At 39.4% G+C, this 72,089-nt stretch overlaps 1 protein-coding gene across 1 annotated transcript; it reads left to right on the top strand.

The window, feature by feature from the left end:
- The first annotated feature begins 18,848 nt into the window (after positions 1-18,848).
- On the top strand, positions 18,849-36,374 carry LOC311206612 (carbonic anhydrase 2). The gene is made up of 7 exons (XM_084282066.1): positions 18,849-19,007; positions 19,447-19,644; positions 30,224-30,342; positions 31,245-31,337; positions 32,105-32,167; positions 33,110-33,265; positions 35,528-36,374. The coding sequence occupies exons 1-7, from the start codon at positions 18,974-18,976 to the stop codon at positions 35,645-35,647; spliced, it is 783 nt and encodes a 260-aa protein (XP_084138192.1). The 5' UTR covers positions 18,849-18,973; the 3' UTR covers positions 35,648-36,374.
- Positions 36,375-72,089: the final 35,715 nt, after the last annotated feature.

The following is a 72,089-nucleotide window of genomic DNA, read 5'->3' on the forward strand; positions in this document are numbered from 1 at the left end:
CTGCATTTGCCTACTGTGGCTTTGTTTCTTGTAGTGAAAGTGTTTCTTGCACTGATGCCTTACTGATGTAACACACTGAAGGTTAGGAGTGCATGTCCCAGGACTGTTAATTTTCAGCACTGACATGAGCATCTACTATACTGCAATATGGAATTATAGGATTTATATATGAACATATCCTCCTGAGGAGTGGTTTTCAAAAAGAGTCAGTTTAATAAATGCAGATGCTTCATAGGGCAAAGCAGCCCTATCTCTGGCTTAAAATGGTGGTCTGCCCCACATGAGGCTATGACAGTATTGAACAAGTCTTCTTATTCTTGATGACATTCATTGCAATTTTTTTCTACCTGCTTATGCAGAAATATTTCTACTTATTTATGTTTTGAATTTCAGAAATAAAGGTATTTGTGCTCCTAACAGAGGTATCTCTGAGAGGCAGAATTTGCTACGGATCCAACCCAAAGCGGAGCGATAAATGACGGGCAGCTGGGAATCCCACCGTTCCCACAGAAAGAGATGACATTACAGGGGTTTTCCTGTCACAAGCCACTTCCAGAGCCCTTTCAGGAGCCCCGCTCGGGCTCCAGGCCGCGGTTGTTCCCCGTCGGGAGGGCAGAGCCGAGCTCCGCCCGCCAGGGGGCAGCAGCAGCCCAAGGGCCGCCGCCACCTGGGTCCCTGCCCGGCATGGCCGCGCTGAGGGGAGCCTGGGGGAGCGGGGGGGTCTGGTCCTAGCGCCTCCTGGGCCCAGCGTCATGGTGAATTGTTTGGTTAGCCTGCCTCACCCGCGGCAGCGCTCCCGACAGTCCGAAAGCAGCACCAGTTTCCCGTTATCGTAGTCTGTGTTGGTTTTGTGTGGACAAATAAAGGCAGGGATCAGCAGATTGAGGTGCGAACGTGCTTCCCATCTTGCCCGTCTGTCAGTTTTCGTTGCGTGTCATGGGTTGCCTGATGCCAAGCTGTTCGATTTCATCGCAGTGGCAGCGGTGAACAAGCAGGATGTCTAAATCCCGGCCTGTGCTGAGGTACGGGCTTTGCTGTCTGTCACTGGTTTGGAAAGCAAAGTGATCTCCCGCCACGCTGAACTCAGCATCCATGACATGGCCAAGCAGGCAGACTCAGAAATGTGGGGCATGAGGAGATGTAAATTCAGTTCTGAGCTGAAAGCAGGGAGCAGATTAGTGGGGATTTGAACTTGATAATGTGTACTGGCTGTTGCAATGAGTTTATGTTTGATATAATCTTTCATCTCCCCTCTATATGCAAGTTGGATTTAATTGCACAAGTGTAGTCCTTTGCCTTCACCTTACAGAGAAACTTCTCAACATCACAGAAATTTTGTCATTGATACAACTCCATACAAACACAAGACCCACCAAAATAGAAAACCAACAGAAACTACTTTTATATGCACATTTGCAGTACAGTAATAATGCAGCCAGCACACAGGCAAATGAAGCTAACGTTCTGCCTTCCGAATACACCATGGTTTCAAGCTCCATTTCTGGGGGGCCTTTTTGGGTGAGCACTATCACGCATTTTCCTGTAGCCCTTCACATGCTTGCTCATAATCTGTATGCATTGTGTTATGCATATTGCATCCAAGTAATTACATTTCCATGATGATATAAACCTTATCAGAGGCAGGGGTAAGACTCACTGTTGTTAGATGCAACATGTAAAGCCTTAGTCAGTAGAACAGCTATCGAGTCCTTTCCAGTAAAGTTCAAAGGGACAAAAAGTTTCAATAGTTCTGAAAATCATTCTGTAAGTCTTGCAGGGTGAGGCTTCCAGAGGTGGATATCTGGCACGTCTGGCATGAAGTTCTGCTATGTTTCTGCTAAAAAACAAGAGGCAATTTTATCTGTCAAATTTATCCGAGTCCTTTTGTCTTTAGAGGTCTAAAGAGGGAAAAATGTATCAAGACGAATCCCAAAAGGATGAAGGAACTATTTTTATCTATACTAGATAGGTCGTATTTTCTATAACCTCAGGAATAATTCTGACTCATCTACTTTTCATAATATAGATTAATTTAAACTTGATCTAAATTGAGGAATGTCCCTAGTAAAGAAGTAGGAAGAGTTTCACTCCACTTCTTCATTGGAAGACTCTGGCCTCAGTATCAGTGTGATCAGAGAAGCTGTCCTCATGTTACCTTTGCACAGCCCGTGGAGAAAATGTTCAAATGTTCTTTCATTCTGCGAGGTCTCAGGCAGGGAGAAAGTAAGCCAAAGAGAGTTAGATTGCAGCCTGGGGCTGTTCAAGACACTATTGTTGTTTTGTTTTTGTTTTTCTATTATCAGGGGTAAATGCTAACATGCTGTAAAACTTAAGAGTTGGAGCTCTATACACTTTTTCTAATGTTGCATTTAATGACTATTTTTACAGAGCATGATTTCTTGTGGATAATTTCTTAATCTACACAATGTCTCCCCTAACTCTCCTTAATCTGTGACTTTCTGCCTCAGTGTGCTTATTATCCCTGCTTTTACTTTCCTTGTCTGTGAGACCTGATGGAGTTTGTAGACCAATAGATCTCAAGAGCGCACCCAAGATACTGATAGTAGCACTTGTTAAAGGCCAAGAACAGAGATAAGCAATGTAAGAGTTGTCACCACAAGTCTCTAAGTGACTGAATGCAAACATGTTTGTATTGTCAATGGACATCCAACGCGTTATTTTATCTGTATGTTACTTAGGACTAGGCATGTCTTTCCATTCTTATGGCAAAAGGTCTTTTTTTAAATTTATTTTGTATCTGCATATTACTTTTTTTTTTTTTTTTTTTTTTTGTTGTCTACTATAATCAATTTGTGTTACTTTCTCTTACAGACTTTGTATATATATTTTTCCTTAAATTTTCATGAAACTCCTATCTGTAAGTATTGATATTTATTTCTTTGTAAACTTAAAGCTATTCAGGAAAGCAAAAGATATTAAGCAAATAAATATAGCAAGAGCAGCCAGGGAAATAACGCAAGCAGATCAGGACATACAAGAAATTTCAAAAGTGAAACAATTAACCCTAAGTTCATGAGACTGATGTTCAACAGAGAAAACAAAAGGCTTGCAGGCGGCCTGCCTAATAGCAGTTATATAACAGCCTGCCTGCAGAGCTCTTCCTTTTTTAACCCCAGTAAAATGGTTAGCACACCTTGTATAGCACAGTAGGGGCTTGTGCTCCTGAGCTCATTGTTTTGTTGTTTGTACATCCCTTCCCCAAATTCCTGGAATTTCTGGTTACCCAGCAACCCCAAAGGCGTCCAAATCCTGTGCCGATAATATCTGCATGATCTAGCATGATCTTAGGCCTGAAAAGCCATGATGCTTGGACCTGCAAAAAAAGAACAGAGAGTGAAGCCTGCAGACGTTAATACCCAAATTGCATGAGAGTGGGTCTCAAGGAGCAGAAAAATTGGTTGTAGGGCACATGATCCTTGTAAGAAATAAGCATTTGACTGATGCCCTAAGCCTAGATCTGTAGACACCCAGCTGTGCCTGCTATTTCATGATCATGGCATGATGATGCCTGGAGCATCTCCTAATCTAATCCTCCAAGGCTGCTCTTTCTATCTGTCTACTGGAAGTCTAGTATACGTACTATGTCACTTTCAGGTTGGGAATCTTCTTGATTTGAGAGGTCAAGAATTAATATTAATGATGGAAGTCTTTGATGAAAGTGAAGGTTAACCACCACTGCAGTATGGCTATACAATTTTCAGAAAACAGAAGAGCAGGAGGGAAGGGAATAACCAGTTTGTACAAGGCCTGGAGGACACAGAAATGTGAACATGGACAGCTCAGCCTAAGCCTTGTTAGTCCTCACTCTGTTTCATTTAACCTGAAAAATGTTAGAGGTAAAAGGGCAGGTTTCAGATTAGATTCAGACAGTCTCATAGGATGTTTTTGCCAATTCAGATCTTATTATTCTGTAAGATAAGTCTGCTAACTCAGGCTATTATCACTGTAGACATATAAAGACTCTGAAAGCTTAGGTGTGAGGATGGGGTACACCTGTCACCTAACAGGAAAAGTGCTTGTAATTAGACAAGTTGTTTATCTGAAGAGTTTAGATGTCCTGCCACCAGACTGAAAAGCTTCACAAGCACTGTGGAAAGTATAAGGGAGATATGAGGGAGCAATCCATATTTAGTTCTAGCAGACTTCACTGGAAAACAGCCTGGAAGATCAAAAGCCATGCTAACATTTGAAAAATAAGGCATGAACTGATATTATCACAAGTTCATCAAACCATGGTGCAGAACAGAGCAAGATGAACTGCTGAAAATATACAGAAAAAAAAACAAAGACAAAAGGACTGGATGATTTGGATGAATTAGCCACAGGAGGAGAGGAAAAGTGGAAGAGGAAAGAGAGAGAGTCTTGAGGGAGAGAGGTAACAATGAAACGGAGAAGTTGGAAAAAGGGAAATCATTACTTGGATGGCTATGTCTGCTCCAAAAACGGTCCTTCTAGATTCTAGAATGAGGATAAAACACATCAAGAGTTCAGAAAGATTGATTCAGCGTAGGACCAGGAAAAAGACTGTGATGCTTTAAAATAAATTTGGATATCTGGTGGATATCTGGGGGGGGGGGGTGGGAGGAGGGACACACAACAACATTTACTGGAGTAACTATCATTTATAAATAGAAAGGGGGGAAGGGAGGGGGAGGAAACAACATTTACTGAAGTAACTATCATTTATAAATAGAAGAAATTTGGATTGAAGGACAATATTCATGGCAAACATGAAATGCTGCCAGTAGCTTGTATTTACATAGACCTGGTAGTTTATGAATGCTGGAAAGTAAAGTAGGAACCAGATAGGAGAAAAGATAATTAAACGTCACATTGTGTGTCTATGCTATTATGTTAGTCATACCGACTTTTATATTAAGGACACTAAAACTAAAAACCCTGTTCATCCCTTGTGTAAATATTAACATAAAGCAGAAGATGTCTCAGATTGATACCACATCCTCAAGCTATTACATGCCTTGTAACCAAACAAAATATTTTGTTTGTTTCAGAGCCAAATCCTGTGCAGTCAAGTTTGTTTAGCATTTTATTAACATTAAAGGATACCCTATCTTTTCTTGACTGTCATTTTAAAGGAAAAATAAATCTTTATTTTATTTTTTTTTTTTAATGAAGTCATTTCAGGCACGTGCTGTTGGCATCATATAAACTCTTACTAGTATGTAATCATAGATAAATTTAGCATAGCATTTATATGGGCTTCATGCTGGCATGAAATTCTAATATGCAGCTTGTAGAACAGGTAGAGCAGATGATTTGATGATACAAATTCCTTTCCCAAGTCTCATCTCAGTTCTGACCAAACCTAAGGTTGGCAACATTAAGTTACGCTCACTTTTCTTAAGTCTGCCATGTAAGAGGATATACACTTATATGAAATGCCTGCATATGAGCCATTTAATAAAATCTACTTTCCAGTGACTACAAAATTCAGTGACCAGAATTTGACTGAAAACCACGAGACTGTTACTATATACATCTAATATATATCTAATTCTGAGCTATCCACACCTGCTACCTTATTCTTCCATACACAGAAGTGGGAGGGATTTAAGGCTGATGTGTTCTCCTGGAAAGGAGATTCTTTCAGAGAAAATTCAGTTTGTTTATCAGTTAAAGGTGCAAAACCTACACAAGAAATACATAAAAATATATTCAGGCAGAAAGTTGAATGAAAGTTGGATGTTGAATTAAGTCTCATTTAAATTTACATTTTTTTTTTCTGATAAAATTGTTTAGTGGTAGTTTTAAAACATTGTGTAAATAATACTTTTTATGCATTGAAATATCACGGTATGTTTTTGCCCTTAATACAGAACAGAAAGTATTCTCATTATATAACAGACATAATAAAAAAATCCATGGATTTTTTACTACAATTATTTGTTAAGCACAGTTACAGATTATTCTACAAATGTAATGATAAGATCAGTTCATTATTTGTATGGGCCTGATGCTGTTGCTGGGATGTTAATTTCATTTGTTATTGAAGTTACTTTCCAGAGTGGTTTTCAGTTTTGTAGTTAACTTCTTGGGTCTGGAGTAGTGTAACTGTCCACAGTGAATCCTGGTTTCTTCCAGAACCCTTTCTGTTGTGAAATATCAGGCTGTTGTCACTGTACATCACTGGTAAAGAATAACAATGAGGCAGAGCGGGTGGGTTAACGAGGTCAGTGAGTACACGAATGACTGTGCAGCTCCACATGCAATAAGCAGCCACTATTGCACAATTTGCAATGGTGTTCAGAGCCCTTCTGTTTGCTGCTGCCGTTTCTGCTGGCAGTATTGATCAGTCCTTTGTCTTGTGTGCTTTCCAGCCCAAATTCAAGCTGTTCCTGCTCAGAGGAGCTTCTGCATCATCCTACTCTCCGTTAGCCTGTGTGCAGCAAATAATTCACATGAATTGATAAGTGCACCTAGCCAAATGTGTGTTCAGGGCAGAGGTGCCATATAAGTTAGTTCCTTGTAACATGCAAGCAATTTAAGCACAGCTTCCATGTTAGACGGGTATGTAATCTGACCGACAATGAGTCACTGCAAGCATAAGGTCTGATGAGTTGCTTCTAGCTGTAGGAAGAAGTGAGCTAGTACAGGCTCACTGAATCTGGAGTCACACCAGCACACAGTGTGCTTACAGCATGCACAGCCTGGCCCTGTCCACACTGAGAAGCTGTTGCCACCAGGAACCATCACCAGAATTTTTCTTCCCTCAGCTTCTCAGAGGATCTGCTGCTTCTCATGGCCACAGTCAAGTAACATTTTGGGCTGTGGCTCACAACTGCTTGGAGCTCTTTCTTAACAATTACAGATCATCTTTTCACATTCTCATTTTCCCTAACAAGAGCTGCTTGGTCCTTTAAGCATGTAAATGTGTTTTGCTTCTCATGGTGGAACTATCATGAATAATGTCTTGATGAAAACACAGTCAGTATGCTGTTTCATCATTGATTACGTTGTAAAATATATGATGTTGGTTGCGAAAAGATGTCTCTTCTGTTCAATAGCCAGGTTTTATCTTGTCCAACAGAGAGGTAGGTACAACAACTTGGTATATCTTTAGTCTAGCAGAGAGCTTGATACCCTTTGATGACATATTCACTGTGAGAGCCTGCCAGAAATGTTTCTTTCCTTCTGCAGGAGATCGCCTGTGTGTCTCTGGTGGCATAGTCATTCCAGGTGCTTGTAATGTAGGCAAACTCAGCATTGACTTAAAATTCAGTTCTATTGATGGATACAAAAAGGGAAGTACACTCCTATCCAGAGGTTTCTAGCAAATAATGTTAGTGATTTCTTCAGAGCTGTTTCAAAGCAAGAATAGGCCTAAAATAGGCCTAAAATGTTGCTCAGAGTAGTCTGTCATTAGCACAAACAGTTTAATCCATCCTACAAAGCCATAAAAAAAAATGAATTTTTGCATTTTGAATTGAGTCTGAGGATCTGTTTTGGAGGTTACAGATCATCGTGCCTCATGTCCTAAGGAAGACAAGCAGAATATTCTCTAGGATGCATCCTTTTTTGATGTTCATTACAACAAAGTGCTAGAAAAGACTTGACTGACCTTTACTCTACCGTATATCTCGTCATGGAGATGCTTCAAAGTTGATAGCTGCTGTTGGACATGAGAGACTTGCCAAGAGTCTTCGAACTCCAGATTTCTGATTTCATCACAGATTTTAATAATCTCATGGAAGCTATGTAAAATCTAGGTTTTACTGCTCCCTGTTAATGCCTCTATATAGTGCTACAAGTGGTACGAAAATTGCTCAATTGTTCGCCTGAAAACTGTTTTTTTGATTTCTTAAAATAAGTATTTGCAGGATATGAGTGCATTATTACTAGCTTTCCACTACAGAGATCTTTCATCGCCTGTAAATTGATCTTCATTCTTTGACAAACTGACCTTAATCCAATCTGTCAGTAGGTAAGTCTGACCAAGACAGACAACACAGTCTAAGGAGTGCTCCTTTCCCTTTCAATCACAAGCTGACTGGCCTTTTTATTGCCACCAAATCAGCTAGAATGCTCCCATTTCTTATTGTAAAACCAACACACACACAAAATGACAATCTGGGCACTTTCTTTAAATAAAGTGCATCCTATGTGGCTATGCACAGTCAGCCTCACTAGCCAGTTTTATTCAGTGCAGCCATGCCAGTTGTCTTCAGTGCTACTTTTCATACTGGAAGGCTGCTTCATAATTTTCTCCTCTGTGTGTAGAAATTTTAAATAGCTGCAGTTGACTGCCATAAGGCCTGTTTTTGACCACAGTAAGGAAGAATTCAGCAGACACAGCGTGTGATGTGTTGTAGGAAAACAACCAATTTTTAATTCTTTTGCACTGTGAAACATTGCTCCATGGTCCTAAATCACAATACCAAGTCATAAAACAGTGCTGTTGTCTTTTTATTAATTTCATTACAAAATCCTGTATTCTGGACTGCCTGTTATACATCTTTATCCTCACATTAACACACTTCTCTCTGCATCCCTTTCTATAAGACTTGTCCTCAGCACTGGCAATTGCAACACATCACTGCCACTGAAAGAGCTATAATGGCTTATGCAACACTACGATGGACCTTTTTCTGGGTCAATACACCATTGTGCTAAGTGTCTGCTCTGCTATGAACTTATTATACTGGTTTTTTCAACATTTTCAAAACCATCAATTTGCATGTTAAAATTGAGCTTACTCAAAATATGTCAGCAACGCATCCTGATGAAGCCACGTCCATAGTTTAACTGGGTAGGCAAGCCTTTTTCCCAGGGAATTAGCAACAGACAAAATCATGACTACCAAAAGTTATGTGCTTGATAATGGAATGAAATGTGGAAATCAGCTTTTGTAAGCAACAAGACCAAGAAGATGAAGGTACAGCTGTTCCCAGTGCTGGTAATTATTTCCTAGAAATCTTTGTTTTCTTTCAGGGGATCAGGACTATTTCTCCTCTGAAGTCTGACAATGAGGTGTAATTAATTACTATGGTCTGAGTTCAGTTTGAGTTCCATTCTTTGAAGCATATTAAACAAGTGGTGGGAAAGAGTTTATGTCCTGCTGCCCGTCCAATATAAAAAGATACTCAGAATTTAAGGGCAAAAGTAGTTTACATAATAATTTGATTTAAAATAGGTAGTAGTTGCTAATCATTTACTTGTAGCCACTCTCTGTAATAGCAGACAATTTTGTACACAATGTATGGTTACTTGTACGTTTGGAAAAATTTTTTACCATGAGCTGTGTTCTCAAACCAGTTCTGTGTAGTGTATCAGTCCTGGGAGAATACTAATCCGATCAGAATCCTTAAGAAGATTGAGAGATGCTAATGCTTACTGAATAGAAATTTTCAGAGCTGCATGTTTAAGAAATATCATGAAAAACAAGATGAATTACAAAAATAGTAGCTACATTACTCAAATTGAATTTCCGAATTGAAAAGTCCATTTCGTGAGGCCTGTCATAAATCAAAATATGATAAATTAGAAAAATTCAGATGTGATTGTAATTTTCAAATTCGCTTAGTTTAGATAATGCAAATTCAAAACTTCTACTTTGTATTTGTTCTTCTAAAGGGCCAGGTGCTCGCATTCTGCCTCAAGTGGGGCTGTAAACCAGAAATAAATGTAGTCGTTCTTCATTTTCCTCTGTTGTCTACTTCTGAAAAAATAAAATGTATGGCTCATATCGACACAAAGAACAGTTAATGAACCACAGGAAGTCTGCAGAGGCAGTTTACTCTCCCTGATTTTGTAGGCTGCCTGAAACATGACTGACATGAATCTTTGCATTGTTTTCAATGGGTTACTCACATAAAATGCTAAAAACACGGAAAGTCATGAACGGTTGTCCTTTTCTGCATTTTCCTATGCTCTTTGAAAATGTTGTCACCTCACTGCTTTTTTTTTTTTTTTTAATGGAGATAATTGCCATTTCCCTCTGATGGCAGAAGCTACTCTGCTTCACCTAAAGACAATTTTTCCTCAGAAAAGCTGTGGCAAAGGTAACTTCTGTCATTTGCATGTTTTAATCATTCACGGGGAATGTGGTAGGGTGACACTCCTTTATCTTTAGTTGGACTGGCTCTTTGCAGTGTAACTGCAGAGTAATTTTCATCCTAGACAAGCAAAAGTGATGTCTCTGTGAAATCTGCATCACTGGCTTCCAGGATAGATGGACACGTGGAAGATTTTTGTAGAAAGGAATACAGTGGATTGCAGACAACATACATTGCAACATAAAGCTTTGAATGTAGGTAGTTTAACCAATGATGTTATCCACTCACCAGGACTGATATTTTTCAATAACTTCTGACAGCTGTTACAGAAATGACTGAAAACTGGTTCAGCCAGCTCTAAGCTACATTCCCCATCACACCACCTTTGGCCCAATCTGCAGAGGACATTTTGAGATCATGCTCTGTCCTGAGTAGGAGATGAAATATTACCCCCATTTGAAAGTGTTGGATACAGATCATGCCTGAAATAGCGATCCTGGTACTTTGTGTCAGTGGGTGGGGAAGGCCTCATTAACCACGTGGGTCAAAATTCAGAAAACTGCTATGAAGGCACCTTTGCTTTACATTTCCACAGCCTGTACTGAAAACTGGCTAACCAACCCTGTAACCAAGCCTGGTCTTACAGTTTGCATTGATTCCACATGCCAGTGAAAAAGGTGAACTGATTTGAACTTTTGAGATGTATAGCAGCTGTTATACTAAATGATTTAAGAGTTTTTGTGCTTCCAACTGTAGTTATTTAAGAGAGCACCATCAGCAGAGGGAAACCACAAATTTAGGCTTAAACCTTGGCTGAGTAAATGCAAAGCCGTAACCATACATAATACCAGTAATGAGCTTTCCTTTTTCAATTTCAGTGGACATAAATTATTTCAAAATCAGTAATATTTCACTGCTGGATTTTCCATACCAATTTTTCCATTGACATTAACTGAAATATCCTACCAATAAAATATACAAATGGAGCAGGTGTGTTTATGTTCATTTATCATGAGTTGAAGTCACTATTGATTATTGCCAAATGCAGTGTAGCTCTTCCTTACCTTAAACAGAAAACGAAGACACAAATAAAAACACATTAGAGTCATAGGAGAACCTAAAACATTTTGTGTGTGTATGTGATATATTTTTGGAATGAAGAGAAAGGAAGATGAGGTGGGTGAGAGGAAATGTAAACAAAACCAGGCTATGATGATGTGTGTACTTTCTGGTTGTTTGCATAGCCTTTAAAATCAAAAAATCTGCAACATAAATATAAAGATAGGAAAAAGTCAGCATCCTTTCTGAAGTCAGTAGATTGTGTTCATATTGCTGAGTAAGGCATCTAATACAATGCTGGTAGCAACAGGACAATTATATTAGTATGTTACCCAGGACAAAAAGAGTATAGGCATGTAAATATTAGTTTGGAAATAGAGGTTTGAGTTTTGTTTGTTGTTACAGTCCTTATGTTATACAATCCCAATTATACAATATAATATACAATAATATACAATATAATGCCCAGGGAAGTGGTGGAGTCACTGTCCCTGGGGGTGGTCAAGGGAAGGTTGGACATGGTGCTTAGGGACATGGTTTAGTGGGTGGTAGGGTGATGGTTGGACCAGACGATCTTGGAGGTCTTTTCGAAACTCAATGATTCTATGATTCTATATTTAAACATTAAAATCCTAAAGGTCCTTTTATCAACAACTCAGCCTCTTATAGAATTTCTCAGGAATGAAAAAGCTGTTTTTTAGTGGAAGCCTGACATAGAAACATACAGCAAAATAGATTCCTCGGTATTGTACCACATGCTACTATGTTACTCCTAGACAGAAACCTAAGTGAACCAACAAACATTTCATCAAAACAAAGCTTAATTATTTTCCCAGGAAAGAAAAAAGAGGTAGGTATTATGTGGCTATTTCACTGATATATGAAGTATTTGCAAATATTGGCAGATTGTATTACTACTTTGAAACCACATCCAGTTCAGTGACATATTCACCCAGCTACTGGGATTGCCCAGTCCAACGCAATTTTTTACTAGAATTAGAAGCCTCAGCTGCCAGCTTTGGATTGAAGGCTACAGTTCATATTCATCATTCTTGTTTACAGCCATCAGTGGCAAAAATCATGGATTCATATGAATGGTTTTCCTTGACTCTTAGACAAAGCTAGGTGAAGATCTCTTGCTATTAGTAACTTTTGCTCTGCAGTTTCCTGTTCATTTAGATGTGAAACTTTAGCAAGATAAACTAACAGAATCAATAGAGTGTGTATTACCTTGATGCTTGGAAGTTTCACAGTGCAGTCATTGGTGTTCAGGCACCATCCATCCCTGTGCAAAACAAAAGCCATTTCTGAACAGCAAACTGGGGCTTTCAGTGTTAAATCCTATCCTGTGGGTAGCTCACAGAGCTCCTGTGCAATCTGTGGTCACTGCTCTACATATAGCAGTCATAGTCCCTTTGCATGCCCAGTACAGTTTTTTCCCAATCCATGAACATTTTCATGACATCCTGTTTTTTAAAATAAGATCAAAAGAGAAAGTTCTTTCAAAGAGTAAAAGGAGCACATCACCTTCTTTTTTCCTCTCTTTTTTTTTTTTTTCCCAATTGCTGTATGATTGCGAATGATTGCTGCATTGAAATAAAGAGCTTAGCATAGGATCTAATATAAAATAAATCTTAGAATGTCCCTTACAGGGGTATTTGATTGAATACCACTTTCAGTGTCCTCACTGGACACATTCAGCAAACAGAGTGTGCCATGGTTGGTGATTACAGAAATAGAATGCCTCACAGTGCATTTTTTTATTACAAGAAAGAAAGGCAAGAAGTTGTCACAGAAGTTCAAATCTCAGCTCTTCATATGTTCCCATATGTTACATTTTACATTTCACATTAAAGTGAAAGGTATACAACTATTTTTTTTGTAAACACAGGTGATTTAATTGATTTTCTTTTAGCAAGGCAAATGGCATTAATAAACTTGGCAGAGAACCCAACTCACATACATAAAATTACTTAAGAATATTAATATTTGTATGATTATAGTTGATACCAAGGTATACACTAAACTTTCTGACAAAACGTCTTTTATATTATTTCATTCAGTTGTACTTAAACTGAAGGCCATATCTTTTTCCCCATCTCTCTCAGCCTTTATTCTTGGGTACTCTTCTCTTTTCATTCCTGTTTCTCTCCTCTGGTGTTCAGCTTCATGCATTGATTTTTTATCTTTTTCCTTGTTGGTGGAAGGATACAAAAGTTTCCTTGAGAACTCTTTGTCTTTTGAGAATTCCATTCTCATTTATGCTGCACTCAATCTAGAGCTCTTATACTAAGAATATTTGGTGAGTCCAACTATGAGCACTTGTGTGCCTCTTGAAACCTTTTTTGACTAGAAGAAAAAAGTCTGTTTGTTTTTGTCTGGACCAACAGTCAGCAAGTGCACCAACACAATAAAAATGCTTCATGTTATAGCAAGATGTTACTTTTCTATCCAGATGTTAATTGAAAAAACCTTTTTTTTTCTTTCTTTTTTTTCTTTCCTTTTTTTTTTTTTTTTTTAAAATAGAGATAATAATCTAATGCCATTTCCACTGGGGTATTTACATTGTGGCTGCCTAAATCCTCCCTTACAGTTCTGATCTCGATTTCACTCAGTATAAGCATATTTTCCTGATGTATGATAGTGATGTATGCAATTTAGAATTTGGTGACGGGAACAGATTTATTTTGAAGTAGAAAACATTCAGTTAGGAATTTGGAGATAATGCTTTGCCATAAGTGCTTGCAAAAAAAAAAAAAAAAAAAAAAAAAAAAAGCAACTTTTTACATCAACATTGGTTTATTATTTCCATATAATAGGTTTTCCCAACATAATCACACAACAGACATCTCACAGTCCAGTGTAGGGCCAGCTCACCTTATAAATTCTGAGCAGCTGCTGCACTGGGATATTTGTACTAGAAGGCATCTATTATCACTTACATGTAAGACAGTCATTATCTATTATATCAGTTTAGGAATACAAAAGCTGAGAGAAAAGAAGCCTAAGATGCAGAACATGATCCAGGAGGTAGTACTGCTGAGACACTTTACACTTTGTGGATAATCGTTCTGGGGGTAAAGAAAAGCTTGGCAAGTTTGGGATTTGCTTACTCCATCAGTTGAAGTCTCCTCCTCTCTACTTGAACCAAGGCATGGCATTTGTATAGAGAGGTTCTTCTGGTCTGCAAAAGTCCCAGTTAAGCACTGTGTCAAGTGCATTATCATTTCTGCGTGTTGAGTATAGAAAATGACGTGAAGCTAGAATTTCCAGGCTCTCTTTTGCCTAAAAAGCTGTGTTCACCTTCTCAAGGTGGGGGCTCTGCATTGGGCTGAGAACTCTGAGGATCTCAGAAGCAAAAAAAAAAAAACAAACAAACAAACAACAGACCTCTGGCTGCTGGAAACTTACTATAGGAGAAATCTTTAGCCTTGGCCCCATGTGGGTTACCTCACTCTATCTTACAAAAAGCATTGGTGTCTCTTGTCAGGATTTTGTCCTCAGAGGATAAGGAAGAGACTTGCTTAGTGAACAGCAGGAACTTAATGGATTTTATTAGTTTATAAACCATTTTAAATTCATTTGTTTGTGCAGTGTTGTACTAAGTCATGCTGGTGAGCTTCTGCTACTATTTCCTTCGCAATACTTTCATGTGCAACCTGTAACGACTTCCAGTGAGAGTTGCTACAGGTTCACCCTGTGGTGCAATTTTAATCACAGAACTCACAAGAAGGCACTTTGCAAGACTAATGGAGCATATTTGTAAAAAGATACATGGGTAAGAGGTCAGGATGATGACTACTGACACATCCACATGTATAGAGGAAGGTCCAATAGCACATAAACAAGAAAATAACATCTGGAACTGTAAAGAGAAGACAAGTAAAGGCCAGGTGGTAAGACAGTTCAAAACATCAAGGAACACAGTAAGCATATTAGCCTGGAATGAGGTGTGTACACAAATATTTCCCTGAAGTTATGGGACTTAGCTAAAGCTAACAACAAAATGCCTTTGTTGACATCAGATTTACACTGCATAGGGCTTTACTGAGTGGATGTAATTTCATTGAATCATGACAGATAGCTTTAGTCTTGAAACTGAGCTTATTTATGTAGTCAAGCTTGTTCATCTTCATATACTACATTACATACATGTGTATTTCAACATTGCCTGTATCAATAATAGCCAGAAGTCAGTAGATGCAGGCAGTCTTTTTGTACTGCACTAATATGCCATGATGTTGATACGTACATTAATTATCTCATTAGAAATTACTAGTAAAGGATAATTTTTGTAATACATTGAAGAGCTTCCCCCAACCTGACCTTACTGAAGGACCAAATATTAGCTTAACTTCCATAATTTCATTTAACTTTCACAGAATAACTGGCATGAATCAGAATGTTGCAGGATTCTTCTGGATCTTGCTCAGCACTGAACAGAGACATGAATGTCATTCATATATATATATATATGTATATATATATTTGCAGGTAGATTTTCAGGGAGTCGAAAATCTATTATGAAAATTAAAAGGTGGATTTACAACATGGTCATTGCATGCACTTCTGCTGAAACCATTCTGGAGGTTGGCGCATGCTTTTCATGGCTACTCCTTCTGTCAGAATGCTGACAGGATTTAGCAATTGACTATAAAAGAGAAAAAAAAAGCTTTGCTATGGAAAGGCCTGTGCCACTTTTCCATCTGTACTGACATTTGCAGTGCTTCCACAATAATAATCATAATCATCACAAAAATGTGTTTTCAGGAAACACCATATATCGTAGACAAACAGGATGCATTCCTGCCTGTGCTCAGGGTCAACAACCACGTTGTAACAAAAAAGCTTTCAAAGCAGGATTCAAATGGGACTGAAGCAATGTATAGGCTTTGCATTGTCCTTTGCCCAAGAACAAGTACTGTAAATGGTGTGCAGGTACCTGAGTGAAAAGTTTGTATTTATGGAAACTATTGATGCAGCTCCTGTTTGCATTTACTGGTATGATTCTAAAGTACCACAATATCTACAAATGTTTGTTTACTGTACTCAGGTATGATCTAACTCTAAGAAACAGAAGGGAGATGAATTAAAATGGGTTTTTATCGGTGTCTAAAAACTTCCACAATGTGTGGGGATTGCTCTAAACAAAGTAACAAATGCACACAGTAATTGTTGACAATGGTATCAGTAACGACAGAAACTGGGGACAAGATGACATCTTTTCTACTCAAAATGTTAATGTCAGAGTCGTGAGTAATCAAAAGGCTACATTAATTAGATAATCTGTTCTCTGTGTTTGTATTGCTTGAAATGTACTTATAATGCTTCTATCACCACAGGATTTGTGAACATTTGCTTTAGGAACTGCTCCTACACATTCTGTATGTGCAAGTAGGCCTTACTGGTATGCGTCATTCCACGGATTTCAGCAGAACTGTGGCAGAGGGGCAGGTTTATGCAGCATCCTGTAGATTTATGTGAGATGTTTGAGCTAGCGCAGGTACTGTGCTGATGTATATTTATGTATATTATGTCCTTTTGCTGTTGCTAATACACCTCGCTTCTTGTCACCACTAAGCAGCTTCATCAGTATCATCTTGACTATTCTGTTTCCAGCACCCAGCTTCTTCACTCAGGGCTACCCTATGGCTTTCTTTGAGGCACTGCCATGAAATCTTACTCACAGAGGAGTCTGATGCAGGCAGGAGATGGGGGAAAAAGAAGCTGGAATCCACGAGCCCAAGTCAACACCAGGCTCTCAGTGGCAGCTTCCTGGCATGGGTGCAAGCCTGCAAGTACTAACTGAGCTGAATGACCAAAGAAATTTGATATGTGACCTTCTATTTGTGGATGGGTGTTTGTGTGCCCAGCACGTACCACATACCTAATGGTAGAAATAATGTGACAAAGATTAATATAATTAAAATCCTAGTCCCTTGGTAGTGCTGGTAATTTCCATGTCCCTGGTAAGAACCCTGTGCCAGTCTCTGAGGAAGCCAACCATCCCAAACATCACGTCGTGCTTAATCCTGTAATTGTTCTTTATCTGGTGCTCCCTTTGACGTCAGTAGAAACTTGACATATAAGAGTGCAGAGGAATCTGGCTGAATTGATTTTTTTTTGTACCAAGATTAAATGGAAGGAAGCCTTCTGAAATGTACAGAAATCTTATCCCTTCCTACAGCATAAATGGATATTTTCTGTTTCATTCTTCAGGGATTCTTACCTGTATGGATTTGTGAGTGTGTTTATGAGAGATTGCTAATACACTTGGACAGCATAGTGAGCAGATTTAGAATGTGACTGCCAGAAAAGGGTCTGTAATGAGTAAACAAGGCTTTCCATATAATTTCTAACATGCATTTCTATTTTCTACATCATATACACCACAGCATCTTCTAAATAACTTCTGCGTATACAGTTTTGCCTTCACATTTCCATTTTGCAGTTACTAAATCATCTTGAATAGACAAATGCAAATGCTAGAGGACACACACTGTGTTAATCACTAATAAGATTTAAATATTTTCTGCTTATACTCGAAGAGGTCTGAGAAATGCCTTTTGATTTTTATATGGAATTTCCCATCTGGTAGCTTTTGCTATTAGCAACAGTAACCACATTGTATGAGTAGACTTTTTTTTCCCCCCTTAACAAATAAAAACAAATGACGTGCATCTTACAATGCCAAATGTAAATGATGGAGGCATTCTGGGGGTGTTACTCGGGATGTACAATGACCTAACTGACAACAGGATTCGGATCCCACAGCTGAATCACGGCACAATACAAATAAAGACGTATTTTGCCAAACTTCCTTAATGAGAAAAGGGAATAAAGTAAGATTTCCAATGTCACTCCCATATAAAAAAATAGAAATTCTCAGAGGAGGAGGACACCGAAAATCATCGCCAGCAGCCCCACTCGTGTACGAGTCGCTTCACCTCGCTGCGGCGCAGGAATGAGACTGGCCACAGGACGAGACGTAGCCGGCTGTAAGGGGCTGCCGAGGTCTGATCCTTCCAGTGCCCCGATAAAACAGGGCAGCGTTGCGCAATATAAAACCATTTAAAATATGCATTGCTCAATCTTCTCACACGTCCACCCGCGTGGGAGCGGTGCCCGAACCCCTCTCACACCGAGCCGGTGCTTCCTAAATGCTCCTCAGGAACTGAGCACACGCGCAGCTCCACCTGCCTTCCCCGAGCACCACGACAAGAACACTCTCCCAAGTAAGGATCAACACCTCCCCCTTTCCTCCCGCACGCCACCACCGCTCCAAACCCCGGCACCCCCTTGCACAGCGGGCACCGAGGAGGCGACGAGCCTGGCAGGGCCCCCACACGGCAGGGCCACCGCCGCGTGTCCCCGTGTCCCCCCCCAGCGGCCGCCGCCGCCCGCGCCGCCCTTCCCTCAGCCCCCGGCAGGGAGCAGCAGGGGGCCGCGGGCCGGGCACGGCGAGGCACGGGGGAGGCACGGCGAGGCGCACGGGGGCACGCTCCGGCTCCCGGTGCCGCTCCCGGTGCCCTGGACCCATCGCAAGGGCTGCGGCCAGGCACGGGCGGGCTCTCCGCAGGTGCGGGTGCCATGCGGGGCTCAGCCGCCCCGCGCTGCCTCAAGCCGGGCCGGAGCGCTCCCGGCCGAGCCGGGCCATACCGGGCCGGGCCCGGCGCGGCTCCGCGGGCGCGGATTATAAGGGGCCCGCTCTCTCCGCCCCCGAGCCCGGTCTCCCTCCGCCCCCGCCCGCGCTCCCCACCCCTTCCTCCGGCCGCGGAGAAGGGCATGGAGTTGGCGGGAGCCTATAAAAGCCCCTGAGAGCCCCGCCGCCCGCACGGCGCTGCGGCAGCCAGGGCGCACCGAGGCGGCGGGGGGGCACCATGTCCCACCACTGGGGATACGGCAGCCACGACGGTGAGTGAGCCGCGGCTGTCCCGCTGGGCTGGCACCTGCCTCCCCGAGCGGCAGCGAGCGCTTTTTATTTATTTTTCTCCTTCCTTTTTTTTAATTTTCTCTTTTAACCTTGAGATGCCACCTGCGCTCGGGCAGCGAGCCAAGCGCGCCCCGCGGTTCGCCTGGAGCATCCTCAGAGCTCCCAGCGCCGTGCCCGTGCTTGGGTACCTAGGGGGGCTCTGCAAGGCGCCCTGGGAAGACCCCGGCATCCCCCCTCCGAGGCTCGAGGGCTGTCAGGTCCCCGCCTCGGTCCCCAGGTGGGATTTCCCCTCAGCTCCTTCGCGAGCACCCCCCAGATAGTGCGTTGTTAAAGCGCAGAGGTTTGTCCAGGTGTGGGTGTCCCCTGCATCCCCTGAGCTTCGTGGCCGTGCCCACCGAGCCGCTTTGTGCTGTCCCGCAGGACCCGCTCACTGGCACGAGCACTTCCCCATTGCCAATGGAGAGCGCCAGTCGCCCATCGCTATCAGCAGCAAGTCCGCCAGGTACGACGCCTCGCTGAAGCCTCTCAGCTTCAGTTATGATGCCGGCACTGCCAAAAGCATCGTCAACAACGGGCACTCCTTCAACGTGGAGTTCGACGACTCTTCCGACAAGTCAGGTGAGACCTCGTCGTTGTGTGTGTGCAGGGGTAGGGGTGGGAGAAACAGACACTAACACTGCTACTAACGCTAAAACTAAAATACCTGCTGAGGCCACAAGGGTTTTTTTTCAAAGACAAAAAGGTACCAAGGTCAGGATTCAACCCTGAAGGATTCAGCATCCCGCACTGGAGGAAAACTGAACTCCTGTTAGAAGAAAACTAAGTCTGTCTTGGTGATTTTTAGCTGCCCTGCTCTAAACTCCAGAGAAGTGAATTGCTTTCTTTTTGTTTAAGTGAGAAATATTTGGATAGAAGCATGGATGTGCAGGGCTAAAAAAAATAAATAAAAATTATTTGACAATACCAGATTTAGGCATAGTTTGTCATAAGCTACCAACCAAATGGTTAAAAAGGCAAAATACATCGTAGGAAGAAACTGGCCATAGAATAACAGAGGATTGCAGTTAACAACTTGAAGTAGAAATAGTTTGGAAATAGTTTCTTTGGTTATCAAAATATTATTTCACATTTCTGAAGCCAATGCGCTCCCAGGTTAGTACAGAAACAGAAGAATGATTAGAAAATACCTCTTTGTTCTTATGTAACTCAAACAAGCATTATCCCTGGCATTTCTTGACTCTGGGCTTTCTAGATAAAGTTAATATGTGTATGACACATTCCTACAAAGTTTACTAGGAGGCAGTCCTTCCACAGTGTCTTATAGCTCTGTAGGGTGAATAAAATTAAGCATGGAATCCTGAAAACCTTTTGGCAACATTGTTGAAAGGAATGGCCGTATTGATGGACAAATGAAATCTAAGGCACAGTTGCAACAAGGGTTTTGCAGGGTGTCCATAGTTGTAGTTTTTCAGCTGGCTGAACTTGCAGAAATCGTCACGCTGCTACAGTGAATGTGCCTCTATTTTTAATTTAGACAGCAAAAACAATCCCATTGTAGTCACTGCCTTCTCTAGACACTGCCCGATTTAACTTGCTTGAGCAAATGCCCTATTTTGCTAAACACTTTCTTGGCAATGTCAGTTAGGGAATGGTGCTGAAAACAAATTAAGCATGCCTACAAAACTTTTTTTTTTTTTCCAGATAGTGTAATACAAGGGTATAACACATTCAGCGCTGCACTGAGAATTTGACTTTGTATGTTATGATCTTTATACTGAACAGTGTTAGCTGGTCAACAGTGCTTCACAGTTATATAGAGACCAATGTATATCTATACAAATTTTTCAGAACATCCACATTAATATCTGTACGTTTAATAAAAGCAAAAAAAAAAGTTCTGAATTAGTGTTTATTTTTTCTGAAGCACTGAAGAACTGTAGTTAAAGCACGTGTTTTTGCAGTGTTAGGAGGAATAAGGTAAATGATTCAAAGTAGAAAAAATTGATTCTGTTTTCACATGCAAGTCTGCTCTCAAAGTCATCCTACTCTCACTGAGCCCAAAGGAAGCAGGTTCAGGTCCTCATAGTGTAACAAAACTATTACCTGGTCACTTTGTGCATGCATAGGTTTGGAATGACAGTGAAAATTAGCTTATATCTGGCAACTTCGGAGAAAAAAAATGGCAGAAACTTGTATTAAAGAAATGTCTGTAGGAAGAATGCTCTTTATGAGAAGTCAGTGCAGAACCAGAACATCTGTGACAGGGATCCTCTGACAGATAGGCAGTGACACAGCTTTCAGAGTGGGAGGATAGGAGATGCATGTAGAAATATTCTCAGTAGTTCTATTAGTGAATCATAAACTGAGTGTTTAAAAAGAAAAACAACATTAAACATATCTCTCTGAATCCAGGTAAGGGTGGATCCTTCAATATCACACTTCCTATTGACAATTATAGTGCATAAAATCTAACTGGCAGCACAGTTATTGGCTTCATTTGTATGCAGTTAACTAGGTAACCTACTTTCTTTACAGAAAATAAAGCTGTCTTTGACTTGACTGTGCTTGATTCACTCCAATTTCTGAATTTTGAGACTAACAGTACAATGATCTCTCAAATTCTTGGTTAGACATTCAACAACAGTCATGATGAGAAATTACATGAAATTATATGATGTTATATCTTACAGGAAGCAATGGGACCAAATCCTGTAAATACTCCCGATAGGCTATAGTGCTTGCTTCCATGAGCTGTCCCGTATGCTGTAAGGAATTATCTGTGGTAGTAGGCGTAAAATGAAGTAATAAGATCATTGTTTGTGTATAATGTTCAACACATGAGTAATAGCACGCAAAGAAGTAGATCCATTCATTATTCAGGCACATAACCAATGACACAAAAGTAAAATGAACAGCAGTTCTGTGTATTTAATGTCTTTTTGAAGACTTCTCTTCCAGGGCATGCAAAATTAGTTCTTGTTATAAGAAGTACAGGTAGTAATAGTATAGTAACATAGGCAAGACAGCTAAAATGTGTTTGGATAAAACTGCCTGAAAATGGTTGTTACTGATTTCTTTGATTTAGAAAATACTTACTTTGAATACTGTTGATCACAAGTTAAAGTCAAGGAGATACCAGAATATTCAAGACTTCTTTATAGAATATTCCCCCCTCCCCCCCAAAAAAAATAAAGCTTGTATATATATTACATACATGTACACACAAGTATGTGTAGCCTGTAGCTTCTGTTTGTATCAATGAGAAATAGGAAGTTTAAAAGGTAAAAAATTATACTTCTTAAAATATCCCTTTTACATGCTTTGGCATAAGGATGTAAAAGAAAAAAAAAAAAACAACTTTTTTATGCAAAAGATTATGTGTAATTTATGCAACTAATGTATCTTCATGGAAGATGTGTTCCTCTCTGCCCTTTTAGAAGATCTTTACTAATAAGTGGAGCTCTATAGATGTAGCTCTTGATGCAGTTTAAAGTTAACTATCCCTGTGACCTATAAAACTTCCCTTTACAAAGATATTTGAAAAATAAAATGATGTTAAAACCATTTTAGCTTTAGAACCTGACTTTGTTCTACTTTCTTGTTAATTCTCTAAAATACCCTTAGATGTTACTAAGCATGCTTTAAAAAAATCCCTATTCCTAAGCAATTACACACCAACCTTCTATTTCAGTTCTTATAGTACAGCCTTTGAATTTCATGGCTTATGTGACAGCTGTTATATTCCAGAATAAAGTTCTAAAGCCTAAGTCAGTTCCTGAAGTGTATTCCCTTCATATTTCACAGCTGCTAGTTGACAGAAATGGTGTATGGAACGTAAACTGACAAGTCAGTATTGCTGTTTTTAAACTTTTATTTACTGAAATTCCATGATTTTCTCTTGGTTAAAATCATGTCTTCTATTGTGTTTCTGTGCAGTGTTTTGGAATGGTTTTTGGGCTTGTATGTAGAAAAGAATGAACTTCTGCCTTTGGTTGTTAGTTTCTCTTCTCCTTCTGCTCTTGCAGTTGCTTTCTTAATTCTCATGTCTTGTAATAAGTGTGAAAATTAAAGTATTTGCAGGCATTTGTGATTAAAACTTCTATAATTTTAATTAAAAGCAAAAATTCTATATGTTGCTAGGAATAAAAGTACAAATTTAGGCCTGTCCACTCTTGTATTCTGGGACTTGGCCATTGGCATATGTGTCAAGCAAATGGTGTTGATAACCACTGAACTATAATATTGCAACTTATTTTAAAAGCTGGATAGCAAAGGAGAGATCTGTCTCATTCAGGGTACCTACTTAATGATACTAACTACTTTATATGGTAGTCTGTATCACTTTACTCACCCTAAAAGATAGAAACAAACGGCAACCTCTCAGAGCTGTAAAACCACAGGAAGTGACTTTGCTCAAGAAAGCCTCAAGAGCATAAAAGCATTTGTGTAACATACATATAGCTTGTTCTCAGTAAGTTCTGTGGAAAACTTCTCACAATTCACCTAAAACCTGACATACAAGTGGGAAATGCTCACAGCAATAAGCTCGGTATTCTGTATTTTCTGATCTTGTGTTTGATCTTATGAAAGGAAGAAGTCAATCAAAAGTTATTCTGTAACAAAAATATTAAAATACCGTATCTTAGTTGTAGAACCTGTCAGAAGTTCATTGCAACTATGGTGTAAGCCTCTAAAGACATTACTAAATGTACTAGTCATTTTCACATGTGGACAGCTCTTACTCGTTTCCTCTTCCTTGCTGCTGAGCTAGATATGGATAATACTGAAATCCATGACAGAGTCCCAAGTAAATGTAACACTTTTACAGAAATTCAGTCCTGGTGGAACTTCACAATTATGAAGAGACCTAGGGAAGTGAAACAGTAATGACCTTGGTAGCAGCACCCCTAGAGGGACTCTCAGTGGTTGTAATCAATTACCCAATTCTTCCTATAATGGGCAATATTAATGAGGACACTTCAGTCGTCTTGAATTTTGACTCACTGTAGGCAGATTAATCCATTTTGTTGTATTTGAGTTCAACAGTCAGTGCAGTGGCACAGCTTGGTTGCCAGTGAGGTGCATTGAAAGTTGTGCCTCTGGTGCTCTCTTCCTACACTTCCACCACAGCAGGTAGACTGAGGAAAAAACACGCAGGTCTGCTGCCTTTAAGGCAGAACTCTTAATCAAAGTCACTGCCACTGGTCTATTTTTAGGCTTCCCAGCTCTGAAGATGTAACATTATCCACACCAGAATATATTGCACATTATTGGTATACGATCACAGGTTGAAACTCCACAATAAAATGTGGGCTAAGCAATGTCCTAACCCATCTGAATCATAAATCGGGGAACTGATTACTTATAGCTCTAGGGGACTGTTTTCAGACAGCTGCTTATGTGTCGTAAGTATCTTTGTGCATTGCTTGACAAGGAAGTCAGAGGTCCCAGAAGGTGTGTGATCATTAAGGCATTCTCTGTTCAACTGCTGTTGCTAGAAGCTGCAAAGCCTAAGCAAGCAGGTGACTTGAGTATAGCTCTGGCGCTTCAGGGAACTGAAAAGGAAGATGAGAGGGCTTGAGGTCAGCCCTGCTGGATTCAGGACTTCATTTCTTTACAGAGCTCAAAAGTGCCCTTCTTCACTTATACCATTAAAAAAAAAAAAAAAAAAAGCTTTAGAGCAGAAATTTGACATGGCTTGTGCATATAGGTATCCTGGCAACTTCCTTCACTTCTTCCAAATGACTCCTGTAAAGGTGTTTCTGTGCAATACCAGGAGAAAACAGTTAACTTAGAAGCTGAGTAAAGGGGGACTGCTGAGTGCATAGAGGCCATGCTCTCCCCTTCCTTGAGTTCACCCATCCTTTGTTACACCCCAAAGTAGTGCGAGCACTGTGTCAATACAAAACTTCCAAAACTGTAAGCAACCTCTGAGAGTGTTACAGTCACTGCCATCAGAAATTAAGTCAATTGTTACTCTTAAGAGAATCTTAATGCTTCCAACTCAGTACTTTTGAAGTCATTGTCGGCTCATAAGGGGTGACAGGTGAGGACTGAATGCTGATCAAGGGTTCATTACAGCACCTTATGACTCACACAAAAATCTCCATTTATGAGATGATATCAGAAATAAATTCCACTGGTCCCTGGGAGCAGTGGATTTCGCTGTGGTTAACTGAAGTGAATACTGAATAGTACCCTTCCTATATTAGGAACAATAAATACATCATATTATGTGAACAGATTATGAATATACTATCTAATTTTTATGTCATGTTTAATATTCACAAGCTGCATCTGTAAATGCGCAAATAGCAACTTGTCTTGCCACTGCTCCTCAATTCACTATAAGTAGTAAGTGGACGTTTACATTTATGTAGGTATGTACGCACAAACATTTATGTGCACACAAACACATTTACACGTAAATGTGCCACAGACTTTCCCACATATCTGTCTCTTTGAATCATGCATACAAAGGGCCTTTTTGAAAGACCTGAAGGGCTGAGGAGGAAAGACAAGAACATAATTGCCGTTGGATGCTTAAGCAGGTCAGAGTCTGTCTGGCTGCTACCCAGCCTGTATGAAGTAGTTCAGCTGGGGTGAATCGAAATCACTGAGCAGCTGCTGATACACACGTATGCAGACCTGCTACATTTTGGCAGATGTTTCATTCTGGTCTATCTCCCTGGAACATCCTCGCTGCCTTATCAGGCTAACCCTCTAGCAAGGTCAGAGCAGGGTTTTTCTTAGGAGATACCAATTACGTAGGTTTTCTCTTGGTGAAGAGTATTACAGATATATCTGCAAGTATGATCCTTACAGTTACGTCCTGTCTTACTCTCCAGCTTGCCATGATATAGTGTCCTAGGAGGACTGTTTGAAAGAGATAACGTAAAGAAGGAAACATCTCAGAAAATGTGATGTTCTGCACTCCACGTTTCATAGAAGTGACAGCTCACCCCAACTGAACTCTCCAGTCTGTCAGATGGGGAAGCCCATCCTTGCATAAGAGCACAAGGCTAATCCCTGAGCATCCTCGTAAGAGCCTTTTTTGTGCCATTAATAGTGCATGGTGCTCAAGATTATTTTTTTCTCAAGTAGTGCTGCTTCTACTTTATCTCTGCAGGGTCTAGCATAGAGATTTTCTAGCACAGAGATGTCTTCATATACACAAATGCCTACAGAACATTAACATTAATGTATGTGCGGTGCATGAATTTATATGAGCATATGCGTACAATGCCATATATATGTGCACATCTATTGTAGGCTGGTACAAAGTCATGGCTTTCTTTATACCAAAGCAGTGTGTTTGCAAGTGGGTTGTCCTCAAAGGTAGATGTTGTAACTGTCCTGCTGCTATGTTCTTGTTTCGTGGTATCTCAGTTAGAGCTTAACTTAACACATCCACATCCATCATGCTTTAGTGGAAGAAATTTTGTTGTCAATGATTTCCACGTGAAGAACATTTTCTCATTCTGTATTTTCTCCGAATGACAAACTTCAGGGTAGCATTTTTTCTTATTACACTAAACTGTACAGTAGGAGGGAATTCATTCTGACTCATGAAACAATCTTGAGTTCAGCCATTTATATTACCTCTTTGACAAGTTTATTGCCTTAATGAGATTTATGAGTCTCCTGTTCTGTTACATCCCTATACAGGGAGGTAACTACAGCAACAGTAATTCCACAGTATTCCTGCAAAACTTAACACGTGGCTGCTGCCACTTCCTGGAGGGGAAAAAAAAAGAGAAGTGGTTCACAGTATTTTTTTTACAAAGCCATACTGTTCTACATGGAAAAAGTAACTACCCTGTGTCTCACCTTTAAGCACAACAGAGAAATTGTGTAGCCTCAGTAAACAGCTGCCCCATGTGCAACACAATGCCCCCTTGATTTCTGTGCATTTCCAATATCCTATAACCATGTAATGGAGACAGACATAGTTCACCTTTATCCAAGAAACCCCACAGACACTAATAGCACAGTTCATGTGGTTGTTTAACTTCCCAAATTAGCTCTGCTAATACTTATTTTCACCTAATTTAGATAATGTTATGAGATCATTTAATAAGAGTGCAATATAATTGCTGGATGTTACTAGTATAATTTCTTCAGTAAATGGTAGAAGGTTGAAATCATAGTTACTATTTCTTAATCTAAGCGAACTGGCTCCAAATTTATGTCACTGCACCATTTCAAATAACTGTCAAATAGAAGAAAAGCTGCATTTTCAAGCTGTTACCTCTTATATTGCTGCTATGTCTGTGGAAACCAGGTTACTGATGTAGATTTTGTTGAGAATGATGAAGCTTTAAGAAAAGACAGCACCAGGTCAGCTGGTGCTGTCTTCACTCTGCATCTGAAGCTATGCTATATAACAAAAGAGAGCATAGCTGCATGTGTATTTCCAGGATGGTTTTGAGTAGTACTGATTTCAAAAGGAAGAAGCTAATGCTCAGGGGCTCAACTGTGGAACAAGCTTTTCCCATCCTACGAAAAAGGAGATGGAAAGGTTATACATGTACATCTGTCTTCAGTGGGGCCTGAATCAATGTTAATGTCACATGAGATAGGGATAGGAAAGTTCCCAGCTGCTGTTCAGGTTCTTGAGGTTTTGCTTTCCAAAAGCTGGTAACATTTATTCATGGTTAAAAACACTTGCACTAGAAAAAAATGAAGTTCCAACATTTCTATTTCGCATTTTAAGTTTACATTTTGCTTCCTTGGAAAGGCTGGAGAATATTAAGGAAAAATATAACTGTTTAATGGAGGATAGAACAAGAAGAGCTGTTGTGTAATTAAGCCTGATGAATTTGTATTCATTCCCACTAATCTAATTATTACTTTCTTTGAATGCTCTGCTGTGAGTCAAAATAAGCTAGTGCTGGATTTGAGAACCACAGAATGAGAAAAGTAAGCAAAAACCACGAGATTTTTTTGCATCCTTTGAGTTTTATGAAACGATAGCAAACTTTATGTAGAAATAACACTGCAAATGGATTTAAGACAATTGCATGGTTCTGCTCTTCAGCATGCTTTCCATTGATTAATAATGGCAGATTAACCTGTGCTGCACTAGTGCTTTCTGAGGTTCAGGAATGGTGAAACCTCGGTCCATTTGTATCTGCAACAAGCCACAAGTCCATTAGCCAAAGGAACTGAAACTGAAACCCCATGGCATTGTCTTTTAATGAAACATGATATTGTGTGGATTAAATGATTTTGCATTTGTAAAGACATAGCAACTGATTGCTTCATTTCAAAGTGGAACTAACACACATTCACAGTAGCTGTTCTGAAAAAAAAAAACAAAAACAACAACAACAACAAAAAACTATTAAAACCCAACATCTGTTCTGATTTGTAGTACTGTGTCTGAATCAGTTATGCTTTGTGGCAATTAGCACATGCAGAAACACAGAAGTAGAATAAAATATGTGCCTATTCAATTACTTCAAGTAGCCATTCCTCTTCGTATCACGTAGCTTGGCGGTAGTAGGGTAACTCTTGGTCTGCTGGCTGTTCAGCATTGGTTACAGTATCTGAAATTACAAGGACTGCATCGGAACATATATTCACATTTTTCAAACAGAAATGCGTGTTGGCAGACTTCTAAATGTATTTGCCAAAGACGGAGCCCCAGGCAAATGCTAAATTTGTCCACTGAAACAAATTTTGCATGTGTAATGCACACAAGTGGAAACTAATGTGTTTCATACATCTTACGTTTAATTTTCCTGTATTCCAGATTTTTAGTCAAATCCTTCTCACCACTTTGAGCTCCCCCATTGCCAAGTAGCCACGGGTATGTTTGTCCATGCTTGCGTATAATCAGAATTATTCAAACCTGAACAGACAGTGACCTTTCCCTATCTGCATTTGATGTATATTTTCACACATGCACGTGTGATACTTACATGTCTAGACTAATTGCAAACTGAGAGGCAAGCATCTTTACTCCACAGAACCATTTTGTTTGTGGCACGTAAACAGAACACACATGTAATAACTGATGTCAACACTCTTCTGTCACTCTGTTATTTATATATTTATTTTCTATATTGAAAGATAAATTGATCTCTTAAGATATATAGCATTTCAAATGATGTTTTAAAAATATTTTTGATTTTTCAAATATTAATTCCTCAAAGATTTAATCGTGAATTTGATACTTAGAAAAAACACAAACCAGTATGAGATCTTGCTCTAATAACTTAGATAAATAGCTCTATTGAACAGAACTATTTGCTATTGTTTTGTGCTCTGTGTTGCACTGGAGGAGACATTGTCTGTGCCTTGAGCATTTGGCAGTAGTGGGGCTCGATCCTGCATATCATAATGGTGGTTGGTCACAGTTTAAGTAGAGGTTAAAACTAACGAGCAGAATAAGGGTGCCCAGGGGAACTTGCTCCTGTATAATTGAATGTGTGGCTGGGCACTCCACTTACCTCAGTCACGTAGCAAGAATAATGACAAATCATGGAGAGCATACGTTAATGCCTTATTTCCAAACCCTATTTTAAAAAATTGGCCTCTGCAGGTGTTGCCATTCTCAGCACCATTTTTTAAACTCACTCTCAAGGAGTAAAAATGGGATGGACGAGAGATTTCAAAGTCACATCTCTGCAATTCCTTGCACTGTGCCCAGTGCTTTACCTTGCTGCATCCCACAGCTAACAGGTGTGAGGGTTTAATTTGGAGCCAAAAGCTTTTTATTCAATCCAATTCACCACAGGATTTGCAGGATTCGCCTAAATGGATAAAGAGTCCAAAATAAAGGGACCAAGGACATTAGTAAGTAAAAGATGAAAGCATAGCTGAAGACCAAATCATAAAATAAATCTATGTAGGGCACTTACAATGGCTAGTCTTTGGACCTTTGCTTGGATTTTTTCTTTGGTGACAGAAAAGTTACATCCTTAGCTCTTCCCCCGTCACCTGTAATATTAGCATGCCTATTAAATTGCTGATGAGACTCACTATAAAGTCACTTCTGGTTTTATATGTTTATTACTGATTTTGGCTTTTTGCAGCAGTGTGCCATTGAAGATGATCTGGAGTAGCATGGCAGCATGCAGAGCAATAAACTGTAATTTACTTGGAAGATTTGAGATGGATTTTCCTCTTTGAAGTGAGACCTGACAGCAAAGGTTATGGGAGATGCTAACAGAGTCCCTTTGCTTTGCAGTGCTGCAAGGGGGAGCGCTGGATGGAGTCTACAGGCTGGTGCAGTTTCATATTCACTGGGGTTCCTGTGAGGGCCAAGGGTCTGAGCACACTGTGGATGGTGTGAAATATGATGCGGAGGTAGGACATGCTTTGCCTTTCCAGTCTTTTGTGTGTAATGAGCATGGTGGTAGCAGCAGCTCTGCAAACCTTCAAAGGGCAAGAAACTGTGGGGGTTACCATAAAAGATTTTGGTACAGTGCTGCTCCAGGAACTGAACATAACTGTGATTTGCATTGATAGATAGAGGAAATGGCTCCACAAATTTATCAGCTTTGCTGCTTTTTGATAAGAGTCGGTTTATTCTTACCCAAAAAAATGTCACCATTGCCTCACATCTGTTCACAGTACCATAACTACTTGCCCAACTTGAGTTGCAGTTATGGGGAGACAGACAGATGTACTTCAATTAGAAATAATGTTGAAATAAAAAAGAAAAGAACATCCTGGCTAACATGACCTGGAGATTCTTTTAATACTCTTTTCAAAGACTTTCCATGACAGGGCACGATGATATTTTTTAAAAAAATCAAGAGTGGAGGTCAGATCTGTAATTAATGTCTGTTCTGTCCTGACACTGGACGATCATGTCTTTGGTAAGAAGTCCAAAATACATAGCTACATCGAAAGTACTATATCAAAATCCTGCAGGCTGCATGCAGGAAAAACTAATTCTGAAGATAACGGGAATTTTACCAGACTAAAAGCAGAAAGATACAGCCCAGAGTTTGCATTTAAAACTCATCTGGGAATAAAAGTCAGAAGCAAAGTAAAATGTATGACAGAAATCTCTTTGCATAAATGAAACTTCAAAGTTAATGAATGATTCAACAAATTCTTAACTGTACACAAAAGTTTTAAATCTCAGCAGTAAAACACCATCTGCTCTTAATGTTTAATAAATTACTTCCCTGCATGCTCATTTGTAAAGTATTATGGATGGAATCTAATTTTCATAGTGCTTCTTGTTTTCTTGCTCCTAGCTTCATATTGTTCACTGGAATGTAAAATATGGAAAATTTGCTGAAGCTGTGAAGCATCCGGATGGTTTGGCTGTAGTGGGCATCTTCATGAAGGTTAGTTAGACTTATTTTTTCCTATTATTTGGATTAGTCCAGGATGTTCACTGGTCCAGGTGGACCCAAGAGCCTAAAATACAGAGTAAGGCAGCATTATGCTATGCCACGTAAGCCCAGAACAGACTAGCTGGTACTCCAAATTCTTGGTTTTCTGTACATATGAAAATTGTACGCCTACAGTGGAGTATGACTGCCATCCATAGCTGTGGCAACCCTCCAGCAGCATGCTAGCCTCCATCATGACAGTGACACTGCCATAACCCTGTCAGAGAAAGATGATGTGCATAACTGACTCAGTAATATATGTATGAATCTGCGGTATGACCAGCTTAAATAGCATCTATTTTCTTTTTACTGCTATTGTTAAACATCCAGAGCATTTTTACTCAGCTGAATTGTCTTCATAGCTAATTGAAGAAGGTGATTGTGACCCAGCAGTGTGCACTCTGTCCTGGCTTCACTCTTCTATTACGAGGGTGACTTATGTGAAAAAAGAACAGCTCAAGTCCAAAAATAGACCACATACTGTAAAAGAAAATAACTTTATTCTGTCCGGTGTCCTTGGCTGACCCATTTGTGCTGCCTGTCAACTGGAATGATTTTACAGAGACAGTTCCAGTCACTTTTGCTATAATACTCCTGTTATGTAATGAAATGGTGCTATGAAAATGTGCTACAAAATGTTTCCTTGAGAATTGTAACAGATAACTGAAAGTGTCATGAGACTGCATGGTTACTTTTTTTTCATATGGTTTCTATTACAGGTAGGGAACGCCAAACCTGAAATACAGAAAGTTGTTGATGCTCTGAACTCCATTCAAACCAAGGTAATATATGTTGTCTTGGACGCCACCAGTCACAACTGTATGATCCTCACAATTGTATGATCCAGAAAGTGGACTTCTGGATCAGTTTACTTCTTCCCAGTGGATCAGTTCACTTTTTTCCAGTCCACTGCATATATGGGAGTAAAATAAACCTTCATGCCATCAGCATGGATGCTCCTGTAATCCTAAATGCAAAAGAGATTCAAACTAAGTTATGATAAAGGACAGATAATACTAGAAACCGTGATCATTTTTTTTATCTCCATGAATCCATTTTCTGTCTTTTCATCAGTATTTAAACCTATAGGGTAGGATTCGTCTTCCAGATGCAAATTTTTATCAGGATAAAACTCTCAGGAAAAAAAAGCCTTTCTGTATTTTAATTACTATGAAGCACATATGTGATCTTAATGAGCAAGTAATGAGTAACTAAAGGTATTTATTGAGTAAATAGGTACCTTCATAATGGGTTAAGACCTTTGCCAATGAGATATGTGGACAGGAAAGGCAGAACGAGACTACACTGAAATCTTAGTTATCAGGCTCCCTTTGACGTAAACGGATGTTGCCATTTACTTTAGTGGACACTCCAACAGGTTTCCCAGTTTCTGTTTTTCCAGTAGCATCAGTGTCCATGGTATCTGAAATCTCATTGTTACTTCAAGCCGGGACAGATCATATCTCTAAAGGAAAAGGCCGTTAAGTTCAACATTTGAGATACTGAACTGTCTTGATAGTTTTAAAAAATGAGATAGTGCTGAAATACAGACTCCTGGTACATAATTCCAAGTGTACTGTAAGAAGCACTCAACACTGTATGCTAAACTCCATTTCTCCCTTTCTCCAAATATGTAGCTTCTGTAGAAGACTTTACAATGACAAGCTTGGTGGGAGTATGTTGTCTCTCCCTTGACAACAGCCTGCCTACTTTCCTTATTGTAGGGCAAGCAAGCTTCTTTCACAAACTTTGACCCTACTGGACTACTTCCTGCATGTCGAGACTACTGGACATACCCTGGCTCCCTGACCACTCCACCACTGCTTGAATGTGTGATCTGGCATGTTCTGAAGGAGCCCATCACTGTCAGCCCTGAGCAGGTAGGTCTCCAGGGGACTGTGCCAATAGGTGTGTACTGACTGGTATCGTATCAATTGCTTTGGTTCAGCTGTCAAAGTGATCTTTGAAATGGCAGTTTATGCTACTGCAGAGCTATGCAGGCTAGTAGCTAGTATCGCATGTCAAAAATATATATCTGAGCTGGCTATGCTCTTCTGGCAAGCTCTACTATGTGTGGAATTAGAGGAAGATGTAAAATGTAAGGTTGTCCTCCATTTGAACACAGTCCAGGCAAAATGTGAGGGGTTTTAAAAATTTAATCAGGTTGGAGCTGCCATGTGGTTAAAAAAAAAAAAAAAAAAAATCTAGGAAAAGCGTAGGATGCATGAGAGGACTGGTTACACATGCAGAGTAAGTCTAGCATGTGTTGTGAGCATCAGCAAGTTTGGTGCACACGCAGTTACCTATTTAATTGTACTTGCCCTGAAAATACTGGGTTTACCAAGCATCTGAAGAGCATTTATTCTGCATTTGCAGTCACACACTGTAAATCTGTAGTTAGTCTGTAGATCTTTGAGATCTTCCAGCAATTCCAGGATACACAAAACTGATTTTAAAAGGACTATTCATCACAGAACAGACTGGGAAATCCCACGCAGAATTGTGACAATCCTAACAAAACTGCCTTGTTTGGAAGAGAGAAGACTTGCAGATTCCAAAGTCTGCTGTCTGAAAAAATCCCATTTTCTGTTGTGCAGCTTGAGGAGGATAGAACCTTCCTAGTGGGAAAGAGCTTATGCAGATTAAATCACTCCTGGCCCTAGCTTTCTGCACCATCCATTAATGAAATTACATAGAGGCAAGATTCTATCCTCGGGTTTGCATCTGTGTGCTTGGAAGATATAAATAGAATCTGGAGCCTATAAATATAAGCTAGCCCCGAAGGGTTTTAGTTTACCCTTCAAACTTTTAAATCCCTTTTATGAATGGCACCCATGCTAAAACTATACACATAATTCTAGGAGTTTTATTTAGCTGACATGAAAAAAGTGCAACTGATCTGTTGGGATATAACATGATAAAAGATAGAATACACAACAAGGAAGAACTATTGGAAATAGTAATTGTAGCAATGGTTACTATTAATAAACTGCAACTTTTAAGGTGATGCTGTTTGATTATTTTAAACTATTGATATTGATGATCCAAGGCTTGCAAATATGGTTTTATTATAGGTCAGGAGCACATACACCAAAATAAAGTTGTTTTTCCTACTACACCTACTTCCACCACCTACAAGTGGTAAACAACACCACTTGTTTCTCCCACACAGACCCCTCCATATTACAATCGACATTTCAAAGATGAATTTGAGATCAAAACAGTGCGTGTGGCAGCTTGCCTTTTCATTACAAAACTGATCAAAACAAGGAACCATAAAGCAAAGTACATGAGTGTACACATGAGTCCATTATCATTTGCTGCAGTGATGGTTCCTGGTAGATGCTGAGTTCTGAACTTCATTCCTGTTGGGTCCTGAAAGTAAAGGCCTCCTGGGCTGGTCACTGCCTGGGGTCTGCTCTATAAAGGAAAGCCTGATTTGGAGTCTGACTCATACAAAATCTCTCCTACATATATCTGTCAGCAGTTCCAGTTGGCTTGTGAGATTACATTTGGGGCAGGTTCTTATTTTGACAGTCTTTTAAGTAGTTTTGGATTTGGTTGCTTAGACATCAAGGTGCTTTTATTACGTTGCACTATGCAAACACCAATTTCAGTTTAGCACAAGCACCTTTACTCTAAGACATTGCAGTTTGCTCCTGTTGACGTGGAACAGTTTCCCTTCTCACAGTATTTGAAAATCAAGATATCTTGAATGAATTTGGTTGTTTTAATTTGTACCTAAGGATAAGGATAATTTTTTTTTGTTTGTTTTTAAATATCAAGCAGGCAAAGCAATTCAGCTTTCAAAAGAGCTGAAACAGTACAACTTTCAAAGGGCTATGAAATGGTTTCATTCAGATGTAGACCAAGGACAAACAGCTCTTTGTGCACAGAGTTCTGAAAACGTGCCCTAGGTCTTTGTTTTCTGCACCACCTTAGTTCTTTTTAGGATATTCTGTTGACAGGAGAGCCTGTGTTGGGCAGGAAATAGTGTGGATGACATGCAAAGATGTCAACTCTAGACCATTATGGGTAATGAAACTTTGAATTGGACCTCTGGCTCAGGCCCATGGTGTATAGTTCAGGTAGTCCTGCTGAAACAAGTATGCATTTGAGAATGTTTGTGCCTTTTTCCACAGATGTGCAAACTCCGTGGCCTTTGCTTCAATGCTGAGAATGAGCCCGTGTGCCACATGGTGGACAACTGGCGCCCATGTCAGCCCTTGAAGAGCAGAGAAGTCAGAGCTTCCTTCCAGTAACCTCAGCGCTCAGTGTGTTAGGAATTGCTGTGTTTGTGAGGAACCCTTTTTGCTAAGCACAAATCAAACCTTTGCCATGTGTGCCCTGGCAACATCTTGTCTCCCAGGTCCATTCTTTCTTTCGCTCTGCATCTAAAATGCCAGCTAATGAAATGTGAAAGGTTCTTGGCCAAACAGGAATAGATTCTTTATGTGTGGGGCTGTGGGAAGCCTGGGGGTGGGCTGTGTGCATTTTGATGAGTTACTGTGACTGACAACTTTGGTATTACAATACATTGGCTGTTTGGGAGAGCATATGGTGATAGAAAAATAAGCCATTCTAAGAAACCTCATCCACAGGTGTGGTAGTACACATAACTAATGATAACTTGAAGCTTTGTCAAAAGCACAGGAATACAGAACATAAGTATGTTTTAGGAAAAAAAAAGGTATATTGAGGAAGAAAAGTAAAATGAATATTGAGAACTAGATTTAGATTTTAAGCAACTGACATGTAAATATTTTTAAGACCGTTTTACATTTTTACCCATGCTATCAACAACATTATGTCTTAATGGTAGTATGTTGAATTTTTTAATTAAAAATGTCCTAAATTAAGTATTATCTTTAAAAATTGTTATTACCATAGAATACAAGGTATCTTTTCATTGAAATAATATATGCTCTAATTTAAAGAGGGAAATAATAATGTATTTTAGATAACTTCTCTAATAAATCTATACTTATATTTTTGCTTCCAATCTGTTATTTTAATTCAGAAAAGGAGTTACTAATCTGTTCACACCATTGCATATTAAACATAATTAATATACATATAGTATATCAAGAATGAGTTTCAATGGTACTGGATGTTAGGACATTTTCTCTAAGTAGCTGTCTGGTAGACAGCAGAAGGAAGTAGTAGTTTTGAGCCACCACTACAAACTTTAATTGAAGTTGACCAAGTAGTAAAAGATCCTCTCACAAGAATTATGAGCAAAATCATACTGCAGAATAGGCTTCTCCCTAACTGGTTGCATAAATGTTGCTGCCCTTATGTGACAGCAACAAAACAAAGAGTCATATATTTATGCAGAACATCAACACAATACTTTTCTCTAACAAAACCAAATTGTTTCAAGACTGCATCCCCAGAGTTTGCTTTTTAGCCTCACAGTACCGTATGTGAATGATTCCAACAGAGGAATTTTCAACAGGAAAACTGCTGAGTAAGACAATAGCTTCCAATAACTTCCATTGATGTATCAGCTGAGTTCTTTTGATGTCATGAACACACACGTATGCAATAAATACCTAAGTGTAAATCTGGTCTAAATACATAGGATCCGAGCAATACTGTAAGGGGCTATTCTCCTTTTTAGGCTTCTGGCCATTGTGAAAGAAGGCATCTTCAAAACTAATCTGACTGGATTCTGTGACTAGTTTCTAAGACAATTTATTGATGAGCTTCCTATCACATCAGGGATAACTTTATAAGATATCAGATGGGAAGGCGAGGTCTCCAAGCAGCTATGATCTTACGGAATTGAGATGGGGATGAAACTTTCTCAGAGCGCATCCAAAAATCTTCAGAAAATTCTGCCAAATTTCCCTCCTTGAAATGCTTTCCTATTTAAAAACAACAACAACCAATCCCACCCCACCTCCCCTCCAAAAACAAACAAACAAAAAAAAAAAAAAAAAAAAAAAAAAAACCAACACACCAGAGAAACAATATCGCTCTTCTCGATAGGTCATTTGTTCTATGTTCAGCTTTTCTGAATGTAGCTCTGCAGGTACTTGTCTCTTCCAAGCACAGCTATGTTGAGTAATTGAAATTTTTTGTGTTCAGTGGTTTGAATACCTTTCTGACTGTCACCCAGATTTTTGAGTACTATACTCGTGTCCCTTAAAAATGCAGGGGACATTACACCTCTAAAAATTAGAATTTTAGATCCAACACATTCTGTTTTAAAGCTGCTGAAGCAAGCTGATAGGAAACAGAATCACAAAATTACAGAATCATATTAAGGTTGAGGTTGGAAGAGACATTTGGAGGTCATCTGGTCCAACCCCCCTGTTTAAGCAGGGTCACCCAGAGCAGGTTTCCCAGACCTGTGTCCATACAGCTTTGGAGTATGTATGGATGGAGACATATGGGCTTATGACCCACTTATTTCAGCAATTTTGCTGAAACTGCAGCAAAGTGCTTTTTTTGCTGTCACAAACACTAACTTCCCGTTTTCCTGGAATTGTGCATGACAGAACTTGCACTCAGAGATGGCAACCCTACTCTCTGCATAAGGACTACATGTTATGGCATTTCCAACATTAAAAAACAAAATGTACAAGCCTCAGAGATTCAAATTTGAACCCGTATCCTGACAACTGCGATATCCTAACTGGTAGGTAATAAAGCTTTCTGAGAGGTGGTATTCTCAGTGGTACCTGTACAACTTAAATAGGCCGGTGCATGACAACGAATGTGAACTTCTGCCTAATGGCTAGGGTAAAAATCTGGAAACGAAGTTCTAACAAATGCTGAAATTACAAAAATAAATCATAGAATCATGGAATCATAGAATGGTTTGAGTTGGAAAGGACCTTAAAGATCACCTAATTTCAACCCCCTGCCATGGGCAGGGACACCTCCCACCAGACCAGGTTGCTCAAAGCCCCATCCAGCCTGGCCTTGAACACCTCCAGGGATGGGGCATCCACAGCTTCTCTGGGCAACTGTTGCCTTTGCCAATGCCTCACCACCCTCTGAGTGAAGGATTCTTCCTTACATCTAATCTAACTTTACCCTCTTTTAGTTTAAAGCCATTGCCTTTTGTCCTATCACTACACTCCCTGAGAAAGAGTGCCACCCCAGCTTTTCTGTAGGCCCCCTTTAGGTACTGGAAGGCTGCAATGAGGTCTCCCCAGAGCCTTCTCTTTTCCACGGTGAACAACCCCAACTCCCTCAGCCTGTCTTCATAGGAGTGGTGCTCCAGCCCTCTGAACATCCCTGTGACCTTCCTCTGGACTTGCCCTAATACTTCCATCTCCTTCATGTGCTGGAGGCCCCAGAGCTGAATGCAGGACTGCAGGTGAAGTCTCACAAGAGCAGAGCAGAGGGGGACAATCACCTCCCTCGACCCACTGGAAACACTGCTTTTAATGCAGCCCAGAATGCAGTTGGCTTTCTGGGCTGCAAGCACACATTGCTGGCTCATGTTGATGTTCTTACCAACCAGCACCCCCAGGTCCTTCTCAGGGCTGTTCTCAATCCATTCTCTACCCAGCCTGCATTTGTGCTTGGAATTGCTGCAATCTACATGCAGGACCTTGCTCTTGGCCTCGTAAATCTTTGAGAGGTTTGCACAGGCCTAATTCTGAAGCCTGTCCAGGTCCCTCTGGATGGCATCTCTTCCCTCCAGTGTGTCGACCGCACCACACAGCTTGATGTCACCAGCAAACTTGCTGAGGGTGCACTCAATCCCACTGTTCACATCACCAGCAAAGATGTGAAACGGCACCAGAGTCCCAGTACCAACCTCTGAGGAACACAACTTGTGAAATCATATTTCATACTCAAAGAGTGAGATTATGACTTAAACCACCCCTCTCTTCTCTTGGTGCCAGATGTTACTATGTTAGGAAGTTACTTATTTTTGCATTTTTTGCTTTCACTCCTGAATTTGCACTCTCTTCTGCTGGTTCAGTGAAAATGCCATGCACATACTGACCTACCAAAGGCAAGACAAATGAAGGACCGTCTCAGCTTTGTAAATAGGACATTACTCTGTAGATAACAGGACTAAAACTCCATCTGGAAGAGGACATACTCTAGACATATTGAATTGAAGAAAAAGTGAGATTGCCATCATTGTTCTCTGATGATATTTGGTATGTGGTCCAATGTCATGGCCAGCACCTGTAAGGGGAAAGAGGTCTGCCTCATTTAGTCTAGATAGGATGGCAAGGAATACACTTGGCTCCTCAGCAGTGTCAAGATTCAAGTTGGAGCCTGTGCTGAAGCACATCTGTAGACACAGTGGATTTTTGTTGGTAGAAACAGAGAACCCTCCTGTGTGGCCATTTGTGGAGGCCAGGTGACCCCAGCCAAGGGAAAATTGGAGCACTACTTTTAGAATTGGTGTAATGCAACTGAACAAGCTACCTAAAATAATCCACAGCATATATTTACAGCATATAAATGTTGCTGTGGTGTCTCTTCAGGCCAACGACAGAGTTAAGCCACCTAGCAGTCACTGTACCATTGCAGAGTCAAGAGAAGCAGCCATGTTCCTTGCCCTGATGTTTATACAGTGACAGCCTTAGTCAGATGTGGGGATACCAGACAGCACTTGATAATCACCCACGCTCTTAGCTGTTATAGTGCTATACATCTAAGTATCCCTGTCCCGGCTGGAATTCCAAAATCAGCACTTAGATGCCTTGTAAGTGTTATGGTGAATGTGATTTGCCTCTAACCTAATGATAAGGTGAAAACTGTGAATCCTTGTCTCCATCCTGTAGCAGTTCACTCAGTTGCATAACACATTCTTTGTAGCATGGACAGGTATTCCAGCCTCCCCGGAAGGTGTTTTGGCGTGTGTGTGTTTTATTAATTATTTTGTTTTGTTTTGTTTTGTTTTTAATACGTCAGACAAGCAATAATGACAACAGCCATGATTTTATTTAAAATCCTCCTGGAGTCGACCTTTCCACAGGGCTCATAAGAAACTACCCTGAAGAGATGTTGAGGCACAGAAGAGTGTAGGTCAGGGACAAGTGCACACTGATGCCTGTGGAACACACCCTCAGGACAACTCAGTCACATTACATGACTGAGTTCAGTATGGGTGCTGCAATAGGGAATTGCTGTTGCAAAAAGCTGCTGCTTATAAGGCTTGCAAAGTAGTTTCTGTAGGCCAAGGTGTGAATCATTCACTGAGAATGAGACCACTGTAGGGTTTTTTTTAATTGTAAGAAAATAGGCATGCCTCTAGTAAAAGGATGGACAATTTGATTTCTGTAATTTTCTGTCATCTTAGTGCACTGTCAGACCAACTTATCATGTGATAGCCTTATTTCACACCAAAAATCAGCTCACTGGGGCAGAAATACCGAATGCAATCTTTGAAAGTAACAGAGGCTGGAAAGAGTCTGGTCTTCATTAAAACAACAAAATAGCTTTGAAAATGTGGCTCCATGTTTTCCCATTTGTTCTAATCAACTTTTGTCACACTTCAAGTTTGCTCCATAAATAACAACAGCAAAGACAACCAAAATCAGCTGTATATTTATCATCTTGTTTGCATGAGTCTGTGTACCTGGAATTTTGCCAGTGCTGTATGTTTGCATCTGCTGGTTATGAGGTATATTGTGTTCAAGCAGACAATGCAAGATGGTGTTTGTATGTCATACACATGACATACATGCAGAGCCTGCTGGATGTCTTACCTGCATAGTCTACCAGGGAACAATGGTCTTTTTTTTTTCCTTTTTTTTTTTTTTTTCCTTTTTTTTTTCTTTTTTTTTTTTTTCTTTTTTTGTTTATTTGTTTTCTTTCAAAGTGGGTAAAATTTGAGACCCTCCCTCCAAAATCCTCACAAAAACCTTCTCCAACACAAAACAGTATGTGGTCTGATCACAAATTCACTCCTTGCAGTTACACTCACACAATGGATAGTGTTTTCAAGGAGAACATATATGCTAAGGCCAACTCAGAGATGAAGAAAGCAATTTCCCTAGCATTCATGGTCCATTTCCTGAATGAGTTTGATAAAGATACATGTGAATAGAACCACCCAGCTCTTCTTCCTGACCTCTATTCTCCTTTATTATTGACTTACATAAAGAAGTTATAATTAGGCCTCTGAACTGTTGCACAGTCAGACTTAAAACAACACCCATTCTAACACCATGATCAGACCTATTTAAACTGGAAAACCTTTTATGAATCCATAATGAAAAATAGACCACTTTCATCATGAAGCAAAGCAGAAGTCGATGTTTCGTCCACTGCAGGTAATTGTGTTACAGTCAGATAGGCAGCTCTGATGAAAGGGAAATATACTTAAAAAAAAAAAAAATAAAAAAGGAAAGGAAGAAGGCGTCTACATCTATGTGTAGATGTAGAGCTTAGTGATATGGTTTAGTGAAGGACTGGTTAGTGTTAGGTCAGAGGTTGGACTAGGTGATCTTGAAGATCTTCCAACCTAGACAATTCTGTGATTCTGTGATTCTGTGAAGGCCAGTGTTAATTTGAAGTCATAGTCACTCAGCTACCACTTTGATGGGGGAAAGAGAGAAGCACGTTCAGTTGCAACTGTTCATTTTGCACAGTTTGTGATCTTGTCTCGCACTTGTCTGCCAGCTCCATGTGTTAGAACATTTTATGATTTCTCCACTGCTATTTCTAAGGGTTCGATGTGTCCTAGATTGACAAGGGCGGGTAGACTGTGATTAGAGATGTTCCCTGGGAGATTAGATAATAATGCTTTACATGGAGTCAGCAATATTTATAGAAGTCCAGACAGTTTATAGAAGAGTATCACTCACTAAATGACAGCTTCAGGATTTCCTAACCCTTCAAAGAAAAGCCCTGCAAGCAACAGCTGTGTCAAATCAAATATCACAGAAACAAGCAGCGATGAAAGTGCAGGCAGTGGCTTTATTGAAAAATTCCCATGGACCCTCTAACATCAGCCACCTCCTCTTCCAAAGCACAGCATCTCACACAGCCAGCATCTGGTGGCGGCTGCTTGCATTGAGTGATATATTTTTAATCTAATTTGCAACTGGAAGCTGTGGTGCTGCCCTGCTTCCTCTTTCAGTATGACGGTGAAGGGATGAAGGGCAGCTGTGCTGTCTGGATGTCACTGATGGTTTGCTCAGGCAGAGCTCAGTGCTGACGCGGTGTAGCAATGTTGCTCCTAATCCCAGAAGAGAGTCGGTTATGATCAGCACTGCACCATATGAAACAATACAAAGATATCCTCAGGACCTTTTGAAAAAGACAGCATATAAGCACTGTTTTTATAACATTGCATTGTGTGCGGCATCATGTATGTGTATGACAAGAAGCAATCACTGCTGTTTTGAGCTCCTGCCCTAAAACAGAGAAGTAATACATGGAGACAATATGTATTAAAAAAGTGTCTAGAGCAGACAGGTGGATATTAATACTTTTTTCCTGAGGGGCAGGTTTTAATGAATCTCGTAACATCATTCAGCATTCAAGGACCTGGAAAGTTTACTGCATAGCCTTACTGACCGCCTTCTGTCAGTGAAGTCCCAAGATCAAAAGAAAAAGAATGTGTGGCTTGATACCAGTAGAATCCTTGGACCAGGGCTAATGCAGACAGAAAAAGATTACAAGGGGTGTCTCTGAGAGGCATGACGGACATATCAAGGCTGACAGGTCACAGAAGGCAGAACTAGTCTCTCTCTCCTGAATGCTGATCTACTAGACCATAACCAGCTAAAGGCCAACCCAAAGGCTCAGCTCACTCCGAAACACAAAGGCTTAGAGTGATGTGGAAGGACTCCATATGCAGGGTACATCAGTGGAAGAAGCACAATCCATGACTAACCAAGACTCGTCTTTGCTGACCATGTGCCACCCAAAATGTGGAGGAAAAAGCAGGCAAATGTAAGGATGTCTCTCTTATCCTGCTCCACAGCTGGCCTCCTACCACGCACCTAAGCAGGGAAGAGACCGTGGAACTGGAGTGCCCTTTCCAAATGGAAGGAGCAAGGACAGCAGAAGAGCTCATTTTGCATGACTGTGTAGCAGCAGAACACTGTTTGTAATTACTCAAAGGACAGACAAGAACTTCCTCTTCCCTCTGCCTCAATTTTTCTTCAACAAGCTTACTTGAAATTGATACAGGAAGAACATAACACTATTTAATGGGATGATCACGTGACATTGCAGGTGGTGCAGGATGTTGTAATTTGGACAATGCATTTCTTAAACACTTTATTAATTGTATTTCTTCAAAAGTCCTCTATAAATAGTTTAATTACATTAATTTCAGATGCCACTCTTAAGAAATACATTCTTTGAATCTAAATCAAAATTGAAAGACCTCTAGATACTTGCACTGAGCATTTTTTTACATTGTTTTTTAGCCATGAATAAACATGCCCAGAGAAGAAAAATAGATATATTGAAGAAATGAGAAACAACAGTGTGTGTGTGTGTGTGTGTGTGTGTGTGCGTGAAAGGTGGCTTGAAAACAATCATCCCCACTCATAACATCTTCCTGGAGAAGGTTTGAAAGGGTAGCATTTTGCAGATCAACTTAAAGGAGGGTGGTAAACATCTTTTCCTCCTACTCTGCAGAAGTGCATCAGATTCTCCTAAATGCTATGACTAGTAACAGAAATCATACCCAGACAGCATTTGGAAACTGAGGTATATTAAATAATTTTAGGGACATAAACAGCCATTCAACGAATGAAAAAAAATAGATATAATATGCAGTAATCCCCAAATGAGTAAAATGTCCCTGGTGTGACTTCTTAAATATCATATTCTTCTCTGCATTTCCTTATGTTCTCTCTCTCTGGAAAAGAACTCATCACTTTACAAGAGTGTGCGGGAAGAAATATAAAAAATTAGGGCCTGATCATGAAAACTCTGGTGTGGCTTATCACCGACATGAGCAATTCCACCCATCGACTGAAATTCCGTCGTATCGTTACACTCCTTTTTTCCTTCCATGAGAGGTGGAGTTAATACCTGAAAAGTCAGGTGTCCCATTCCTTTGGATTTCAGGTTAGGCTTTTATCATGAGGAACAGTTGGAAGAGAATAGGATGGAGGATGGATTTACCTATAGTAAATGTGGCCAGAAGAAATACTCTTTGTTTTTACTCTAGCTTCACAGAGGTTCCCTGAGGACATGAACACAAAATGAGTACTATGTTGTACATCACCATATTGTTCCCATTACCATGCGTAGCAAGCTGTTTTCAGGATTTGTGATTCAGGTGCCTGTTTTCACTTTATAAACACAGTATTATATATATATATATATATATATATATTTATTTATTTATTTATTTATTTATAACCTAAAGGACAAGAAAGCCACAGGTAGTACAGATTCCTGCTTTACAAGGCAGCCAGAGTACCCTATATAAGGTACTCTGAAGTTATGATTATCAGATGATGTCTGCATGACCTCAGCCTCCATACTAGGACCTTGAGTTTCCAAATGTTTTCCAAGCTCACAATCTAACAGGTAACAGGATAAAACTAGCCTTGCCGAAATCTCTCCATTTCTTGATCCAGAGATGGCTTCTGTCTGAATAGGGGTGAGCTGGGCTGGTGGGACTGTTGATGTGAAGAGACCTAATTATGCTCTTAAGCAATATGCAGGATCCAGTTCTTGATTTTGGCGTCTAGTTATCTAATCCTTGTAAAGTTCCCAGGTAAATGGAAATAACAGATCATTCTCACATGAAAATCCATTTTTATTTCTCAGAGGATTTTGCAAGCACTGCACAGCTATCTAGGTTAAAGGAAGACAGACTGAAAAATCTTTGCCTTTCAGAAAGAAAAATAGCAAACAGGAAAAAAAAATCTAATCTTGTGGGATACTGAGATGATTTTCATTCTGACGAATACTTATGTTAGTGTAATAATTAGTGTAATAACAACAGCACAATTAATAATTATGTTATATGATAACAACAACATATGAATAATGTGTTACTAGACTCTGGGCATTGTGTCTAGCTACTGCAATATATCTGTCTGTGTGATAAATGTCAGCTCCAGTTCATAAGAAGGAAAAGCCTTTTTTTCTGTCAATGTGTTACACTTTCAGTAATATAAACCTTTTAAAAGTGTTTTTTTTTTTTTTCATTCTGAGACCAAAATACAAAATCCATATACTACTTGTCACGCAAAACAAATAATCCATACCAAGCCAAGCAAAATATTTTGTATTTAGTTAATAGTCACTTTAGCTGTGTCTTCAGTCATTTGCACTTTGATCAAAACAGTACCTTCTGAAATGTTCTTTACTAATAATAGACAGTGAAATATCTAAAACTGGGTCATATGTCTGCTCCAGCAAAAAATACCCTACATCTCAGAAGCCATACATTTGCCATTCAAAAAAGCTTTATTAAAGGATGTTTCAAGGACTCAAATGAATCTAATTGCCCAAGAGGGACAGGAAGCTAAGTAACAAGAAGTCCTGTCATAGACAACCATCAGTCCTAGACATTGCCTTCCCGGTGACTGAAGAGCTAATGACGCTAGACTCTTAGGAAATTCACAGCCTGCAAACTTGATTAGGTAAGACAGCAAGCCTAATCTGCATTTAATGAATAATTCAGAAATAACTTTAAGAGCCTAAATTTAAGGGAGCAGGGTTTTGACAGAAATAGGTACGTACTCTACGTACATACATCTTGTGACCTAGATCATTATGGGTATCTAAAAAAGTTACTATGCTTCTTTCATCCTGTCTCAAAACCTGTTTTCTGCCTGTTCTGTCAGGTAAGGAAATCTAACACTTTGTTAAAACTTATGCTACCATGTCAGCCAAGGCTAGAAAATAATCAGAGAAAAAGAAAAACTGACTAAACATGTTATTTCTGCAGTGCAGTGTAGGCAGACAAATATTTATGCCTTCATGGCACCCCAGCATTATTAGTAAGTGTTCACAGTGATATCTGCAAATCAATAAAGCAATTTTGACCTACCCTGGTCTGAACACCCCAAGTAAAGAGTACTAACAACATACAAGTAAATGCAAAGAAAGTGATGTCACCAACCAGAAAGAGAGGTTTAGGACCTTATCTTCTTTTTAATCCCATCAGTATTTTCTCTTAAGACAAGGAAAAATAACAATTTCCTCTTGAGATGTTTTTAGATATATTATTTTTAAGCTGGAAATAATTTGTGAATGTTGGCAGCATTGCAAAACATCATGAATGGAGAACTATACTGACACACACAATCTGTAGTGACAACATCAAAGCATCAGTCCCTCTTGCCCAGCACCTTCCTTTTGATTTAGCAGGAAAAATTCCGAGGCATGTTTAAAGCTGACAATATGCCAAGATTCCAGCAGGGAAAAGAATTGTTTGTGAGACAGATAATTGTCATCCACACTTTTCACACTTTTCTCAATACCTTAGTTCTTTGTCCCTCTGTCACTGAGATTCATGTGCAAAATTCATACAGCAACAACCACTGACACTTTCTTCCCCGTACCTTACTTCAAATCTCATACAACACGCACTTTCCCAACTCCTACAGGCTCCTGCCACTTATCTCTTATCCTCTACTATGACCCCTGTAAAATCTACCTCTCAATATACGTTCCCATCTCATGTTCCCCATCTCAAAAATACAGAGCCTGGATACAGTCCTTGCACTATTCATGACAGGAAAAAAAAATAAAATAAAAGCTACTGCCAAAAAACTATTGCCAAAAGCAATAGAGAAGCAAACCACAGCAGAGCAGCTGAGGGACAACAACTTGCTTCCATGTCATGGTTAGGAGACTGATTCCCCTGTCTATTGTGCTGTCCTTTTCCATGTAACTGAGTTGCTTTAATGCTCTGGACAGCAGTGTGTACAAAATCAAAACACTTTGTAGAATCACAGAAGCACAGAATGGTTTAAGTTGGAAGGGACCTTAAAGATCATCTAATTCCAATCCCCCTGCCATGGGGAGGGACATCACTCCATAGACCAGGTTTTGTAATAGCAAGCACAGAAATAAAAGTGATTTTCAAAGCTATACCCTGCACAATCAGAAATAAAACCCAAGGCTCATACATTAACTATGACACTATTTTTACTTTCCAGCAGTCAGAAATGAGACACTGATTGCAAGAGCAACAGAGCCCTGCTGGAGAGAATGAGGGCTCTCGGCCCTTTGAAACTGTTGAGGGAATCTGGGTTAGAGCCAGGTGTTCATGTTAAAGTCAGCTTTGCAGCACAGAGCTTTCCTCCTGCACACTGCTGTACCTACCACCAGCCCTGTGAATACCATGACTCAAGATCTCTGCAGGCTTAGAAGGTTGAAAATATCCTCAGCGGCTTCAGTTCTTGCAAGGTAAACCTACTGCAACAAGCTGAGTCTGGATACACAGTTGACGAAAGTAGCACACTGCACAGTATTTCTATTATAAATTCTCAGTTCCAAAGAGCTGAAATTCAACTGTAATTAATCACTGCAGGGTGAAGGTAAGGAAGAGAGCATTCTGGAAAGGCAAGTGTTGTTTTTCTTTCAGCAAATCTGAAAATACGGCATGTGTACGTGAGACACTGAACAGATTACTCCTGGGCCTTGAGATTATTTCATTTTCCACGTTAATAAAAATAGATTTAACAACAAAAGCTGGAACACAATGAGGATTTGTTGCAATGGAATTTCACCAAATAAAAATCCTACGGACAAATTAGAGTCTCTCTACCTCCGTTCCCAGATGTCCATCAAGGGTCCTTTATTTAGTCTTTCCCTGGTTATGAGTTCAGTGGGATATTTTTGCACATGAAATCTGGGCTTTTTCTCATGATGATAAATGGCAGCAGTGCCACAAATTTCCTTCACAGAGAGACATTCATAGTGCCCTATAATTTAGGGTTTTAAAACATGGGCCAGAAAATGCATGCATCCTGAAGTCCATTTTATGGCTGTATTTCTGTGCCTGCTCTGAATCCTGCTGGTGTTCAGGCAGGAGCTGTGCTGTCAAGGATTTCTGTCAATATTTTTTTTTCAGTGCTTTTTTCCAGCTACCCTCATTGTTCATCTAAGACCACCTAATTAAATCTCTTCCTACATCCACAGTGTCAAGAAGATACTCTGCAGCCAGTTCCAGTTTATTTTCCAAGGGGTTGACAGATGCTGGGACTGGGTTGCTGGAGGAGATTTACCTGAGGTTTTGTGCATAGTTTTTCTGGATAGAGAAAACTTCTGAAAAGTTCACTGATATATGAATAGCCACAAGACAAAAGCAATCCAGATGGTGTAAGCACAGGGAACATTTGGTCTGTTGTATGGCACATAAAGAGCTACTGTGGAAGTTCACAGTCAGCTCTGTGAGTATTTACAGTGTGTATAGGTAGACCCTGGATCTGAAGCAGCAGGCCTCTGAAAAGTGGCACACACTGTGGACAACATGGAGTATGACTATGCACCAAGTCTTTTGTCACTGTTTATGTGCTGTTTATTTGGTTCCATAAAACTTGAAGTGTCATGAGTCATATTCATTATTCCTATTTTTGGTAAAGCACAAGCTTTTTGTCCAACAGATTCATAACACCCAATAAAAACTCAGTCATCCATGTTTTATCTATTCAAACTGAATGTATTGTTTTTAGGTGGGACTCTGACAGTGTCAATCCTAATACTTTATTATCATCTACAGAACTGTATTGAAAGGTTGATGTTTATAAGCTTTAAAGAGATGTTATGGAGCATCTTCTCTCTCTCTTTTTATTTTATTTTATTTTATTTTATTTTATTTTATTTTATTTTATTTTATTTTATTTTATTTTATTTTATTTTATTTTATTTTATTTTATTTTATTTTATTTTTATTTCAGTTTAATGTTCCACACCTCTGCTTATTATTGGCTAGGCCATGGTTTTATCAGCTCACCGAAAGTAAAATAATGACATACATTATAGAGAAACAAATAAAAATGTTTAATGTCAGTTACACAATAGCAGCTCTTGAATTTAGCATACCAAATAAAAAGGAGCTAACCAAAGAAAAAGATGGCAATAACTGCCAGGAAGATAACAGACAGGAAATTATTTACTCTGAGATTATTCTTTTTGTTGATGAAGATAAAACTTTATCAGTGTTCTGAAAAACTCAGGAGACTAACTTTCTATGGTTCCTCAGTACTTGATGGTATTTGTCCCAGAAATCAAGAATAAAACTACAAAGGAGCTTATCACGCTATCAGCTTTTGAGAGTTCTCCATTGACTTCAGTAGGAAATCTAAAAACAGATAGTGTTACATTGCTCAGTGTGTTAAACTGATAGCAAAACAGGTGATCTATCACTGAAAATAAATGATCTATCGTTGGAAGTAAATAACTTTTTTTTCCATACTATTTGTCCTTATCTTTTAGAAAATGTATGGGCTGCAGTAACTGCTGCCTGGGGTTTGATAAGGAGCAGTGGAGTCTTGTAGCAATTACTGAAAGTTACTAACTTAAACCCAAATAAAATAGATAAAAAAGGATAAAATAGGCACCAGGCAACATTTTTTTTCCTCATCTTACTGTTCTGCAGATCCTTCTTTCTTCATCACTGTAGACTAATTTCCACAGTCTTACTCAACATTAATTCAAATTTTCTGGTGACAGTTCCTGAGGTGGGACAAGGATTGAGATTCTAATTCAGTAATCCATTACACTATATAGACTTGTGCCTTGAATGAGCACGGAGAGAGGTTTAGCTCCTGCTTTCTTGAGGCAAACATAAAATCTATTTCTTACAATACCCTTTCTCCCTGGAATCCTATTCAAAATTGATGGCTGGTGAAGCTTTCCAAGGTAGTGTCTTCTACTAGTACTACACAAACTTAACAGCAGGTTTCAGGTTTCCATTTGTATGTAACAAAAAGTTGTGGTGGGAGTAAATTACTCTCTGTAAAAATGAACATGATGAGGCATGCGAGGGCTTTTAAAAGGGCTTTGAATCATTTTAGTCATCTTCACACTTTCCCCACTGTTTGGCAAATGGTACAAGACGTCTCTCGTTTTTAAAGGTCTGTTCCAGGCTGCCTGATGCTGCTTGTGATTCAGCCTCCTTTTTGCACAGCCAGGATTTTTTTTTTTGCAACCTACACACCAGGAAGGCTGTGAAACAATTTCAGTTCACTAAGTCCTGAAGTTGAGTGGCAATTTTCAAAAATGTATCACTGTGAAAATCATTAAAAATCTCAGGTATGTTGTCAAAGATTTGCTTGATTTTGCTACAAACAAATTAATACAAAGTCAGCCAGCCTGTATTTGCCTTTATTTCTCTCTGTTTATCATCCATATGTGGTAGCAGTGAGAACTAGAGCTAGAACCAGCAGCTCTAGAAACCACAACCATCAGGCTATGACCTAACTGACAGTATCTTAAGGTATAGCTACTTACAGTAACAAAGTATATTAACATAGCAAACTTCATCTATAGACTACTTTTCCTCTGGCTTTTTTTTTTTTTTTTTTTTTTTTCCCCACATGAATCTGCCAAACACAAACTGTTACCCAGGCCCTAAATATATGCTTTTCTTTTATCAGTCCAGGCATCGGCTCTGTAATGGTCATAATGCTTCCATCTGTTTTATGGCAAGAAAAAGGGATGTTCTTTAATGCTCCATACAAACTGGATGCTCTGATCATAGGCATAATAAATGAATATAAAACATCTGGGACAATTTTGGTCCAGGTATAGACAAAAGCATCACTCAATGGCTTGCAATACATTTAGCCACAAAAATATTCTGAAAGTACCTATTAGCCTAATTATGCTAATAGTCCATTTTATTTTTGCCAGATGGAGGTTCAGACATGCAATATTTTCTGAAGCTAGCATGGGATATGCTGGCATAGAGACCAAGACACTAGCTTCATGGTTCATCGAAATAGAAAACTTCTGCCAGCTACAGGAGTGAGAGAGAGCTGCGGTGTTTTAATTATGTGTTTTAATGATATTCAGAATGAAACAGAATTACTACTGCAGTTTTAAAGAGAATAACACAGCATTAAATCCATTTATAAAAACTGACAATTACTGGATACCTACATTTCATGCTACTGTCAATGCAACTTTTCTTCTTTGATTTAGCACATAATGGAAGCTATTCATACCTATACTGTCTATAGTAGCTCACTTACTCATCGTAAGTAAATCAGCAAAAAATACCTACTTCTGAAAATTGAATAGTCATGGAATGAATGGAACATCACTACAGATTTCAGCTCGAAGGGGCATTAATTAATGGCCAGTTTTCCTAGTGTTGCTCATTATATTTGTTTTCTAAATTCCTAATATATTGGATGTTCATATGTTTAAGATGTTTTGAAATTGTGTCATCTGTCTTCTTTACATCAAGATTTCCACTTTTGGAGTCCCTCAATTCCCAGTCTGGAGTTTTAACTATGTTTTTTATTCGCATCAGATAGCCTGTTATCTACATTAGGCAGTCTCTCTACAAACACCAGCTTTCCATTCAATCAAGTTAACAGCTTTTGTCCTGTTTTGAAATTTAGAGCATTTACATTCTAAAGACAGATACGCCTTCTATCCTGAGGTAATCTTCCAGTGAACAGACCCTCTACATCCATTATCCTTGTGGAATGGAGAGCAATGAAAGGGAAGTTATTTGCATTCTGGAGGATTTTGTCCTGTCTGATTCCACCTGAGCTTCTCATACACGCAGTAAGGGCCATCTCTTGCCATCGACTATCAGGCAGAACAGATGTCAGATGTCAGACAACTCTTGTTTCAGAACTGATCACACGATATAAACCAAACTAATCTCTAACCCTGATCTTGAACCAAGACTGTATTTTGACATGGTCCAAACTCATTGATATTGCTCTGATCTGTGAGACTGGACGAAACGTTCTAGGGGAGAAAGAGGAAAATAAACAAGTAAACAAACAAACAAATGACTGTATACTTCCATTTCACTCACTTGACACACAGTTAATTCAACACTTAAACTCCAACAGTCCCAAACAGCTCCAAGTTTTCACAGAATCACAGAATTTCTAGGTTGGAAGAGACCTCAAGGTCATCGAGTCCAACCTCCAACCTAACGCTAACAGCCCTCCACTAAACCATATCCCTAAGCTCTACATCTAAACGTCTTTTGAAGACTTCCAGGGATGGTGACTCCACCACTTCCCTGGGCAGCCTGTTCCAGTTTTGTCACACAATAATGAGTCCCTCTGGGAAATGTAATGACCAGAGACTGTAAAGCATGGCAAGATTCCAGGCATGATAATTCCTCAGGCATGGCCACAGTGGCTCCTAGTCAGAGAGAAAACCTGTGACTGGGTGGCAGAGGGATAACTTTGCCAGGTCTCTGCCGAGAATTCCCTCATGGCAAGGGATTTCCCAGAGATCTGATGGCTCTCTTTTGGGGCCCCTGAGGAAAGAAAATAAAGGGGGTGGCACAACCATGGACATGTCTTTGCAGGGATTTTTGTTGGAGAAAGGTCTGTCATGCTTTGCAGGTTTTACTCATTAATGATATGAACATTAATAGGGGTTGATGCCCAGCCATGCAAAAGCTTGTGCTTAAAACAAAGGGGAAAATCTTTCTCCTCCACACAAAGAGGAATTCTATCAGATCAATGTTACTTCATGAATCAGGGCCCACAAGTTATATGAACAAAAACATTTTCATTAAATGAACATCTGCTGGTGTTGTACTCATGCAGCATTAGGTTTCAAGACAGCCTTTCAACATATCTTATGGGCTGACTGTTTCCTGGAAAAAAAAATAAAAATGGTTCATGCTTAAAACTTTCTGTAAGAACAAGGAAAGCTACTTCTCTTCTCTTGGAGGACATCAAATATTTATTGAAATCTTCATTTATTTAGTCACGTACAGTGAACCACATACAGGAGAGCTTAGTTGCTGGTTTGACCTTGACTATTTAACGAGATATATAATGATGCTATTGCAGCAAACAGAGCTCAGCAGAACAAATGCAAGCAGCCACTGCACTAAGGTCTCTTGTCTTCTACAAAAGCAACAGTGGGGAATAAACGGTAATATCAGATGAAGGATACAAGTCTCAGCACATCGAATTAATATATGGTGGCACCGTATACCAGATGCCAAAGGAGAACTAATGCTATTTGCTGGCCTATTTTAAGCTATAATTCTTTCTGTTGTGTAAGAGAGCTCTGGGCTGTACTGTAGGGAGCTTGCAAGCTGTATGGCAGCTGGTAGCAGCAAATTTGGCATTACTCAAAATAAAAGGTATTTAGCTAACTTCTTCTTTTCTGCCTTTGATATTATTTACATCTGTACACAGTGAATGTAACACACATACAAAACAGCCATTTTGAGTTGCATTTTTCTAGCAGAGGTAAATGTTTATCTAAGGGATCTAAGCAATGAAGAAAAAAAAGCCCTTTCCAAATGTCTTTCCAAAAGCAGCAGTGTTAGAGGGCCATTAAGCTTAACACCACATAAAACTGCAAGATGTAGCTCCTGCTGAAAAGACAGTCTTGTGCTGTGTCTGTAGCTCTTGGTCTGGGGAATACTGCAAGGAACTAAATATAATTATGGTCTCTTGCATTTCTTTATTGTACTAAGGCACACTGTTTAGAGTACAAAAATAGAGAGGGAGTGGGATGTTTCACTTACTTACTTCCTTTAAGCTTATATCTTCAGGAGGACTATTTGTCAGAGCCCCTTGTATGTCTTCATCCCAAATTTTTTTTACCTGACCAGAGCTGAGGATGGCTGCCTGCCTTCCCAATTCCCTGCATGCTCAGGTCACTGCTAGGAGGAGACAATGTTGGGTAAGGCAGAGGTGCCGACAAGAGCAATGTCGTATTTCATACTCTCTAAAACACTTTTCAGATTTTGAAGTCTTTTAAAACAAATGAATTGTCACAAAGTAGTTAGCTCTAACAGCTCTTTGTATTCACCCATAAAGATGGCCTGTGTCATGTAGATATCTTGGAAGAATTGTATATGAATGAGGGATGTGGAGGCTGAAAGGTCAACTGCTTTATTGCTCAGGTCAAAGAGGCATTTTTGTGAATAGGAAAGGCTGGGTTAAAGAAAGTTCACAGACTGATATGGAGGAAGGAGACCAGTACCCCTGAGGGATGCACATGGGCTTAGTAGAAGCAATCAATAAAGATTTCTAGGACAAAAACAATGGTTCACTTTTAAGGGAAAAAACAAACAAACAAACAACAAAACCTCAGTAAACTCAGATTTAAAAAAGGATCCAACTAGGTAATCAAGAACATTCCTCAGTCTGAGGAACACTCTCAGCCAGAGGTAGGTTACTGAGGAGTGATGGAGAAGGTGAATTCACACCTGTCTCAATCGTCCCCCCCCCGCCGTGTGAACAACTTCACCCAATTGTTGGACTCTCCCCATCTCTCTGACCGCTCAGCCAGGCGCACTCTACTAAAAACATGTTTTTAATGCCCAGTAAGCACAGATAGTTTGCCTTCAAAGCAGAGTAGTAAACCAACCCGTGGGCCATGCCTAACCCATTGGAAGCTGGCAGATTTCCTAAAAGGATAAACTAAGGGCACCAGGTGTAGATTAAGACTATCAACTTTGGGAATGCATTCGCTCTGCAGCCTCTCTGTGCAGACCTGCCTGCATCCTTTCCTGTTGAGCTGCTTCCCCAGGAAAAGAGCCCCTTCTCTGTCATTCCCACAGCACATTACATAACACAGCCCCTTTCGCACCACAGTACCAGCTCAACTTTTCTCTCCAAATCTCTTAGCTCAGAATCCATCTGGAATCAAGCCCCACTGTACCCATCTTTGTGAGCAGCAGGTAGTTTATGGACACAGTTACAGACAAGAGTTTACCCAAATCCCAGTATGACTGAATTACCTGAGAAGAGAGCTTTCCTCCAGGCCTATTCCTGGCAATGTATAGCTGTACCTACCTACTTTACTCTGGCGCTGGGAAATAGGGACAATTGCAATCAAGGATCTAATACCTACTTAGTCCTTTTGAACATTTCTAAGAAGCCCTTTTCATATATGGACTGTAATCTCTGATACACACTGGCAGTACAGAGGAGAGAAACCATGGCTTGTACATTCTTCTTCTTGCACAGCTTTGTAAACTAAGCCAGGCCACAGAGACATTTTTCTTCTTGGCCTGCACAGTTTCATGTCAACAACTTTTCAAGAAGACTTACAAGAGATATGTTATTTCTTCTGCAGTAGAAATTGGAAAAAAAAGAAAAAAAAAAAAAAAGAGATTTCCATTGTAAAGTAGACTTTTACAATGACTTTTAATCAGATTTTCCCCTGACATCCCCTTAGTACCTCAAGTTCATTCTCTCACCAGAATAACACTGCGGCCTCATCCTCACCTAGTATTCACTGTGTATATCTCCACAGGCATCTTACAAAAAATAAAATAAAATAAAATACTGTAATCATATCTGTCTATATTCAGTGGAATTTAGAAGTGCACTTAACAAGAAACTTAAATAAAGTTAAATTTTGCATTAAGTTGATCTAACTTATTTTTATAATTTAATTTTGATAAAGTTAAGTTTTACATTAGTAAAATGTACTTTTTTTTTTTTTTGAGTTATTTTCCCTAAGAAGAAAAATCTTAGAAACTAGGTGGTATAGATTAGGAAAAATAGATATTGGAGTACTAGCATAAACCTCATGAGGCAATTAAAAAGACAGTTTATTAAGACACCTATTGTGATGCAACTGCTAAGGACAAATGGTGCAAGAACACTAAAATGAGTTCCCCTAGTCATTTTAAGCCAAAGTTTCTGTACAATATGGGAATATTCTGCTGGATTAGGTAGTCTCTCATGAGGTCTGTCTATAATACATATAGTCACCTGGAAGAGTTCTGTTGTAGGTTTTTTGGTTGTCAGCCTAATGGCAGAGATTCTTTGGAGTGTAACAGCCTAGTAATAATCAACCCGATGGACTTCGTAGTGTATTATCCATTGCACAAACCACCCAGAAGACTCAAATCATAGCCAAAGATTGATATATTTCTTAAAGAAATATATAGATATTGTATAGGTATATAATTCTTCAATATATATGTGCTTGGTATTGAGAGGTGTATTTCAGTCCCCAGAAATGCAGAGACAGTTGCCACTTTTTACACAGTTAAATGGTGGAAAGATGAAAATATATCTTTGGTAAAACTTGATGAAAAGACTAGCTTTCATTCTTGAGGAATACAGAAGGATCCCCCTCCTCCCCACCCCACCCCACCCCCCCCCGAAAAAAAAAAAAAAGAAAAAAGAAAAAAAAAGGTTCAGGACTTGGACATTCTCCTTTTTCCTTTACAATACACAGAGATAAAGAAAACAGTTAGGTTACATTGTAATAAAAATTACATCACTGTCTGGTTCTTGTGGATCAGACTACCCCAAAAGTTTGAATTCTGGGGAAGAATGACATGGGGGATTCCAGTTGGCAATACACAAGAACCAGAGTCATTTTCTGTTTCTTCAGGTGAAGGTGCAGGGTTGTTAAACCTGTGCATTTCCAGGAATGCAAGGCCCTTAGAAGCTGCTCTCATGGGAGAGGCTAGAGAGAAACTGACAGATGCAGCTGTGCTCTACTAGCCTCTTTTCCCTTCTGCTCTGACATAAACCCAGAGACTTTCAGGAATTGGAATCGTGTTTTTTTTTTTTTTTTTTTTTTTTTTTTTTTCTCCATTGACAGAGGAAAGAGGCCAGGAGACTGTGGCTTTTTTTCTAGAGACTTCCATGAAGTAGCTGGATTTTGTTCAGGACAGTAACTACCAGAAAATCACAGGATCTAGCCATTCAGCATAATTTACACCCACTCAGCAATGCATAAATTACGAAACATCTTACCTCATCCCTGAATTTGACCTAACTTGCCCACACCCTTTGCACGTATCCCAACTGACTTCTTGGAGTCTCCCATAAAGTGGAGGAAGGGAAGGTTATACACCGGCTTTTCCACAGGAGTACGACTATCACATGATTCAGCAAACCCAAAGAACATGTAGGGACATATCATATAATAAGCATGCATTTGTATATTTCCACAAGAACATCTCATCCTAGCTGATTCAGAATCTTTTTTTTGGGAGCTAAATACCTCAGCCCTATGCAGAATGAAAGAAAATTACAATTAGAGCAAAGCAATGAGTAGGCGCATTTCTGTTATTCTATAGCTAACTGAAAAATAAGTAGATTTTCTGCGTTAAATTTCATTTGGAGAATAAATTAAGGAAAAACAGAAGCTTCTTTAAAAAAAAAAAAAAAAAGACAAGAAAAAAAGAGAGAGAGAGAGAGAGAAAGAGTGAAACACCTCTCTTTTTGGTGCTTATTTATTTATTTACTTATTTATTTTAAAGAATTCCCTAGACTGTGAGATTTTTCACAGCTGACAGTTCCCTGAAACCTGCTGCTCTTCAGTTCTTAGGGTAGTCCAGTGCTGGGTGAAACAGAATGACAACTTAAAGACAGCACTGCTTTGCACAGTGAGTCACTGGGATAACTAAACAGTTCAGCAATTTAATCTCAATGTTAAATGGGAACTGACTTCAATTCTTTTGATCAAACTGATGCTGGAAGCCTCCCTTTGTGAGCCATTATTAACACATTTTGTCTTCTTGCATATTTCCCTCAATCATGTTACAAACAATAGTCACTGGATTAGGGAAGCAAACGTATATTTGAGGAAATCAGGGACATACAGGGCATTTAAAGGTGATTTTCATTTAGTGTATGGGCTGGTTCCAGATAACAGAGATTTCTTATAATTTTAGATAGAGTTAGCAGTTCAAAGTCCAGCGTGTTCTATTATAGGGAATAATATGCAGAAAGCTGCTTGTCAAGCAGGAAGCAGGTTATTTCAGTCAGACAACTTTCATCTCTCCAGTTCAGGTGATCTCAGATAGTCACAAAGAGTGACTAGGCATGTTCTCACTGATTTCCCATTTATTAGGACTTTTAAATGGAAATAGTACCTCCAAATTACCTGCTTATCAGAACAATTAAAATAATTCTGGGTTGTAGGATGGATGTAGGAGAGCCTTTTGGCTACAAACACTACAAAAACACCAAATACAGTTAGTACAGTGGTTCTGAATACATAGCAAAGTAACAAGACACATTAAAACCATCATCTTCTCTTGCAATGTATTCCCTTATGTCACTAATTTCTTAATCTATTTTAAATCTACCCACTCACTTCTACTCTGCAATTCTCCTTCACACAGCTTCCAATTTATAAGGTGATGTCCTAAGAGCTGACATTAATGGAAAATGCAAGCATTCAGTTTCTCTCCAGTTAGCCACACACTGCTGAACAGCCTCTTAGAAAACATGATATTTTTTTCCACGACAGTTACTTCACTTTAGTGGATGGCTTATTTCATACTATAAAATTCCTAGAATGTCAGTTTCTAGTCCAGGGATAAATTCAAAACCCTTAAGAAAGAAACCATGGAAGGTTAGTGACTCTGCAAACAACTGAGTAATGGAAAATGAAGTGTGAGTAAACATTCTTGTTTGGCATCCGTGAAAAGTGAGTAAACGACCCAAATTAGAAGTGAGAAATAATCTCTGCTAGACTGGGTTTACTCTTGATTTAACCTTTGACTCCAAATATATAAAACCTCTATGTTTCCTGCAAGAACTCCAGCAAGTTTCCACAAAAATTCCTCTGCTGACCACACTTTTGCATCACAATCTTCCCCAGATCTTCAGAAAGTTTAGAAGACTTTTTCTTCAGATATCCTTATTTCTCAAACATCCTGCTTTCTATCTCCCTCCCCCCTTCCCTCCCCCAAAGATTTTTTATATTCATCTACTCTTATTTTGTCAGAGAGCAGAGTAAATGCACATTGCAGACATGCTGTTCCTTATTTTAGCTAAGGCCTTCAGTACGGAAAAACATGCAAACTGGAACACAGTCCCAGGAGATGTTTGGATGCAGTACACCAAACAGGACTGTACACAGCACAGATGATTCACCCTGCTGATGCTGACTGTTTCTCAAACTCTGGGGAAGAGTCAGAAGTGGCATTGTGGAAGAGCTGCTAAAGATAATGTTCTTCTCCTTGATACAATATTTTGAATCAGTTTCAGATAGCTGACTAGCTGAAAACCTTTGTTCAAGCTCATTTTCTGAATGGAAGATGGTCTTTTTAAAAACAAACATTTTCCCTTCTTTCAATATTTTTTCATTTCTGACAAGAATCTGTTTGTCTCCTCTTCCTCTGAAAAGCTGAATAAACACTGGCAATGCCTGTCTCTGTGTCTGAATACTCAGTCATGGCTAAGAAAGACTTCCTTTCATGTATGAATACATATACTTCTCTCTAACATGGACTTGGCCCCACTTGTGGCCACATAATTCTGGGGCTGTTGAGGATAATCTTCTCTACATAACACTAAACCCACCAAGTTTATTGGTTTCAGACCAACTAGCCATTCATTTACCAATAACAAATACTGAGAGGGCTCACTTGAGAACTTCCTTGGTATCCCATTCAAGTTCTCAACTGCCTGGATTCATGTTACCTGAAGGGCAGTGTAAGACTGGTCATAATCTCTCATGACAGTTACATCCATTGAAATAATGACAACATGAATCACAAGGGTAAAACCTGTATGTACAAGAAGCAGAGTTTTCTTGGCAACTGACCGACTAAGTGAACAGTCATCTCTGGAAGATGTCCAGAAGCCTTGACGTCTTTGCAACAATATAAAATAGCAACATTTCTTCTGGCTTTCTTTCCTGAAATATTGCCTTCTACAGTGGTGTGATGTAAAATCCAGAGCTAGGCCCAGAAAGAAGTTTTAGCTTGCTATTAAAGAATTTGGCTATTAGGATACTTCTGCCCTAAGATACATAGCTAGTTGCATGCATTGCTTCCCATACAGTGCATGTAAAGATGCAGTATGTAGGCTCCCACAAAGCCAGAAAGCCAACTAGGTGGCAAGCATTAGCCAACAGAAACTGGTAAGATTTGTATCACGGCTCTAGTCTGTGAGGAGTCCATTACACCCATATTGATTTCCAACCATCCAACTCCCCTATGGTGTTAGGCTCCTCTGCCAGTCCTCAAAAAGCAGGGCCTTAACAGCGTCCCTCTTCCATAGGTGGACATATCTGACTATTTATACAAAAAAAATACTACTACAATTGATTCATTTTGGTACTGTAGGGTGCTAGAACCTACATTTTCCACTCCCAGACCACTGGAGCAGATGGTATTCTGTGATGGAAAAGAGTACCATACAGCTTCTTTTGCAGAAGCTGCATCCATCCTCACAGACTTGTTAAATATTCATTGGAGCCTAGAAAAAAAGACAAGAGGGAACATGTCACAATAACTCACTGCTTCCTTATGACTGTCATCTGGGAACAGGAGAATCTCACTTTCTACTCTCTCCTTCAATTAAAAATTTAAATATTTGAAAAGTATTCTGCTCCACAGGAAACCTAAGGCTTTCTTCTAGCCCCAAAGCCTTAGCCACTTAGTGTTAATCTCATCTTGTTCTTTCCTGCCTCTGACCTAATGAATGTTTAATTATTCCTTGAAAAGTGGAAGTTAAGAGAACTCCACTCCAGGCTTTTATCAGATACAGTCCTATAAATTTGTTCTGAGCTTTGTTCTTTCTTCTATGAGTGCTCAAACTGTTGAATGTCATTAGAGGTCTGACATGCTGCAACTGCCACCAATCTCTGTATTTTTTGCAAGGCTTTATTTAGTAGATGTGCATTGAAAATACTTGTAAATTGAGCAAGAGAGATGGAGAGGACCTCACGGGAAAATCTTGAGGGAATTATGCATGAATGACTTCCTGAGAATTGGAAGTTGTTAGAACACAATGCATTTCCAGCACACTCAAAGGTAAAATTTTAGGGATTTGGCTAATAAGCACGTAAGCAACTATAAATTTGGACAACTCTAAAATAAGGTGAAATGAAGTATTACATCTTCATGACTAAAGTAGCAGACAGAAGATGAAGTCCAAGATTCTTCTGCACTTTCCAGATTGAGAGTCTTATTCAGGTAACCTTGCTGGTTACCATAACCTATTCTTAGCATTGCAGTGATGTGTGAGGGGGTGCAGACAGTAAGGAAGAACATCCAAGGTGTCATCTCTCCATGGATTTACCACAGATCATGCTGAGCTGTCATCATCTGCACCTCCACTGTAAAACATATTATGAGGTAGGGCAGATGTGCAGGGCTGTCTCTACCACATGGTGTGAGGCAGCCTGATAGACCAGTTCACAGAGGGCCTACAGGCACCACACAGACTGTGGCAAATTATACTAGGAGCTACTGTAGCACAGTAACACATCTAAAGAAGTACTGACATGTCCAAGAACCTTTTCCCAAATGCCTTGAGGAGTTTAACTAGCAGTTTCATACTTTATGTCATGATTGTATTACAGGAGAAACTCTGAAAATAGCACATCTCTTTTGAACCTGGTGCCAAAAGAGATGGGATATCTGGCAGCAGAAAGTTGCTGGTTCTGGCACTAGGAGCATAGTCAGGAGAGAGGCAAGCGTCAGCACTTGGACTGGACATCAGGGCTCTAAATTACTGCTTACTTTAACTGTATCACAGTTCAGACTTGACACAGTGAAAGACCTTGTTTTTCAAATCAGTCTTATGTTTGTAACCACAAAATTTACAAGAGATCCATTTTCCTAGGGGGTTTGATCAGTTAGAAGGTCATAACTCACTCCATCTTTATGTTTTTCAGGCAAGGCTGTAAGATGCATGTCTACAAACAGCTTAGCTACTGACTGAGTATAGGTAGCTGTAGAGGGGCACTAAAGTTTGTCCCCAGAAATGCGGTAAAGAGAAAACTATTTGAATAACAGGAAGCTCAATGAATCCCTCTACACTCATACTATTATAAACATGAAGTTTGTACAGCAAGAAGGAAGTTTATGCAATGAGAAGTGTAACATGTAGAGATCCAGCTGGTGATAAACACAATCAGATATTTCAGACAGATAGAACAGCACAAATACAGAACCTCAGAGGACCATCTAGTCCAGTCTGACGGTCTGAACTGTCCAGTCTGAACTGAGGATGGTCAATGGTCTACACTAACATCACTCCTGACAGATATTTGTCTAAACCATTCTTAAACTCTCCAGTGAAGGAGATTTCACAGTTCTTATAGAACACTTTCAGTGCTTTAACATCCAAACAGAAACCTTCCGTTATACTTAGTGAGATCATATTTGGTGAAATTTAAGCTGTTTTATGTTTCTTCTTACCCTATTGGTCCTGAAGAACAATTTATAATCATCTTCTTTGCAATAACATTCTATAGCAACAGAAGGCAGAAATGTTTCCTGTCTTACTGGCATAAGGTGGAAGGAGTAATTACCTCCCACATCAGTTCAAACTCTTGCGAATGCAACCCAGAGTAAGATTTGCCTGCTTGTCTACAGTTTCAGATTTTTTACTAATATTTATTCTTTGGTCTACTGCATCTCTCTCTATTTTTTTTTTCTCTCTTTTTTTTTTTTTTTTTTTTTCCAGATAGTTCTATAATTAAAGGAAAACACCCAAATTTGGCCTTCATCCAAAATACATTGTGTTATTTTTACTTTTTTTTTTAATTAGCTAACAAATTAATTGCTAACAATATCTAATTTGTTTAATTAATTAATTAAAAAATTAATCATTTAAAGGTTTAGTCTAAGGAAAAAAATAGAAACCATTGAAATTATGCAGCAGATATACATGTATATATATGCCTTTAATCTTTCTTTCTGAGACAGACTTTTTCCTCTCCCTTAGGAGTGGAGTTCCCAGCTCCCCACTGTGCTGGAAATTACTCAGCATAAAGTGTTATGAAAATTAAAAGGTAAATTGTATAGTCACAAAACTTTTATTAAAGATGAATAACTTGGATACTTGCAACCTACTTATTTATGAAGGAAAGTTTATTAATTGATATGAGAGGCATCAACTTTTGTCCACTTGCTTTGGATAAGCTCGAGGAAAATGTTCTGATATATAATGCCACATTAGATCATTAGTCACCTCATCAAATGGAAACTTGTTAAAGAAAAAAATAGTTTTTGGCTTTTCACTAATTTGAAGATTTCAGGAAATAACTCATGTCTGCTTCCAGAATCCTCGGTGGTACTGAATTAGTCATCATGAGCTCATATACACTGTGATTTACAAATTTATGCAAGAAAAATATAGTATAACTAGTAAAAACACTATGTTTAAAATGTTAGACTTAAATACTTTAAAAACAATATAGTTATGTCTGAGAATTCTGCACTATTTAGTTTTGAGAACAAGAATTATTCTGACTTTCATAATATTCTCAGTATATGGAAGAGTACATGTATCTAATGGATAAGAATTAATGACCACAAGGAGAAAAAAACACTGGCAAAAGGTAAGTTATTTTATCAGAGCTGGTAGTCCTGGAACACGTGTACTGATGATAGAATTCTCATAAAGAACTATATCCTAGGTCACATTAATAAAGGTAAAGAGAATGAAGTTCACATCCCTGCTAAAATATAGATAATATAAATTCTTTTTCCTCTATTACATTATATATTCAATTGCAGTGAACGTATAGCTTCAATACATTTCATTTTTTATAGAACTTGGTATATTTTCTTCACTCTCCCATTTTTCTCAATTAAGGAGCAGCATTATAAAAACACAGCAGAAGAAAATAAACAAATCAAAGAATTAGATTGATAAAATAGGATTCTATTTGTACATAAAAGCATTTTTCCTTCCTTCCTTCCTTCCTTCCTTCCTTGCTTTCTTCCTTCTTTCCTTCCTTCTTCATGATTTTGCTCCCAACACAATAAATAATGTTTATCTACAAATAGGAGGAGATCAGCAGTTGAAAGTTTAGTACACAGAAATTCTAGTCTTAGTGTTTACACAAAGTTATATATCCCAGTATTATTAATACAGTATTATTAACAGCCATGCTTTGGTATTCAACAGGCTGTTGTATAGCTAACAATTTAACGTAGTCTATTTTAAAACCAAACCCATTTTTCATTTAAAAATAACACATAAATGTTTCCTCAAATGTTTTGTAAGAAAATTTAATATGCTTTAGCAGATCTCTCCTAGCTCATACGTTCTGTACACCTAATAATAAAGTGTAGACTTTAAGAATTGGTTGTATCTTCTGGCAGAATCTTGTTTTCTGAATATACATTTCTACAATTAAAAAAAATCTTCTTGATATAACCCTGTTGCATTCCCCACTACAATATAATCCAGCAATATATTTCCATAGCCAGAAAACAACAGAATTTAAAATAAGCTTAAGAAGACCTGAAAAAATTGTTGCTGTTGTGTGAAAAATGGGCTTCCTCTGCTGTGGTTCAGCATAACACATGGAGATGAACACTGTCTGACTCATCGCTTTTAGATTATCAAACTAAAAATAATTAAAGAAAAATCAGCTGCTGATAAGTATAATACAGGATGCAAATTAAAAGATAATTTAAAGGATTTTTTTTTTATTTATTTTTTTTTTTAATGATAGAAGCCTCTGTTCACAAGGGTTTGTTCTGGTGACTGAGAAGCTCTGCATGAGGAGCAGTGTGTGCTTGCAGCCCAGAAGGCCAACTGCATCCTGGGCTGCATCAACAGAGGAGTGGCCAGCAGGTTGAGGGAGGAATTGTACTCTTCTGCTCTGCCTTTGTGAGACCCCACCTGGAGAACTGCATACAGGTCTCAGGCCCCAAGCACAAGAAGGATGTGGGTCTGTTCGAGCGGGTCCAGAGGAGGGCCATGAAGACTTTCAGAGTGCTGTAGCATCTCTCCTGTGAAGAAAGGCTGAGAGAGCTGGGGATGTTCAGTGTGAAGAGAAGGCTCCAGGGAGACCTTCAGGCCTTTCAGTATTTAAAGGGGGCTCATAAAAAAAAAAAAAAGAAAAAAAAAAAAGAAAAAAAAAAAAGAAAAAAAAAAAGGAGAGAGACTATGGGCAGATAGTGATAGGACGAGGGGGAAAGGTTTTAAACTAATATGGGGTAGAACACCTGCAGAGTTGCCCCATTCCTGGAAGTATTCAAGGCCAATTTGGATGGGGCCTTGGGAAATCTGATCTAATGTGTCGTTTCCCTGCCCATGGCAGGGCATTTGATCTTTAAGGTTCTTTCCAACCCAAGCCATTCTATGATTCTATGATTCTTTGCATGTCATTCCTCTTTCTTTTCTCACTAATTCTTCACAGAGTTAAACTTGGCTCCTCCTCCTCTCCCCTGTCTTCTGTCTCCAGAAGGACCTTACAGCTGTTGCCACCATTTCATCTCAATGGGTGGACCTGGGCAAATATTCTAGTGACTTTACTGGGTATCATCATGTAGCAGCTGAGTGCAGGCTGGTCATTTCCTGCTCTGGTGCTCGCAACAAGGAAGCTATACAGGCTGGAAGAAGGCTGGTGTGTGCTTGGCCACCTACCCCCTCAGGTAGGCAGCGAAGGGCCAGAGACCTTACTGAGTGCTGGATCACACATCAAGATTCAGTCTCAACACTGTCTGTCTGTCACTGACTGTACAAACCCTCCAAAAGACAATTATTACTCTCATATAAAACCCAAGCAGTACATTAGAGGCTGGGTTCATTTTTCCTTGCTTGGGCCCATGATGCAGTCCCCAGAGCAGTCTGCTCCACTCTTACTGCTGCCCCACGTACTGTTGGCCCACCATCCTGCATGGTCATCTGCCTTCAGCCCTTTCAGCCTACTAACTCATGCAAATCCACTTGCCTTTGGCTAGCCTGCTATCAGGCCATGCATTGAAATGGCTCAGCACAGAGCTGGCAAGTGAGGAGGACTGAACTGGTTGGACTCAGACCAATTTCATCTGCCCAGACCCAGGAGTTTCCCTGCTACTTTGATGGATTAGACATCCTGGCCTGTCTGGGAGACAACAGCATAAGCCAATGCAAGAGGCAGGGCCAGAGCCAAGCTGTAGACAGAGTTTGAGAAGGGGCTGAAGGCCCAGGCTGAGAAGGTGGCTTGGCCTGAGGGAGGACAGTGGGGTGGGTGACAGGTAAGGATCCCAGAAGAGGCCTTCAGAGCCTGAAAGCATTTTGTAGACTTAAGAGGGACTACATTTTATAAAGTGTTCCAGTTTGTGCCTACGGCACATTTCTGGTAGGCAGCTTTTCTCTGGTTCTGCTCTGCTCGTGGAGAAACTTTGAACTGAAGTAATATTCACTGTATTCAGTTTTCAGTAAGAAATCTCCCTCTTGGTCATTTGCAATATATTATTTTAGAATTTCATTCCTGTTTTAAAAACCAGGGGTGATAAAAGAGAAAAGCAGGGGAAAGGTTAAAAAAATCAAAGTGAAACAATTCAGTGAACAGATGTTGTTCTGCTTCATAATTTCTTATAGAAACCTTATTACTGCTGCTATTGCTGTTACTCAGAACATTAATTCTGCAGGAAATTTTTCATTTTCACCAGAGCACAATTTTCCAAAATGTTTTTAGTCAAGAACAATCTAGGAATTCCACAGCTACTAACAAAACACTGGTTTATTTGCAAATTTTCATTTCCAATGACACCAGTATAATACATGTTTTCATTTAATACTTGGCCTATGTATGCTGTATTCCTGTGGCACTTGCCAAACCATGATGGAGGCAAACAGCATGGAATGAAGCAAAGGCTTGTGTAAGGCTAGAAAGAAAAACACTTCGAAAAAATTTATTAGGCTAGTGGCACTAGTGGATTCTTGAGGTTTGCCAGCTGTTGCTTCACAGAATCCCTGATCAGACACGTCCAAGTGGATGGACAGCTCTTCAAAATCAAAAGCCTGCATTTATAGAGAAGAAAGTTTTGCCAATTACATTAAAGTCAATTTAAAAAGAAACAGGAAGAGAGTGCAAGCTAATCTATGTAGCGTGAGGACACACTATTTGTAAGCCTCACTGTTTTACATAATGAAGTTGTGTAAATGACGACAAGAGGTGACATGATAGACAGAAAGGGGAATAGTTTTCTGGCTAATTCCTTGTGGCTATTCACAAGATTAATTCTGATTTCATTTCATGTCATTTTCCAGAAAAAAAAAAAAAAAAGAGCACAAGGCTTCTTTCCGAAAGCCCTTTATTTTTAAGCACAATTAACACTGATGAAATAATCCCTTGCAATGTATACAGAGATAGTTTGCCATTGTAATTCAATCCATATCTGCATATATTTAATCTGAACAGCTGCTGACTGTATGCATAATTTAGTGAAGGATAGAATGCCTTAATGTAGTTTTATGGATGAGGATGTAAACATAAGGAGCTTGAGATATCCAGTCTACTGGAATTGTAGTTAGTCATCAATAAAAATATTCAGACAGCACAAGACAGCACATAGTAAAAAGCAAATATACTATTCTACTACAATTGATAGAACATTTCCTGTAGCTCCTCTGATACAGGGAACAGTTAGTGGATATCATGCGCTGCAGGCCAGATGGAATGGAAACTGCCTTTGTTGATAAACTCAAGAAGGTCAGAGTTTAATGTCTAGATCTGCATATGAAGGATATTCAGGTATCTATTTTATGTTCTGTTTTCTTCACACACAAACAAGATAGTGCTCACATGTGTTATTGGATCTCCTAGGCACAATGATCCATGTCTGCACACTCCCAGAGCACCAGAAAAAGAATAAGGAATTGGAGGAGCTCTCACATCTGTGTTGCTTTTCTCTTTAATCTGAAACTTCTCTCAGAGATGATAGTTATACCATACATTTGAAGAAAGCTCTGGAAATTAAGTAGACTGAATTCAAGTCATCTTAAAACTCATCTTTTCTGCTATTTCAGTACAGTGCTGACTTGTAAATTATATTTCCCTTGCTAACTCACACTGTGCAGCAGAATGTTATAATGCCATGTTCATATTTACAGTATATGTATCCATTTAAACCTCCAATTAACTGCAAAAGGTCTACAAATGGTGATGGAAAGCTTTAAAAATTATACAGAAATTTGCACTTGTAAATCTGAAACTTTTTTTTTTCCAAGTTGTCCAATTTACATCATGAGCTGTAAAAAAGAGAACAACTCTCCCACGTGTTGACTCATACACTGAGGATTACTGAGGCGTTGCTTCCCTGGAGGATTATTCAGTTACTCTGGGGAAATTGTAGCATGTTTGTCCCTCCCTCTTCATGACCATTCATGAAATCTACTGAATATTTCGCTGCTGCAGGCAACCTCTCTGATCTGTGTTCTGGCAGGGGGATACTTCTTCCTTTCTGGTTTAACTTTTGGAGCTTCAGAAATGCAAATGACCTGAGAAGCCTAATGAGTTTTGTATCTTTCCAAAATCTAAAGAAAGGCCAGGACTATTGCTTCTGGCTGCTTCAAAAGGTTTTGGTAAATGAGTTACTGCAGAATGCTTTTAATTTACTTTAGACCAATGCTGGCTGCCACATTTCCAGTGTACAAGTTTTAGCAATAAGAAGACAGCAGTGAGAACAGAAACTTGCTTGTTACGGATGTATGTCAGATATATGTCAGATATCAAACATAAATTGCTCTAGCACTATTAATTACAATGGAATGAGTTTGCAATAAGTGCTTGTTTATATTAAGGCTTTGCTCAGTGAACATGAAGAATTCAGGCTTTCCTTAATTGCAAAGTGATTTGTGAGGCTAATGACAATTAAATGTTGAAAGAGAAGTGTGTCCCATTTCATTTAAAAAAATACAGAGGAACAAATAGATTGACTCCGGGAAATTGCTTCTTTTGTCAGTACAGGCTTGGGGACGACCTGCTGGAGAGGAGCTCTGAGAAGAAGGACCTGGGGGTCCTGGTGTACGACAGGTTGACCATGAGCCAGCACTGTGCCCTTGTGGCCAAGAGGGCTAATGGGATCTTGGTGTGCATTAAAAGGAGCATGGCCAGCAGGTCAAGGGAGGTGAACCTCCCCCTCTACTCTGCCCTGGTCAGGCCTCCCCTGGAGTGCTGTGTCCAGTTCTGGGCTCCCCAGTACAAGAAAGACAGGGATCTCCTGGAAAGAGTCCAGCGGAGGGCCACAAAGATGATACGGGGCCTGGAGCATCTTCCCTATGAAGAAAGGCTGAGAGACCTGGGTCTGTTCAGCCTGGAGAAGAGAAGACTGAGAGGGGATCTCCTCAATGTATATAAATATCTGAGGGATGGGGGACAGAAGGATGTAGCCAACCTCTTCTCAGTGGTTTGTGGGGATAGGACAAGGGGCAATGGCTGCAAGTTAGAGCACAGGAAGTTCCACACTGACATGTGAAAGAACTTTTTCATGGTGAGGGTGATGGAGCATTGGAACAGGCTGCCCAGGGAGGTTGTGGAGTCTCCTTCTCTGGAGATATTCAAGGCCTGTCTGGATGCCTACCTGGGCAGCCTGCTCTGAGGAACCTGCTTTGGCAGGGGTGTTAGACCCAATGATCTTTCAAGGTCCCTTCCAACCCCTACAGTTCTGTGATTTTGTGATTCTGTCATTCTGTCATTCTTTTAAAGACGTGGAAAGTCTGTCTAATGCTTGCTATGAAAGGTCTACCCTTGTAGAATTATTTCTAAACACCCTCTTGCCTGATTTTATTGTTATGATTTTTTAAATGCCCAGCACCACAAGCATTCATACATGTGATTATCTTCACATACACAAATAAATATTCAGCCATGATGTTTCTAATATGTAGAAAATTATTTATCTTCTTGAAAATCCAGGAGGATCAGAAATTGTCTTTGTAGCTTGAAGGTGACATTTTGCTCCCCAGCAAAATTCACCTTTATCTGGGGCTGAAAGGTATTTATAAGGTACTTTAAAATAATGCTGATAACTATACAGAAAATATAAGGAAAATATTATTTATCATGGCAAACTTTTCCGGCAACTGTTTCCTCAAACACAACAAGATCAGTGTGAATATTAAAACTACCCAAATATCAGACCCTAAGGTTGATATCAGTACTCCAGGCAAATCTTTGTGCTTTTTCTTGCTCATTCCTGCTCTTTCCTGCAGAATGTGCAAATCCATCTAATTCCTTCACCCTCAAAGAACCATGGACACAATCTGTTTTTTCCCTTCATGCTGGAAGCCATCCAGCTTGTTCCTCTGTCCCAAAAAACCTTGCTTGGTTAAGAGGAACCTCAATGTCAGACAAGGTTGCAACCTGAGCTTCAGCCCTACGTCGCTCATGGCTGCGCTCTGACTGCTAGGACAACTCCAAGAATATGACCAAGCCCTGCTGAAGGTTTAGTTAGCCTTAGGCCCTAATTCAGCCAAGCAGTGAGGCACAGGTTTAATTTTAACCATGACTGCAGTGAAATTGGCTATGTGCTTAAAGTTAATAGGTGTATTATTAAGTTGCATGAGGATCAGGCCTTACTGAGCACACCCTCACATGCATGTAATGTTTCACTTAGAGGTAACTGAAAATCATTTTGAAACATCATTGTTATTTCTATTCTGCACAGTTCTTTAAACCTACTTTCCTTTCATTTTGTGTTGATAGAAAATCTATCAACATATCCCATTTTATTGTTTTTACAGTGTCTCATTTCAAATCTTGATATCCGCCCTGGAGATATGTAAGTAAAAACCAAAGTTTGTTATGATAATAAGGCCATAAATAAAAATACCTTAAGCATGCCCTCATTTTTGCACAAAACTTATTTTTATTGGGAGATCGTTTTTAATTTAAGAAAATAACTTTCTGCATAACATTTATCTATACAGTCCAGACAGACCATTTCATTGCCAGCATGCTGGCAATGCATGCATGGCCAGCACAGAGAGGGAAGTGCTGCTACTCCAGATGCCATCAGATTCCCTCCAGAAGACAATGAAATACTTGTTCAATCTTATTCAAGATTGCAGGCCACAATACTGAAGTCAATAGACCTTTGTCATTCATACCAGATGAAGCTGTAAAGTATTTGCTGCTCTGAAGGATTTACATCCTTCCTTATTCTTTAAGCTTCTTAGTGTGTGTCCTTTCCATGAAAAGAATCTACTGTTTCTTCTTTGATCTCTTGTGGCATTTTAGGAAGCATATAGGGCAGTATTTTTTGATTGTTTCTGGGATAACAATAACTGTAGCATTATGGAAGCAGACACATAAAGATTCACTAGGATTGTCCAAAATGAATTCTGATCTTCCCTGCTGCTTTTTGCCTAGATGTGCAGACTGTTTTTGTTCCATTCTTTTCCCTCAGTGCCCTCCCATTCCCATTGTTGCTATCCTTATGTCATGGTAAATATATCAGAAGATTACTTCACAGCTGACCAGACTAGAAGGTCATCCTGGAACTCTTATAGCCTGTGGAGATTACAGAGAGTTTCTTGTGCATTAAATTAAAGAGAAAGACTGGCATTTTGATTTAAAAAGAAGATACATTTTCATTCTCCTATATACCACACTTAAATTCTGTCACATCTATCATTTCCTGTGCTGAATAAACCATGTGCTGGATCTCAGCTCAGAGTTCCACAGAATCTTTTCTGTGTAAACTTGACTGGATCTTGAATATTGAGATTTTTTTTTTTTATCTTTTGTCCCTCTCTAACAGTAGTACAGTGTCAGCTGTCTTCATTCTGTGACTGCTGGCTAAGGGGTCTTGGCTCTGTGAAATCAAAGGGAATTCTGCCACAGGATTCAGTGGGGATAAGGTTTCACCCCAGTTGTTCTATTTGTACCTCTTCTGTTTTGTTCAATCCTAAATACACTCACTGCAGCCTTTAGAATTATTTTTTGTATGACATA

Source organism: Netta rufina, assembly GCF_964035555.1.
Source record: "Netta rufina genome assembly, chromosome: 2".
In the NCBI taxonomy this organism is placed as follows: Eukaryota; Metazoa; Chordata; class Aves; order Anseriformes; family Anatidae; genus Netta; species Netta rufina.

Bases quoted from the DNA above. Each gene is read 5' to 3' on its own strand.
- LOC311206612 (XM_084282066.1), top strand. From the start codon at position 18,974: ATGTCCCACCACTGGGGATACGGCAGCCACGACG. The intron at 19,008-19,446 runs GTGAGTGAGCCG...GCTGTCCCGCAG, and splicing joins GGGATACGGCAGCCACGACG to GACCCGCTCACTGGCACGAG. The intron at 19,645-30,223 runs GTGAGACCTCGT...TTTGCTTTGCAG, and splicing joins CGACTCTTCCGACAAGTCAG to TGCTGCAAGGGGGAGCGCTG.